This window comes from Solea solea, chromosome 8 (assembly GCF_958295425.1).
Source record: "Solea solea chromosome 8, fSolSol10.1, whole genome shotgun sequence".
NCBI lineage: Eukaryota > Metazoa > Chordata > Actinopteri > Pleuronectiformes > Soleidae > Solea > Solea solea.
The window spans coordinates 5658414-5715643 of NC_081141.1; the positions used below are offsets into that span (position 1 = coordinate 5658414).

At 43.4% G+C, this 57230-nt stretch overlaps 1 protein-coding gene across 1 annotated transcript; it reads left to right on the forward strand.

The window, feature by feature from the left end:
• Nucleotides 1-14927: 14927 nt before the first annotated feature.
• Nucleotides 14928-55195, forward strand: sema4c (sema domain, immunoglobulin domain (Ig), transmembrane domain (TM) and short cytoplasmic domain, (semaphorin) 4C). Its single transcript, XM_058636070.1, has 15 exons — nt 14928-15115; nt 26666-26820; nt 31591-31653; nt 34430-34528; nt 34820-34916; nt 35602-35721; nt 38680-38831; nt 41284-41459; nt 43819-43963; nt 44654-44867; nt 47824-47939; nt 49098-49255; nt 49700-49791; nt 50011-52497; nt 54004-55195. The coding sequence occupies exons 1-14, from the start codon at nt 15004-15006 to the stop codon at nt 50913-50915; spliced, it is 2604 nt and encodes an 867-aa protein (XP_058492053.1). The 5' UTR covers nt 14928-15003; the 3' UTR covers nt 50916-52497; nt 54004-55195.
• Nucleotides 55196-57230: the final 2035 nt, after the last annotated feature.

The window sequence follows — 57230 nt, forward strand, 5'->3', positions numbered from 1 at the left end:
TAAGATTCATGAACATAATTGTCGCTCTCTGTGTGCTTTTATAGTGAAAGTCAGTGTGGCGAGGATTCAATAGCAGCAATTAAACAACCGAGTAATTAAGCAGGAATTTAATTGCATTTAATAGCAATATAACAAAAGCTCAATATGTATTGATGTGATGTCCGTGCATTGTGCAAACACACTTTGAGATATAACACTTTGAGTGTGATTAGGTTTGTAACCTCTGGCCAGAAGGCACTTTATAATCCATATGATCATTACTGATATCGGCTGATGTGATATTTATCACCCAGAAGATGACGGATGAATCTTTTGCTATGGTGGAATTGGAAATGATGCTGAACTTAATGAGCCGTTGTAGTGACGGGAGTTATCTCCTCTGTTTGTGAACCTGCTTTTTATTTCTTTGTTGCTGGATTTTGTGGACACTTTTTTTTTGTTTATTTGTGTTTGAGAACTTTTTTTTTTGCATGACACAGACGTACACACTCTGGCCCTGTCACATCCACTTGTGCTCACCCACACGGGTTCCCCACCATCAGGTTTGATGAGGCGGACTTATGTGTTCGCATTCCTCCATCCTCTCTCTCCAGGCGGCAGCAGCCCTTGACTCTCTATCGATCCTTGCTTATCTTCCCGTAAAACTGGACCTCTTTTCTCTCCTCCACCTCCTCGCCCCCCCCTCCGTTCCTCCTCATTGCTATCGATCAGCCCATGTGTTCAACAAAGTAGAGAGCAGGCAGTGGTTAATGTAGAGCTGCGCCGACGGAGCGCCGCGCGCGGTTTGCATATCACCTTTCCAACCTAATGGGCCCAATCAGGATCTAATAGACCCTGGATTAGAGCGCTGTCCTCTCTCCTCTCATCTTTCACCTCCCCCTTCAACAAATATCTGTCTGCTGTAAGTCTGCCGGGTGCATTTTTAGCTGATGACTGTGTTGAGTTTGCTAACTGATCCTCTCGCTGTCGTTAGCAGATTTCTTTTTATGTACATTTATGCATTCGGGGGAAGATTTGTGCTTCTGCTGAGTGTGCACACGCTTTGTCAGAGATGTCCTGCGTTGGATTTGTTACAGTAATGCACATTCCTTCCCGGGTTCTGCCCTGTCAAACCACAGTCTGCTATATTTGGCCACTGGGAACTGCCCAGTACTGGGAGCTTCACTCTTTCACTGCCTCTCCTGATTTCTCTCAGTCACTGAGCATGTGGAATGGTGCCGGGTTAAGTGCCATGCTCAAGGGCACCGTCGTTGTTTGTGCCTCTCGCTGCTGTTTCCTTCAGCATGGACCTCGGGGCCTTTTACCGGCTTATGAAAAAGAAGGTAAAGGAACGAAAGTGGTATTCAGAGGGATGGACGGGATCGAGCGGAGTCGATCTTCTCATTAGCCACACGCTAATATTACAGTGCGTACATTCTGAACGAGATGAGTCATTGTTCCTGGTGTAAGTCATCAGAAGAGCTAGTGCTGCGTTTGACAAACAGGTTAACTCAGCTCATGCAAACGTCTCCTCTACTTAGTTTAAAGCTTCCGAGAAAGAAATGACGGGAAAATGAAGGAATAAAATAGAATGAGTGACATTTACAGGATACATTTTAATAACAAAACTCTCGTAGTCAAAACAAAAGCTCAAGTTTGACACCGGAAAGCAGCGAAGTTGTCAAATACACACAACAATAATAATAATAATAATAATCTGGTTAAATAGTAGAACAGAAGATTTCCTTCCTCACTGTGGTGTTTGATCCGTGGTTTGCCACAGACACAGTTACAGCAGAGACAGGTTAAGTAGGATGACGTCTGTGACCAAAATAAAACACTTTGAATATAAATGTCTGAGCGTTGGAAGGACACAACCCTACAAAATATATGACATGAAACTTGTCATTCTTAGGTTTTCTCATGAAGAACTGTGACATATTATAGTCTTTAATTGCCAGAAGTTGAATGTACTGAATGTGAGTACTTTTGTTTAAGTGTATAATCACTGTTGTAGCCTTAGAATAAGAGTTTTACATGTACTCACAGGCAAGCAAGCACACCTTGCTTTGTGAAGGTCGCCATGTTTTGACAGCAGCCTGAACAGATGAACTAACCAGAGCTTTTGTTCTGTGGTTTGAAGGTTTAGTGCCTGAATTCTGTCTTTTCTGCTACACCAAGGCCGTCATAGTTTACGCTTGGTAAAGAAAACAAAAGCATTTGCATTTTGAAGCAGAAGCTTATAATGCAAATAAAGAAAAAACAACGTCTTTTCTGGTACGCAAAGGCCACCGTAGTTCACCGTAGACGGGACCTTTAAGGACTCCAAAGCTAAAAGTCATTTTATTTAAGAGATTTTTAAGAGATGCATGCACTCCAGAAATATCCATTGATATGCTTACAGGTTACACAGTTTAGGTCACGATTCGAACACACATTTTTTCTCCTGAGCTCGCAAATCCCAGAGCAGAGCCCGAGAATCGCGACATCTGATGAGCAGGCAACTCCTAATGAGAGAAACACTCAGAATGCAGATCCATCTATATGCTAAAGGCCTCTTAGGGTGCGAAGGTATTGGAGGGAGTTAAATGGACTGAAAACAGGTCGAGGCGAAGCAGGAAGGCTGAGAATTAGCCTTTCTTTTGTCCTGTTTTTGGACCATTCAGTGGTAACGATTGTGGTCGTACATGTTCGGACAGTATATTACGCACACGGGTGTAAGAAAATAGACGAATATATATAATAACGTCAGTATTTTATGTCCCTGTATAAAAAGGGTTGGCATGAAAGCGTCAGTGCACAAAGTTATTCTGACCCTCAGCATTTACACTACAGTCAGCCGTGTCTTTTTCCTTTCAGTCCTGTTTTTCCTCTGTTGCTTCTGACGTTCTTTTCATCTCTCTGTCAGTGTGCCCTGCCCCTCCTTCACTCCCGCCCTCCCTCCCTCCCTCTCTCCCTCCCCACCCACCTTCCTGCCATTGAGGTGTGTGGGCTGTTTGCATCGGGAGTCCAGCTAGGTGTAACCTTTCTGCCCCGTGGCACCTCACTGGGATCCGGAGCTCTTGGCTCAGCGTGAACTCCTGAACCCGTTCCGAAAGAACGGGGAGAGGAGAGAGGGAGAAGCGTACAGAGAGTGGGAGGCAAAGCGAAGGAGTGCTACTGGACAATTAGCCCTCCTAGGAGCATAGTAGGCGGCCTCCCCAAGCCACCGTATACGCTGTGAAGGATTCAGCGACTGGCAGCAGGAGAGAGAAATGAAAGTGAGAGGGAGATAATGTGTGCACGTGGGCGTGTGTGTGTGTGTGTGTGTGTGTGTGTGTGTCATATTGTTTTGCATTCATACACCCAGCGGTTGTTGTTCTAAAGTGAGGCGGTGCGCCGGGAGCCTGCAGGCATCGACGCTGCTGTGTTTTTTTTTATTATTATTATTATTCTGAGCTGATTACGGCACAAAAACATACAGCGGTGAATACCTTTTAATGAGCTCTGAAATACTACAGAGAAAGTTTGTCTGCGTTTTTTCTTTTTGTCCGTCTGATTCTGGCTGACAGGCAGAAGAAGTGCATTTGATTAGGGCTCTGGTGTGTGAGGAGCAGGTTACAGTAGAACTGTGTATGAGTGAAGGACAGTGTGTGCATCTGTGTGTGTGTTTGCATGTAACATGTAATCAAACCGTCCTCTCATGTTTGTGTTTGCACTGTTTTGTGTGTAAAATTAGGGTCGTCGCGGGATTGGCTTCTTTCTTCAAACTGATCAAATCGTTGTGATTTCAATTGCCGAGCAGTTGTTTGTTCTGAACTGTTAGACTCGGGACCCACTGTTTGGTGACTGATTATTTTCCCAGGCCTGTGAACTGTTAATGACCACTCATACACACAGATATAAAAGCCCAGTCAGTGATTAGCTGCTGCCTGAGCCCGAGAGAATATTTACCGAAACCCAAAACCCGACATGCTGGTCAAGCTAGCTGTCAGACCCATAGACCCTTTCATTGTAAAGGGTCTATGGAGTGCAACATTCCAAGCCTAGCGAGAATGCGTGCACAGTTTGGGGTCAAAAAACGTCTCAACAGGTAAGCTAATAGCATGTATGTCCACGGTCCTCCACCAAATCATTCTGAATATGTTCTTTCATTGCCGATTAAGGACTGTGAACAATACCTAAATAAATTAGCACTAGCCGATGGCAATAGTCTGCCCGACCCAGCTTCCATAAAAGATTGGGTAGATGATATTAGCAAGTGGCCAGCTATTCACTCTTACCTTATAGATAAACCTAGCCTGTACACGCGAGAAAGTCTATGCGCATTCAAGTCTTACAAGGAAGGTTTTTAGCACACCATGTTTACTTGTCAACAAGCTAGCCGGCCGACAGCTAACTACAAGTTAGCTACGTCAAAGACCAAAACATAACATTTTTACAGCCAACTACATTACATCTTATGTGTTGGACTGTTGTACAAGTTAATAGTACGAGTGTGTTTTCTGACTGCGCGCACATTTCTGTGACGTAGCTCTCGAAAGGGTCTATAGGTGTTTGTGCGTGCGTGTGTATGTGTGCTGTCTGCAGTCAGTGACAAAGTCGCTCCTCCTCAATAACAAAAGTATAATAGTGTCATAAAATGTCAGACTCAACCATCAGTTCTTTATAAACTCTTGTTAAACTGTAACAGTGGATAACTAGTGACATCATCCAACCGTCGTGGTTTATTTCGAGTCGTGGAGGAAAAGAGTAAACGTCCACGTGGACGGCTTTAATGGCCTGTGTGGTGCATTCACTGACCTGTCGTAAAACAGTCAATTACTTTTCCAGTTTCTACTTTCCTTATACATCTATTTATTAAATGTTTACACCAAAATTTCAATCAAGTAATTAAAAAAAAAATGGGTATCATGCTCTGCTGTGCACCATATACTAACCCTAACCCTTAACTGAGATAATACAATAATAATAATAATAGAAATAATAATAATAATAGATAGTACATTCAAAACAGCTGAAGCTGAGCAGATCCCACATTGTTATAATCCATGAACACGTGTACTGTAGTATCTATTCCCATTAAGTGCATAATGTACAAAGAGTAAGAGTGGGAATGGATTTGTGTGTGTTTTTAAGCACAGAAGTCAGTATTGCCTTCAGCGAGGCCGATCGATCCAGGACTACATGGTTATTATGTGCGAGCGCACACACCCACACAGGTACATGTATACAGTGCAGGTGCATCGATGACATGTCAGAGTGCAATCCCAGAATCCCCCTCTGGTCTGCATCTGGGGCAGGCAAGTCAAGGCAGGGCAGAGTACATGTGGGCTTTTACAACTCCTCTCTGCAATGGCCTGAAGAGCATAGAGAAACAGGGAGAACTATGGATGGAGAGGCTGAGAGAGAGAGAGAGAAAACACACAGACAGTGTGTCTGGGCGTACAGTAAGTAACCTGGTTATTGTTGACTCTGCATTAGGTGCATTTCTTAAATGTCAAGTATTGACAAACCAACATACTCAATCAGATTAAAGGATGAAGAGAAATCTGTAGCTTCTGAGTCTGAAACTCTTTATCGACCGTCTATGAGCCATTTAAAGACACAGAGAATAATAACTACAAAACCATTGTGTTGAACCAGGTGTTGCAGAACAGTTTGGTGCATGACAGTTATTTGCATTTCGATTATGAAGGGTAGCACCGAATGAACTTAGCTATGCCATTTCACCTTTTGGCTGCCTTCTGTGAGGATATCTCGTGGTCAGGCATGTAAAGTGTGCAGCCTGACACACTGCAGTCCCCTGAGATCTTCTGGTTCACAGAGTCATCACTTCTGGGCAACAACAGTAATGGCAAGGGGGGGAAACACAACATGTGCCATTTTTAAAATATACAGAGAGAGGATTCAGTGCATCAGTACACATCTTCATCAGATTTAGTGGTGGGCTGTATTATGTCTCAGTTAGGGTTGGGTACAGAAACGTGGTACCAATAAGGCACCGGTTCTGTAACTTGGTAGTAACAAGACCGAATGAGAACGAATGCCTGACTTTCTTACCACCCCCTGGTATTCCGGTGTCAACTTGCTCGCCGCTTCCCGGGGCCGTGGACAGATGTGTACTCACTGGGTCTTTTCCTGCCCGCCAGCCCCCTGACCAGGGGCTTGACGGTGGGATCCGGGGGACGGGGTCTCTCTGCCCCCGACGTGACTGTCAGTCCTTAGTGCGCCCCAACCGCGTCGCATCGCCAGGGCGGGGAGCGGCCCACGTAAATCAGGTGCTAGGAGTCTGCGGCAATGTCGGCAACCCACCCGACCAGTCTTGAAACACGGACCAAGGGGTCTTAACATGCGGGAGTCAGAGAGCACACAAGGAAACCCAGGCTGAGGTGGGATCCTGGCCCCCTTCTCACAGAGGATCTATTTAGGCTGCTGTATAAACATGGCAGTGCAAGATGGTGGCCTCCTTAATGCAAAGCCCTTACCTGACGTACTTATTACAGGCTTATTGTAAGGCTATGAAAACCAAGAATCATGAAAACCCTCCTAAATGGACCTTTAATATCTGATTGGAAGTTTTGTAGCGACATCAAAACATCATAATAGTCCAATCAGGTGTCTGATGTTGTTTCCAGTTCAGAATAGCGGAGAAACTGTTATCTCTGTCCAACATCCACTCCACAAATCTGAATGTGCTTCTCTTCCGTGAGGCTTGTGTCCACCTCTGCGAACCCACAGCACAGTTGAGCAGATCGTCTGATTAACTGGACATCAGTCTCTCTGGTTTCATCTCGCTCACGCCTTCTCTTTTATCGCTTCCTCGGGTCTGAGCAGGTGTTTGCCTCGCCGTCGCCGTCCAAATCAGGTCTCATTTCATCTGTAATCAGCTGGAGCCTGCGGCACTGTCGCGAGAGATCAGAGCGCCGATCAAAGAATTAGGAGCCGACCACGCCTGGGCGTCCAGCATGGACTGGCATTGGTTGGGTGGAGGGGCGGAGAGCAGGAGCTACAATTGGGATGAAAGGAAGAGAAAATGGAGATATGACGGCCTGCAGAATCCCTCAGAGGAGGGACATGAAAGAGTGGGTCACCGCAGGGGAGGCAGCAGGGACGAAGGCTCAGATATAACACTGCCAATCCTCATGGGATGTTTCCTTTTTCTTCTTTTTTTTGACATTTTCATCAATTTGCCAGTGCGGTTGTTGAAAGTCATGTGCTGTGCTCGGTTCTGCTTCGGTCTGAGCTAATTATGATGAGTAGTGAATTCCAATCACCGTGTGAAAGGAAAGTCAACGACATTAACTGGAAGCGTTTGAATTGCTCCATGGCAGGGCCGCTGGTTGGCGACTCGTTAATTGTATGCAAATAAAGGAACATTGTGTGCTCAGGTGCATGGAAATTAATTGGCGGCACAGGTAATAATCGCAGTATTTCACGCGCTTCTGTGAACAATGCAACATGGATGTTTTTGAGTGGACATCTGCAACATCTATACGATTCTACTTCAGATTCCACTTCACTGAAGGCCAGTTTAATGTATATACTGGCTTTCAATGCCAGTGGTATTATTCAATACCACACTGAAGTCCAGTAAACTAAGAGTAGAATAGACTATTCTACGATGCAGTAGGCAGAGTTTAGCCGTGTGCCTTATCTTGTGCTTTTTAAACCCTAAAGTGGAGCTGTGTGTGTGTGTGTGTGTGTGTGTGTGCATTGTGGAATAATGCACACACACACACACACAAAAAGCTGGAGTCCACGTTGACTTCCCTCACTTCACATCCCAGAAGTCATCAATTTTGCAGCGCGAGCTGTAACATGATATTTTTTTTTTTCACTCCGGCCTCATAGTCGTTTTGCTCTGGACTTGAACCCTAACCCTTCAAATGTTGTCTTTGATGCGCGGCCACGACTGGAGAGAGATGATTGTGTGTTCTTACATTTATATTCCAGCCGTTATGAGCTGAAGCCTTGATACAGAGTGACCTGCAGTGTGTGAGCACGGATTCAAATGCCTGAAACGGCTTTTGAGGAAGCCCTCGCTGATCTCTAATCAAAATGTTTCAGCTGTAAAAAGACTCTTAAAGTGGTGAAATTATCATAGGGAACAACTCCCACCTACAACATTCTGTTCCCTTCAGGACAGATTTATGAAATTGGGTGAACTTGGGTCAGAAAGAAGCATCTGATAATAAATCTAGTGGGAAAAAAACACTTATTTTTCTTAAAGAAAGTTTTAAAAATCTTGAACTGTGACACCAATCAAACTGTTTTGGTTTTAGGAGCCACAGAGACCCCCCCCCCAGATCCCAGGAAGAGAATACCTGATTGTCCTCTAAGTGTAGTGGTGCTGCCTTACTCTGATATTTTCTCACTTTAAACTAGGGCTACATCGATTATTCGTGTAATCGATTATTTATCAATGACTAAATTAATCCATTAATCTATTTTCATCGTGGAAGAGTGAATGGTTGTTTGTCTCTATATGTTACTGGCAATTTGTCCAGGGTGCACGACCCTCATGTGGAGGATAAAGCGTTAGAAGATGGATGGATTCATCGGTTTGAGTGTTTTTCCAATAACTAAAACAAGCTCTCTCTCTGATTTTCATTTTTTTATTTCTGTTTTTCTTCGACTAATAGCCTCATTTTACCTTCCATGCATATACAATTCAGCTCTGAGTCGTCCCTGGTCTTGGTTTCAGTGTCCAACTGAAACTTATAATGCCATTTCAGAGACTTCTCTACCGTGAAAAGACTATTATTCAGTCATGAGAGTCAGCTATCAGCCGCTTCACAAATGCCAACATATGCATTGAATACGACACGGGAGCCGCTCTTTTTTTTTTCTCACTATGCTGATTTCAAAGGGAGCGAACGGGGCTATTTAAGTCCTAGATCTGCTGTCCTCCCTCTGTCCACGAGGTATGAAATCGTTTGATCCAGCTTAGGTGAAACGGCTTTTGTGTGCGAGCCAGATTGCACTTGTGTGTGTTATTCAAATGCTAGTGGAGCAATAAAAGGTGGACGGATTGGGGAGGGTAAGGGGGTGCAGGCGAGCAGGAAGGAAGGAAGGAAGGAGGGGAGCAGGCGGTAGCTTCTGTGTTTGTTTTGCAGGGAGGCGAGAGGTGAAGGGCGGGGTGGGGGCTGCCCTGTAGTCCATCCGTTCATACACATGTGTGTGTAGTCAGTGGAGGGCACTCACGGGTTAATGGACATCAAGTCGCTCACAGTGTGATCGTCTGGGCGGAGGGCTGTGGGAGATGCACCCTCTCTCTCTCTTAAACTGACAAAAAGGGTCAGAGGTCGGGGGTTAAAGTCAAACAATGCCTGCAAGGACTAGCAATCAGCAGAGGTCAGCGTGTTCGTGTGTGTGTCCGGGTAGTAATATAGGAGGATGGGATGGAAGGGGCTGCCAGGAAAGGAGAGGTGCAGAAAATGAAGGGCAGGAAGAGGACAGTGAAAAACACAGTGAGAGAGAGACGCAGCAGTGAAGCAAAGAGGACAGATGGGCATTTAAATGACGTTGCTTTTGACTACAGGGACTCGTCTTACCTTCAGATACGCTCAACGCAAGAAACACAATGTTTTAAAGTCGTTCACTTGCAACACAATTTAATTGGACTGCTCTCCTTGTCCCAGTAGACAATCGATTTATTGAATGAAGTGTGTTGGCCTCCACTACACTAGGGGGCGATATGTCTGCTTTCAGCTTGTTGGTATTCGGTGGTTTCCAGTTTAGCTAGTGTCTAGTAATTAGCACTCCCGTTCTCCTGTCACTAAAAGATTAAAAATATTGAAGTGCTATCAAAAATGCCCTTTATGGTTTAAATCCCTGGGTCAGGCTCGTGTAATACCTTTACCTGGAAGTGTGACATCATACCAGTGCATTGATGAGAATAGACTGAGGGAGGGATGTCTCTCTGTCGCCCAATCAGCCAGATTAGACCATACCATTTCACCGTGGTACCCCAAGGGAAGGGGCGCCAAAAATGGACCCGTTGGGGCCAATTATTTTTGGTCCTGTTCCTAATGGAAACGCAGAAAATACGTACGGTACCAAACCAAACCGTTCCACTCGGCTTTAGTCCAACTTTATGTCATGTTAACATACAGGCGCTACAAAGACACGGGAGCACATGAAATGACACAAATCGACAGGAGCAGCCAAAACAAACCACTCGGCAACCTAATCACAGCATGTGACCTACTTCTGCGTGTGTTTTATTGAGCTCTCCATTGTGGAGTGCTGACTGCACTGACTGCTGTGTCGCCGCTCATTAGCTAAACCAGGCGCAACAACAACAGCAGCAGCTAAAAGATGATTTGATACCACCCGCAGAGTTCCGTGACACCGCAGGACCTTAAGGAGGCCGCGGTGAGCGACAGAGGGGGAGCGGCTGAACCTCACTTTTTAACGACACTCCGAGAAACCATAAGCGTCGCTTTGATAGAAAGAAAAGAGGAAGGAAAAATACAAGAAGAATACATCACACTCTGACTCCAGCCGTCTCCCCCGGCATTCATAACGCTCCCTGCAGATGAAGCTTGAAGATCTAATGTGCAATTTTAGCAGCAGAGCGGTGTCAAGTTAAGAGAAATATTCAGCCGCGCTTCGAATGAAAAACAATGCTGCAGCGAGCCAATCTGTTTCTAAGTTGATTGTTATTGCTCTACAGTGAGTGGCTCAATTTTATATATCGGTACTGTATATAAACCCTCAGCTATATGCTCTTAAATTAGATAAATGAATCAAACTGACTGAAGTGTGTTTTTGCTGGATTGTAAATCGTTTTTCAGTGACTGTACGTTCTCTTAAAGCGACTGTTACCGTAGCGCGGATGCCGCTGCATGCTCTGCATATAACATCACATTTTCAAATCAACTTTTAGGCCGTGTTCATTTTTGCTATCTTGAGCCACATTTTAGTCACTTTGCTTGTGTTATTTACCATAAACTTTTGCACCGGCTAAGAAGAGAAAGTGAGAAAGGTAAAGTTAAGTGCAAATAAAGAAAAGCCCTTTCATACGGATAGAAGGCTTCTCCGTCTATCTCTCTTCCACCTTCCTTCTCCTCTTCGTCTTCCCTTGTTGTGTTTACACACTGTCTCTCTACTAAATCAGGCCTTCAGGATGCCCACTACACTTTGTTACCTCTCAGCGCCGAGATGGAAGAGTGGATGCTGAGGGAGGGAAAAAAAGAGAAATTGCTAGCTGCCTGCAACATCTCTAGACGTGTATTTTCTTTTTCCATAACTCCCTCTCCCTTTTTTCTCATCCTTTCAGCCTTTCAGCCCCCCCCCCCCAGCTCCCTCCATCTCACTCTCTTCACGGCTCAGTCAAGCGTTGGCCGGCAAGGCCTCCAGCATCGATCCAATAAAGCTGGTAGTCGGCACTGTGAGGCTTGGAGAGATTTCACCCAAACCCAGCATTTAAGCACGCTCATTTAACAGCACGTCGCCATGATCTGATCGGGGGGGGGTGGAGGCCAGTGAGGGATATGGGGAAGCGTGTTGGCTTTTTTTCCACCTCTTTCAGCCTCTTCTTATTTTCACCTTAAAAGCATTATCAATAACATTGTGGGCACTGCAGCACACACACATTTCCAAGTCTCAGTTACCTGCCCTGTCAATCCTCCAACTAGACAAAATGTTGTTTTTTTCCTTGACCAAGGAGTAGGAGACATTTATAGAGGTGTTTTCTTTCTCTGAGTTAAAGTCAATACAGTTTGACATGTTACGCCACATGTACTGTAGGCTCATATCGAATCTTCCCTTTTTTTTCCCTTTTTAAAATGGTTGAAACAGCTGCTTCTCAAGAGCAGTAAAACATCCCGACTCTCAGCTTTTGTTATGATGCCTTTCAGTCAGGTTTACGACAGCAATAAAACTGCTCTTCTTAATGTCTGCTCTGATAAACACCTAAACACAGGCAGTGGCAGAATTTCAGCGGTATTATTATTGGATGTCAGGGCTGTATTAAACGCAGTTAACCACAACATAATACAAGACCAGCTTGAAAAGTGAGTGGGACTTTCTGGCACGACTTAGCGGCAGGGACTACTTTGCGTCCACGGGTCATTACACATCTGAATGGATGAAAATGGTGTGTGGAGTTCCCCAAGGCACCGTTGCGGGGCCTCTTCTTTTCAACACCCACATGCTTCAGCAAGCTCCAACTATGGAGAAGGACAAAAGTAGGATGATGACACACAAATACAAATTCTGAGAAAGTGCATCATTTTTGATATACAGTACATATAGGGTAACTAATGCTAAGTGGAAAACCACAAACAAAGCCCTCATTGATTTTGGCTTTAATTTCATATTTGGACTATTGCAAAATCAGCGTTTTATCGCCTTAAAACCTCCGCCAATATTGAAGACCCTTGTCATCATGTGTTCACATGTCCCTGTGTAGTTTTTGATCAGACAGCAGCAGTTCTTAGATCTTTACATCGGCTTTCTGTCTGTGTCAAATAATTGATTTCAAAAATACTGTTGTTGTTTTTCCTAAAGCACTTGGGGCAAAATGCATTTCTGATCCATCCAGTTTCTGCCAGTGTCATATCTGAGCGTGGAGAATCTCAGTTTTTCTGCTGTGTTCAGTACTTATGCTCCACATCTCTCGAGCAAACTCCCAGAGAATTGCTGGTCTGCTGCAACTGTCAGTTCTTTAAAATCAAGGCTAAAGACTTTACTGTTGGCCCCTGACTTGTTTTAAATGAAAAAAAAAAAGAAGATATTCTTTCATTTCTGTCTTAATAATCTTGAAGTTAGCCGATGTTCCATCTCAACTTTGTTCAACCGTGCTGTAGAAATGTGCTCGCACATTCATTAAAACAAGGAAAGTTAGCAGAGGGTGTGGAGATAAAAGCTCAGTTTGATTGTGTATGCATTTTGATTGTTATGAGGATATTCGATACTCATGAGAATATGTCCCTGAAGTTCAGTCACTGGTTAGGGTTACACAGCCATGCAGATATATTTGGTTTCATGTGCTGAGGTTTTAATATACACATTATCTCTGAGATTTTTTTTTTCTGCTTGTGGCACCAACAGCATTTAGAGTTGACAGTTTAATTTATGTGTCGTCATTTTCCACGCAGGGTTTCACAGACCACACCAGGAGTTGTTGAAGGAACCGCTTTCATCTGACAATAGTGTCGATGGGAAAACATTGGGTAGTAATATTGTGTTGCTATGTTACACTGTTGAGGGCTTATGAGATTATATAACAGTGTATGTAATCTGCTTTCCGGTGGCGTTATCAGCCAGGGCTGCTTATCTCTCAAGTCCTCTTTCCTAATTTTTCACGCTACCTCTTTACATGTGTTGAAACCAGTAGAACACCCTGAATGTCTTGGATAAGAGACGGTCTGAGAAGCTCCATGTTGGTGCACTTAGAACATGGATGCGGCCTGAGGAGAGGATTGTGTTGTGCAGCCTTAGAGCGTGGCTACGTAATCAGGTACTTTAACTGTTAGACACACAGGATGTTTACAGTAGAGTAATGGCACAATATTGGTATCGACCCATATTGGCTTTTTAAATGTATTCTCAGATATTGGTATACCAAGATCGCTGAATAGGCTGCTATCTCCTTAACTATACTCTTTGAATGTTTATTTGGAGTATGAAAAAGATCCTGCTAATTTCACTACAAACAAGACGACATGACCTCTTAACTCAGGGGCAGGGAAAAACATAGATATTGATGTTGGGTATTGATTTCAGCCCAAGCACATTGGATATCGACAAAAGGATCCAATATGGTGCATATCTATTTTACATGGCCTTAAAAAAAACATAATTATTCTGTTTGACTGACATAAACATGTAAAATGTTAGGCGACTGACTTTATGCCCTGCGAGCTCAGAGTATTGAATATTTCGCGGTACAAGGATGAGCGGGACGACTCGGCATTAGTGCTCGACATGCTAACAGCTAGCCGCCAGCTATAGCGGAAACTGCTGTTCACAACCTGTCCTTTCCCAGCGTACGTGGACACACTTCAGTCAATAAATCAATTCCCCTGCGAGCGCATGCAAACTGGGTCAAGGACAGTCGTCCACAGTGTCTCCCAGTGGTCGGAACGACAGGGTTATAAAACATGTGCTAACCTGCGGGGGTTGGACGTCAACAGAGAAGTAAATAAAACACATTTGTTCTTTTTTACTGATACCTGATGAGTTCATACAAAATGATGAGACGGTGTAAGGTCCTCACAAACGTGCATAAGCAGACTTAAAGTGTGTGTAAACAGTATTTTAAAGTGAAAATCGTCCCCTCGCCCCGTGCTTCAGTGTCACCTGCAGCACAGTAACAAGTCAATCATCCCGTGCCGTTATTGCACTGTAATGCCACTCTGCAGATGCACACTTGACATGTTCATTAGGTTTAAACTAATTCACTTGGAATTGGATTGTCCTTGCCTCGACATTCATTTCCCAACACATTGGTGTTTGATGCATTGCCAGTGCCAATTAACTTTGATAACTCAGCCCCAGTTTAATATACTGCTGCTGAATTGGCTTGACAAGAGTGCAGCGATAAGCTATTTCTGAGCTTTTTGAGTCGCGATAGCTGATTATCGCTCAGTCTGAGGGAGGGGACGGGGGAAACTTTCCTGTATAACCCCTAAGGCCAAAAGTCATTAAAAATGTTTGCTTTGTTTTTGTTGGCAGACGCAAACACTGATTATAGCAATGTCCTCGCCGGCCTTGTTGACTTGCACGGCGAGTCACCGCTCGATTGCGACGGCCATAGTCAATTTAAAAGTACATGTTTTCAACGTACGGGGATTTATCTGTCAGTGCAGCTGTTTTGAGTGGCTCTACTGTTCTACTGTCGGGACAGAATTGTGTCTGATTAACAAAGAAAGTCGATAAAGGAAATGAAATGCTTCCTCCAGCTGACGTGTTGCTTTTTCCTCCCTGTCCGTCTCGTAGGCTGCCTGGAGCGCTGCTGCCGCTCCCTTGAGTCTTCTCTGATCAGCTGATCGATCCATCACTCCACATCTGTGCTGACGATCCGGGGTCGACATGGGATCCATGGGCGGGACCAAGGTCTTGCTCTTGCTGATGCTGGTCGGATGGAAGACGGCGACGTCTCTCAACTGGAACCCAGTGCCGCGCAAGACTGTTCGATACCAGGGTGAGTGAGTGCTTTTATCGAGTCTGACCTTAAGAGGTACAAAAAACACATTTCCCATAAGCTGTAAACTAACTGTTGGTTACGTAAAGTGTGATGTTTTTGACGTTGCTGTGATGAGCAGGTTTAATCTCAGGCAGTCGAGTCCTCCATCTCGTCCGTGGTCAGACATCTGATACAAAACCAATCATTTTAAAACAACAAAAAGTATTCCATTACAACTGTCAGAGGAGGATTTCAGAGTTTAATTGAGGCCCTTGTTGACCCCCAGTAAAACAATTCATCCGTCTAATTCCAGCACTCCACTGCATTTGCACTCTTTATCTTGGCCGTCCTCTGCGGCCCGGCTCAGCTTTCTTCGCTGTACAATGCCAATTGTTGCAAGCTGCGAGAGACTCTCCTTTAATTCATCAAAGCGGAAGTGTTATATTTTCTCCCCGGAGGATTATAGAAATACCATAATGAGAGGGAAACATGTGGAGAAAGAGCCCTGTTTCCTCACCTCGCCGTGCCACCTATCCCACCTTTCATCCCATATTTATCATCCTCTTCTTTCTTTTCACCTTTCATCCGTCCCCTCCCCCTTTTTTGTGTGTGTGCCGTGACTCATCGTGTGAACCCGAAAATGCTCTTATGGCGTTTTTTAACAAAAGAGCTCCGGTTTCAGCGGCGCTCGGGGAGAATGGCGTGTGGTGTGGGGATATTTCAAAGGCTGCTTTCCCGCACCGCTATCACCCCTCCCCCTCCCCCCGCTCCTTCTCTTTTCCTCTTTTTTTCTTCCCTCCGTGCGATTCTGCTGTGCTGGTATGTCAGGACAGAGAGCAGGGGAACAAACGATTGACAGGTTGTCAATAGTTTTCTGTGATAATGCAAAGCCAGTGTTGGCAGAGAGCAGCCCAGACCTCTGCTGCACTCTGTTGCAGCGAGAAAAGCACCAGAGAGGGCAAACGGGGACAGTCGCACACACATGGTCTTATATGGGAAGAAGAAGAAAAAAACAAAGTGTGCGACCGAAATGGCTCTCGTTCTCTGTATTTTTCAAATGTTGCCTGCAGTGACAAGTCGGCGTCCTCTCACGTTCCCTTTTTTTCTCCCCAAGACATCCCAGAAATAAACCTAAAAATAAAAGCGTGGTCATCAAACGCAGGAGAAAAGAGATGACCTCACTCGCATCGCATTGATTCGAGTGTGACACTCGAGTGCAGAAAGATTCTCGGCTTAAATTGATTTACATTTGGAGTGAAGTGGGATTTTCTTACCTGTTGACAGCATTCTCCACTCGGTGAGAGAGAAATGAGATTTTCACTGGGTAAACTGACTTATATGGATGGATTCTTGCTACGGTGCTGAGGAGGAGATAGGAGAGAGAGACGAAATGGAAAAACAAAGCTGCAGAAACGGGGGGAGGGAGGGGTGGATTGGATGGAGAGGGGGGATAAAAAGAGTGAGAGGGGGGAGATATAGTGGAAAAAAAGAAGAGACATAGAAAGACGAGGAGTGAGAGTGCACTCACTAACTGCCTTAAAAGGTCAGAAAGTAACTTCAGACAAATGACAGAGAGAAAAGAAAGCAATCACACAGAACACGTGTGTGTGTGTGTGTGTGTGTGTGTGAGACGCTTTGTATGCAGACCAGAAGACGAGCATTAAAGTCAAGACGAGTAAGAAAATGTGCGAGCTCAGAGGGCCTGTGTTTATACCTGTGTGTGTGTGTGTGTGTGTAAGAGAGAGACAGACAGAGTGTGCGTGTGTGTGTGCGTGTAGCTGTGAGTCTGTCTATCTAATCCCCTTTTGTTTATATGTGTGTGTGAGTGTGTGTACTGCTTAGGCTGGCAGTCTGGGGGATTTGGAGCTGGAGGTGTGTGTGTGTGTGTGAGAGAGAGAGAGAGAGAGAGAGATGGGTGGGTTATGGTGGGGCAGAGATGACTAAAAAGATAATATCTACTACTCCCCTCCACCCATCCCTCCAACAACAGCCCTGCCTCTGCCGCCCAACAATTACATGAGGCTTACAGGAGGTTGCAAAAGAAAACAAACTCGCCCTCCCGCCTCTCTCTTTTCTCTCCCGTTCACTCTCTCTCTCTGTCTGTCAGTCAGTACATTCATACTAAACTGCTCTATCAACTCACTATTGGACGTAAACATTAAACCCAATCTGAGAATTGCAGTTTTCAGTCGGACGTCACCTGCAAACAGGCTCTTATTAATGGTCTAATTAAGCGCATGTTTACCGCCTCACCCCCTGGTGGCTCTTAAATTCTCGCTCCCTGGTTGTTCTTCATCGGGTAAAATCTGTGCACGGACACGTAACGGACTCTTCTTCTCTTACCCCATGTCAGATTTGTAGCCTGTTGTTATTCTTCGTCCCATTCTCCAAAAACCCCATCTCATCTGGCTCCTAATGAGACATTTTATGTACACACATTATGTATGGCCCTCGCAGAGCCACTAATGAGTGTTGTAAACGCACGTACGGCTCATTTTTCTCTCGTAGTCTCCCATTGTTGTCGCCGACGTGGAGCCATGTATCTTTTATGTGGGTCATATTTTATATAAGTTTGTCTCAAAACACTTTTTTCTTGATGTGGAAAGGATGAGGCTGATGTTAGTCAGTGTGGCTCACCTGCCTCAGCCCCGCGGTTCCTTACTGGGGACATCATTCTGTGACTGCTGCTCATAAAACCGTCTTTTTCTCTCTCCGTCTCCGTCCCTCTGGCCCTCGGGCCTGGCGTCGCCACGTGTCTCCTCTTCCTGTATCTGCCTTTTCAAATTAAAAGCCCTCTGCAGAGTGGTGTGATTGCGACTCCATGACATTGCGGCGGCACCTGTAAAAACGTATGTTATAAAAAACACTGCAGTGTGATAATTGGAAACAACCGAGCTCCATTACACCGAGGAACAGCCCTCCGCGCGTCAGACTTGTTCTCGGGAAAAGTCATTGTTTTGCGAGTGTGAAATAATGGATTAGTGTTGACATCCACACTAATGTGTTTGAGGCAGGCGTTCACTCCACTCCAGGATTTTGGAGATGTGGTGAAACACTGCCGTTTAGCCTGGATGAGAGGAAACGGACACTTTCGGTAACGCAAATACCTGTGTTTGCTTTTTGAATTCCATGGTTTACGTAGACGCGTCACTTCTGCTTCCATAGTAAACAAACGCTGCACGTGTCTGCTCATCCCCTCCCTGCCCACTATCTGTCTCCTCTTCCACGTCTGTGGAAATACGTGACGTTTGTGTGGAATCGGAGAACAGTCGCGCAGATGAAATCCTGCGTTTTCTGACGCGACCACCGCCTTCCTGCCCAGGTTTTCGTCTCTTTTATACACATACTTAGCCTCCGCGCTGTGACAGAGGCCAGTGAGCCAGCGCTGTGACAAGACACAGCAGCTGTGGTTAAACAAAGACGGAGCGAAAGGAAGAGGAAGGCAAGAAAGGAGGTGAAGAGCGTTGCAGAAACGGAGCACTCAGAAACCTGATACTCTGTTTGAAAATGGAGCCAGCTTTTATGCAGCAAATGAGCCCTGAATCTCTTCTTTTCTTTAAAGCCAAAGCAAATGGATGCCTCTAGATTTAGAAGAAAGATAGAATGAGAAATGGTGGGAGAGCAGGAAACTGGAAAAGGGTTGGGCCTCTGACCTCCAGAAACCTCTTTCTCTCTCTCTCTCTTTTTTTTTATGTTTCTTTGCCGTATCTCCCCAAACCCTCCAATTACTGTAATGAGTGGTTAAGAGTGAGGCAGAGCAGGAGGCAGGAGAGAGAGAGAGAGAGAGGCTGTGCATGACTGGGAGGATAGATAGATGGAGGGAGGAGATTCATCACCCCTTTTTTTATCTGCATCGAGTGTCAATCGTCCTCTGACCCCGCGATGATTGGTCAGTGAAGATTAACAGCTGGGACGAGATGTCAAGACCCGGAGAGCTCAGCGTTGTCACGCTGACTTTGTGAGAGCTGGTGTGTGCGTGCGTGTGCAAGTGGATTAAAAAGAAAACACCACTCGAAGGACGTACTCACATAAAGCACCTTCATGCAGCGGCGACGCTGTGGTCGAATGCCATGTTTACAGCTATCGATGCTGGATTTATAAATTAAAAAAAAGGGGGGTCATGTGAGATTAACGAGACGTTTTACTTGATGAGGTGAAATTGTACGCGGGAAAATAAAGCGGCATTTGAAATGAAATAAATCCACTCGGGAGAACACAGTCACCTGGGTTTTGAACATCCAGCCACATGTGACCTATTTTTGCAGGGAAAATATGAAATCCATAAAACCTTCAATCCAGGCTCTGTAATTAGTTTTTAATGTTATTTGTTGACTTCAGTACATTTAAGTTCTCTAGCAGATGCTCGTAACTTGTAACTCTGGACGTGGAGAGGTTCTCCAGACTTTCAGACCCTCGTGTGAATGGAACATCTTGATTACATGTAGCATCAATTATACAGGATGGGGAAAGTAATCAATAACAATTGGGATACTCCACGTTATACTTCTGCTGTATAGTAATAATACGTTTTATTACTATTATTCTGGCAAAAGAAAGTAGTGTTTTGTGGCCTTTGATGCCTCTTCACTTGAACAGGAATTACCCATCACTGCGACTCCCCCAAAATCCCCGTAATGTCCGCTGTGCGACTGCAGCAGTGTCGTCCTTCACCTCTGAGCTCCACAGGCTCCTGTCTCACTCTCTCGCTCTCCCTACATGTGTGTCATCGCCACCACAACACAGCCGACGCAGAGAAAAGGCCCGACTCTCCCCCAGCTGGGCCGCATCACTCGACCCAGTCACACACGCCGAAACCATGACTCGGAACGGAAAAGCTTCACTTGTGGCATCAACCAGCTCTTGATTCGTTCTACTTGATGTGGATTGCAGTGATGACCCCACCCCCCACATCCCCTCCCCTCCTGCTTTCATCTTCCCCCGTCAACCCCGTGGAAAAACCACCACCCCCCCCGTGGGTTCCCCTCGCTCACTGGTTGTGTTAATCTACTTTTACCACTTCCTCTCCTCCCACTCTCCCATCCCTTCATCTCTCGCCCTCTTCCAATCCCGCCGCTCTATCGCCAGGACTGACTTATCAGTAGCAACAATAGTGAAGCTCTGCGGGAAATACAGAAAACAAAGGAATGCACATCCGAGCCATTATTAAGCTCAAACATTTAATTAATTACACTTTTAATTTACACAAATAACGTCTTCATTGTTCATTTCTAACCTATATTAGCCTAAAATTCTACACGCCGTAGGCAAAAGCTATTGCACATCCAGCAAGTAAAAGTGATGTATATCTCTCCCTTTTACGGTCTCGCTCCGTCTCCGCGCTCTCATTCTGTCTTACACCTGACTCTGCTTTGAACTTGTCATCTGCTTAGCAGACAAAGCTCGTGCATCCACAGGGGAGCGCCGTGTGTCTTTGTGCGCTCAGTGTTGTGTTGGTTTTTTTTTTCCGTGCTTCCCTCAAAGAGGGTACCTGTTCAGATGAAGGTGAGACGGAGCTCCTCGTGCACACTCGGGCCAACCTGCATGTCTGCGTGCGTGCTGCGCGGCGTCTCTCCCTCCTCCGCCTGTCTGTCCGTCCGTCTCTGCCTCTCATTCGCCGTTTGTCGTCGCTTCAAAGCTCCCACTAAAATAGGCCCTTAATCATAGTTTGGAGTGTGAGTGGCTCAGCGGTTAGACGCTAAAAGCAGAGGCTGGGTGTATTTATAGCGGGGCATGGAAGGGGAGGCTGGAGCTCCACTTGAAGGCTGATGGAGGCAGATCACAGAGGCGAGGCCCGGCTCGAGACCTTTTCACTCGGCCATGAAGCAACAGTCGCTAACCCCCCCCGTCTGTTCCTCTAACTCTACCTTCTCCTCCGTGCTCCAGCGGAGGTTTCTTTGGTATGGATGATACAGTGTGAGGCTACATCCACAATGCTACCTTTTCATTTGAAATGCAGTATGCTGTATATAAAAGTGGAAAAAGACTGCAGCAGTGTTAGCCACGACACCGTCATGTGCCATCCTGTGGATGTAGTTTTCAAATTCAAAACAAACTCCCTTTTTGAAGCTCTAAGATTGGACAATATCAGCTGTCAATCACCCTGGAGTCCTCCCATATGTCCACTCACATGCTTTATCATCCATTTTCCTCTAAATTGGAACACCATGTACATCATGTTATAGAGATGAATAGCATTAGAAGCTCATTTTCCCATGTATCGTCGTCGATGGCCTAAAAAAGCACGATTCTGTCCTCTGTCGTTGTTTGCAGGATTCATAGCAGGGATTTCTTTAATCTTTTCTTTCTTTAATTAGACGGAGGTAAAACTTAAATTCTTGTCCAGACTAAAATACAGGCCTTGAGATTGGGTCTAAAATGGAGCCAACAGTGGGGTTTTTAATACTCTTCCATTTTAGGAGCTGTAAAACATGGGGGTAATGTGGATGACAGGCATATCTGGGGCAGAATGAATGCATTTTGAAGTTACCTAACAAAGTGTGCATACAGGCACAGACGTCTGTTATAGAGGATTCCTCTGACACCCCAACCACCCCAACCACCCCCCGACGACTAATCCATCAATGTGAAGAAGAAGAAAAACATTTGTCACTGCTGCTGTTCTCTAAGAAGCTGTAGCATTCCGTTTTATTGCAGCAGATACAGAAACAAAAACCCCGATTTTTCTCCTGCATTGCATCATCCTCCCGATAATGTTCTGTCTAAAGTTGCATTACCGCCGCGGGCACCGTGGCGGCGTAGAGGAGTTCTGTCTTGTTGTGCTTTTAACAAAGCATCAAGCACTGTACTTGACATTTAAGTCACTAGTTACTCTGACGATCAATACTTGAGGCGTTGCAGTGGAATTAACAGCCGTAAATAAGTTAACATTTGCTGATTCTCTCCATCCACTGTGTCAGCACTGGAGAAATGATCTGACTGTACACATGGGGGGGGGGGATATACGCTGACTTGTTTGTGTTTCTGGAGACTAATCACAATGGTCTTCGGCGGCGTTTAGGCCCCACAGGCTGCGGCAGTGTCAGAGGGGAACTTGTTGTGGTGGAACATTTTTGTTATTCATTCATCCTCCACATGAGGGGTCACAGGGGGAGCTGGAGCCCCTCCCAGCTGACACAGGGCAGAAGGCACCGGACACAGGGTCTCCTTTTATTCATTTCATCATTTTATAGAACCACAAAGTCCCTTAAGACAGAAATGTCTTAAAACCGGGCTACAGAACCTAAATTTTTAATGTTTTTATTTGTGTACTATCCTATAATTTGTTTTTAGATAAGACATATATACATATATACGTTTGATTTAAAGAATTATGTTCACGTGCACGTTCTACTAAACGTTCCCGTCAGTCACGTAGTTCTGCTGAGAATCAAAAGTGACGAGGTGATGTTTACTCACATTTCCTCTCAACACCTCTTCATATAAATCCAGATATTCATTCACAAATACAGATCTAAACGCCTGTCACACTCTCTTTGTCTCCTTTTATTGCCCTCTTTTATCACGGCCTCTCACACACACACACACACACACACACACAGAGCCTGTGAGTGGTCATGCTGTGTAATCAGTGATTATCTATGTTTCCAGTGGTACCGCTGACCTCAGAGTTGTGCTCTCCCTCTCTCCCCCACCTTGCTATTTTTACCCGTTTCTTTGTATTTGTGTCATCAACTGCTGGCATCACTGCTCTTTAATTTCAAATCTCTCTCCTCTCCTGATCCTGAACTGTAGTCGTCAAGCACGAAAAGGCCTCGTGCGTTGTTTCATACCACCTTTACACACACACACACACCTAAAACGTCACTAAAGATTTAAAGCCTTGACTCACTACGATGCTGTGTGCTGGCTAACAATAGGCGCATTCAGAGCAGGACGATACAATATGCCTCCTTTATACTTCATGCATTTTAATGCGTCCATGCTCTTCTTCTCCCAAGAGAATGAAAGGCCCCTTATTTGCCAGTTTATCTTTCCCTAAATTCGATTCCGCTCGGCTGAAAAAGCGCCTTTCAGAATTTCCGCTGCCCGCAAATATACACACTCGCTCACCGGCGCACAAACACTGGTGAACCACATGTGTGTGGACGCTCTCCACCGCTCGAGCAGGTTACGGGCCTGCTCTCACCCACACGCGACGTGTAGCCTCAGGGCTGCCACAGTGTGGCGGCAGATGGTAAGTGCATCCGCCCGTGTCGCTCCTTAATGATCGAGCCGCTGATGACTTCAAACAAGACACTGGGAGCTAAACTTTGCCTCTGTTGATGGAGAGATGTAGAATCTGTGTGTGTGTGTGTGTGTGTCAGTAAAAGTTTTTTCCTGGCTGTGTGGAACATGGCAGATGTGCTCCGTTCTCCCCCGAGGATGCTCCCTCTTTCTCCCTCTCTCTCCCCCTCTCTCTCTTCGCTCGCTCTCATCATCCCCACCAATGTTTACACACAGCTGCTCTTCAGATAATCAGCTGACTTCAGTACTTGTGTCTCTTCCTGCCTTTGGTTAGTAATTCCCTGCTGTCCCCTGTCTCCCCGCCTCTGCCGTCTTCCACCTCTAACAAACAACAACAAAATCAGGGTTTTTTTTAATTCTAACTTGTCCCGGGCTGCTGTCACATGGACCGCTAAACACACACACGAAAAAAAATCAGACAGATGGAGGTTAGATTTGTGATTCAGTCAAGAGTTTTTATTGCCTCAGGTTTGTTAAAAATGGTTGTTTCAGTGGTTTATGAAACTTATATATCTGTATACAATATCAATGTTGGACCAGTCTTGAGTCAACAAATCATTGTGCATTCAGTCATCTTGTTATTTTTTATTAATTCTGCCGGAAAATGAAACTCCAAAAACAATTATATAATTATATATAGCAATAATAATAATATAAGAGGTGTTGCACGCTCACATGTTCTGATTCGATTGAGTTTGGCGCCCCCTTTGGTGTGAAACAGCTACTGCAGGGGTTGTGACTGCAGGTTGCTGGAAATATTAGAAGAGATCCCTTTGCATTTAAGGCAACAGAGAGAAAGTGGCTTTAAATTGAATGACTTTGCAGTTCAGTGGTGCTTTAATGACGACACAGTTTTACCATCAGACTTTCAGGAACAGGCCTTACTTTCTTGGAACGCCCGACCTTTTGTTTCTCACTCACAGACACACACACGTGCTGCTCCCTCACTCTGAACAGGCTTCTCCATGTGTACGAGTCTATTTAGGCCACAGCGTCACGTGAGCGTTTAGCCCGCTCCATAAATCAAAGCCGTTTTTTTTTCAGCTGCTATTTTCAGTCGAGGAAAGAACGGGGGGGGGAAAACATTTGTGCTGTGGAAGAACAAGAGATAAATAAATAAAGAAAGAAAGAAATAAACCTCCTTATTTTGTTTATAAAATCACATTTCCTGCAGTGCGCGGCTGTCATCGGCTCGCACTCGCACACTATCGGCCCAGATAGAGTCAGAGAAGCGGGGGAAACAAGGTGACATTACAAACAACAAGAGTATGGATAATGAAAACTAAATACCGTCCTTTCTCTTCCCCTCCTGTCTTTGTCTCGCTTTCTTCTCCGTCTGTACGCTAGTCAGGGGATTTGTGGAGTATGTGTTTGGGTGTTGGTGAGAGAGCAGCAAACAGCAGGGGTGTCTTTTTAAAACTGGGATGATGAAAATAAAAAAAAAGAAAAAAAAGAAGTCAGCAGCTCTAGTTTTGCCACAGACGCCGCAGATGAGTCCATGGAGGGAACGTGCTCATAATCTTTTTGTGAGTCTTCACGTCGGCGCTGCGAGCATAAAACATGACGAATATTTACAGTTCATAAACATCTTAGACAATCCTGAGATAAATCCCATCCATTCAGCTCATATCCAGGTTTACAGGGCGGCTAATATTCTGTTAATTCCCTGAGTGAGATCCTAATCATGGAGTCCTAGACTTCTTTTAGGTCTTATATTATTAATATGCCATCTGCATCTGGATGTGCACTCCAGATAATGAAGATTCTTACACACCATTATTATTGTTTTCCTCACTCTGCATTCGGCACACGTTGTCTCTTCGATCACGTCCTCTTTTTTTTACAATAATGCTACCAGATCCAACTCTAAATCCCTGTGTTGTTGTGCATAGGTGTTCTTTATAGACTGGATTAAGCCTTCGAAGGGAGAGGGAGCAGCTTCTTCAAGTCACGGAGCTGAGTGCATGTCTTTTTAACCGTCTTAACTCTGAGAAACTGTGTGAGGCAAAACAAACATTGGCCAATTCCTCAAGTTCGAAAATTTGCCTTAGTGGAATTTTTATGTGCGATTATAAACATTTTAACGCCTGCCTTCAAATCAAAATGACTTTTAGTTTTTAAACTTTTATTTGGTTCACAGAGCGAAACAACATTGTGATCGTACAGATTTGCTTCTCTCTTGTCATTCCGCATTATCTGCAATCATTTATTTCCACCCCTAAAAGCTGTAGCTGCTGCCCATCGATGCTGTTAGACTGCGATGAGAGCGTCATTGCCTCTTGTTTATTTGTGCATTTTCTAAATAGACGACGTCCTTATCGCACTTCAGACATGCAGATGTGGAACTTATCAGACTTGCCCCTGCGATTTTGATTCGGCTCCAGGTTTTTAAAGTAAATACAGAGCTTAGGAAGCTTTCAGCGCCGCGTTCCGTCCCGCTGTAATAACTCACTGCAGATCTCAGAGTCAGATACTGTGGGTAGCTCGTAGTTGTGACGGTTGACTTTCATGAACTCCTGCTTCTCAGTGTGTGTTATTTGTTTAATTGCTGTACATGTATGCGGCAGAAATGGAAATAGGGTCATAGGGAACCTCGGAGAAAAAAATGGGAAAACAGAGGAGGTTAATAGCTGTTTCACACTTGAAATATTGTGCATAGATCTTTTTAAAATGTAAATTTGCTTTAAGGACCCCTGTCGCATGTAAATCATGCTTTAATCATGCTTTAATAAAGAGCAACATTTTTCTCCTCAGCTTATCAGCGATTACAAAATAGCTGTGATGCTGCAACATTACCTGTGTTGTGCGTGTGTGTGAACTTCCCAGTCTAAAGTGTTAAAATGTCTAAATATACACGCAAAATCCCAATGCGTCGCATCCATGGAACTGACATGAAAGTCTAGTTACAAAATAAATAGTGTGGATCTGTGTTATTTAGGTTTTAAAAAAGCTATAAGTGGAGCCTTTTAACTTGACTAAGTATCCATGACTCAGACTCGCATGATGTGGACTTAAAGTTGAACATGAGGGACTGGAGACTCAGGGTTGAGTGTCTCAGCAACAACGCCGGCTGATGATGGAGAGCAGATGGTTCAAATCTCCAGATCCTTCTGTGACTCAAAACACTCGATTAAATCAGGAGAAGAAACGGTGCAGAGATGAAGATGAGTGACATTAAGCTACAGATAGGAGTATGAACAATAAGCAGAGACGTCAACAGAGTTCTTATCCTGTCAGCAGATCAGCAGAGGGGAAAGATCCAATGTTTTTACCAGTAGCATCATCATGTCTTAATGTATCTGTGTGTCTTTCCTATATTTGCAGATGTGCTGGACAGCATGGCGAGGTTCAGCGTGCAGGGAGTGTTTAACTACAGCATGTTGACTCTGTCCGACCACGAGAGGGTCCTGTACGTCGGAGCGCGGGAGGCACTGTTCGCGCTGGACCCCAACGATATTAGCCGACAGCTACGGCCACAGGTAACACACGAGTGAGCAATTAAAAACCATAAAGTTCAGTATGCACAAGAGAGGAAAACAATTATTACCACTACAGTGCGTGACTGCGGTTGCAAAACACCCACACGTTCCGAATGGCTTTTGTTGAAATGCAAGAAATGATCACATACCTGAGTTAATATCACGGAGCCTCATGTTATCCCCGTGACAGCTCGGCAACAAAGAGCACTTCATTTCAACACGCCATATTTTATTCTTAAGTGTGATAGAATTATTATACTAAAAATGTTAAGACTGGATAAGCAGGAAGGGGATGGAAACGAAAGGCATAATCTGTGCTACCTCATGGCTGCTGATTAACTTACACACTATTTTATTCTTTCTTTTCTCTTTTTTTGGCTCAGTACAGAAAAAAAAAGCTTGCAGATGATTTGGAAATTGTCATAGTACCATAATAAATTCAACTGCGTCATATTAGTTGTATATTAGTCTGACTTGTTTCCTAATTAAATCCAAAGATTACCTTCTTAAACGTGTCGTCTTTGAAGGGTCAAACTATAATACATGTATAATTAAAATACATGTATTAAAATGTAAAATACATGTATTAAAATGTACATTATACAATTATAGTACAAACAAACTATTTGCTGCTGTCAGCTGAACTATATTCCTCAAATGTGCCAACGCGTCCAAAGCAGCAAACAAACAGCCTGTTTTTTTTAGTTTGAATCAAGAGTGTTGTTTTGTTTAATGGGGTTTTTTTTATGGGATAAATGAAAAATCACAAACCAAACTGTTAAAAGCATTTTTCAACCCGGAGAAAACAATGGAGCCCAAAACTTGACAATAAAAAGTTATTAGAGAAGGAAAGAGAAGGATACATGCTGTCGGTCGAATGATGTAAGAGACCTTTATATGAAAATATTGCTACTTTTATAGTTATATATCTTTTTATTACAAAAACATGATTGACCTACTGTGACAGGGTTCCATAGAGCAATGCCACAGCAGTAAATTATACAGATGGTAAATATTACACACATTCTAGGCATTTTAAAATAAATAAGCTTTAGCTAACGGCTAGCTTAGCCGAAATTAGCTGAAAATGCTACCTCTCTGAAGCTAACTTAGCCGTTAAAACAACCTAAAGTCGTAAAGTGAAGGTGTAATTTAAGTTTTATGTTTCTTTTAAACAACATGTTGACTTATTTTATCTTTTTTCTGTGGTTTAAGACACAACATGTATTGTTTTCATATGTAGTAACTAAAAAGACTGATTTGCCACAAATAGACATTCAGTGTTATGTTCTAATCACTTGCCTGTTCATGAGGTGCATACACTTTTATGATATTTGGAAGCAGCTCAGTTTTTTTCTTAAACGTTTGCCAGGTTGTTACTTTATTTGGAGGTTATTTATTATATCTGGTGTTAAAAGCCTCCCAACAGTTATAGCGTGGGTAAGCTACCAAATATTAAGATCGCAATATGTGCGGCAATTGGCTCCAATATTTCACATCTACCCGAACAAACATATCCGGTGTGAACGTGTGGGAGGACACAGGCACTCACTCGCACACAGACACATTAGGCAGACTCTGGCCCTTCTTCTGCAACTTTATGATGCTCTTATTCAATCATGTGTTTGTTTGTTTTTTATTGTCCTTGTTTTAATTTGTGGATCTTGTTTTTCTGTGACGCGCTCGAGGGCAAAACTGTTTGCAGAAAGTGCTGCATAAGTACCCTTGACTTGACTTTATACTTTATACACACGCAGGGCTGCTGAAGCCTCCGAGATTCCGTCTACTTTGGCCCGGCTCCTTCAGTAATTGGTTCATATTGCAATCAATACAATTACAGAGTCCAATGAAGGCGTAGTGAGCAGCCAACAGTGGTTTGGGGATTGTTTTCTGATTTCCCACTGTAATGAGCAGTTATTAGATGTGCGCGCACACAAACACAGACAGGCTGTTGGAGCGAGGGCTATGAGACTTAGAGTAATGATAAGACCACCTGTTGTCAGCCCCCAGTGTGTAATGGAGAGTAAAGGAGCCAACACAGAAAAATGACTGAGTGAGGATGAGGGAATAGTCCATCCCTTTTGTCACCATCTGCCCATCAGTTTCTCACCCCTCCTCCTTTACTGCTTCTTTCTTCCTTTCCTGCTGCAGTCACTGTCTTTCTTCGTCACTTTCATGTCTGCCTGTCTTCATTGGATGTTTTATGAAGCTGTTATTCCCAAGATTTAGACTTTAAGGAGACTCACAGCTCCCATTTGTGTCTGAAATGTTTTCTTAATTTAGGTCTTTGTTCTCTCCCGTGGCGATTGCGTATTGTTCCATTTTTTTTTTCCCACTTATATCTGAAATTCAGTCACTGTGGAAATTTAATTCTGACAGAATCCGTAATATTAGTGCCCGGTTTGCGTCATGCAAAAATATTTCACAGCTCACGTGCCCCACACTGTGAGTTCAAATGACATGAAATGTGACTCACTTAGCCACCAATCCCCGCTCTGGAAATTATATTAAATTTTCAGCTTGCATGCACACTTCGAGTTACTTGAGAGCTAGTGTTCGGTTTAAGGTCTTATTTTTGTTCGTCTGCTTTTGGCCAAAGCGTAGACTGCATCATTTGTGCTGACACGGGGCGATGTGAAACATTAGAGAATAGCACCGAGCTTTTAAACCCAGTGACCTTGGAAGTTGTGTCCCAAGAAAATGTTTCAGCTTTATTTTCAACAATAGAGATCACCGATTACATACTGTATAGCTTGCTGTAATCCATTTTGTCGCACAAAAGCTCTAAGATAAAGACAATAATGTGAGAGTTGAAGAATTTACCCCCTGGCAGTTGTTTTTTTTTTATTATTATTAGATCCACGTTTCAATGGGAAACACAGGAGATTTATTTTGGCAGATGTCACTTTGTAGAATGGTTGTCATCAACAATAAGAGCTCCTGGTTGACTGATGTTTTTTATTATATACCTGATCTCTGTGGAGCATATAAAGACTGAATGTTTTGGACGCTATCATAAAGTGGAGAGAGACCAAGAATGCAGTGGGGAGGAAAAATAGAAATAACAATAAACTACTGGTGTTGCTGTGCTTAATATGATCTGGCCTTGGTCTTCTTTAAAAAGCCAAAGTCCATTAGTTAAAACCACTGACCGTGCAGAGGCAATATTTACAGTTGCTGATCCCGATGAATAATTTAGTTATTAAATCTTAACCATGCTCATTACATCTCTGCAAATGAAGTGCTGATATTAAGTGGACAGTGGGTTGGAAGGGTGAATCACTTTCTGGACAATAAAATGATAATAACACAACAGGATTTGTATCAGGAAACATTGTCTTCCTCACATACTGGATTCATTTATTGGGTCATATTGAAGTTCATTTTCTCTGTCAACCAGGTGCATCTTTATTTTCTATTTATTGCCCTTAAAATTCACAATTATCTGAGTGCATAAAAGTAAGCATCACTCAAGTTTATGACTACTGGTCTGTGGCAGTAATCCATTGTTTGATTGCTGTTGGTTTAAATCCAGTCAAGTAAATCAAGAGTTTAATTGTGAAATTACTGCAGCTCTCAGCGCGCTATGGCCGGAGTGATTATTTCTAATGGTGTGGAAACACCTCAGTAAACGCACTTCATATTTTAGACCTCTGTCAATGGAGCGAAGTTCAGCCATGTGTCACAAGGCGTCTTTTCATTATACAGTTCAAGCGCAACTCGACTCGACTCGGTCTGGCACGACGTCCTCCTCGACGTGGGCGACGCAAAAAAAAAGACTTACTTTAGCACTTGACTCTGAACTGAACTGAACGGGTTGTGATTCGCCTCACGATCGCCGGCTTTCAGCAGTGTTGTCGCTAAATACACCAGACTCCGCTATTAAATATTGAGATTTTAGACATTTCCTTTGCTAAATGTTGGAGATTAACGCTTGTTTTCAGGATTTTTTAGTCTTTTTAACTGATCTACAGTCCGGCATTGTTCGGCTTTGATTCTTCGTGTCGGACGTCGCGCTCAGAGCTCTCTGACCAATCAGTGCCCGGCAGTTCGGCTCAGCTCGCTTGGAACTTTGCGAGAGCATTTACCAAAAAAAGCAGCAGGTACCAGGTTCTATCACTAATGGAAAAGCAAAAAAAAAAATAAAACGACTTGAGTCGAGTCAAAATATTCATGTTTTTTCAATAGTGTCGTACCTTTTGTGGAACCATAATCCTTTTTATCTTTCTATTCTTTAGACAACAGTGTAGCCATTAGGGAGTTTTACTGTAGTGAGGACCTTCTAGTTTCCTGCCAGCCAATAATGTATTTCTTTGACGGGACAGAACCTGTGTCGCACCACCTTGGCAGCTCAGTCTGTTTATCGTTAGTTCAGGGTGAACTCGTACAACGTCAGTATTTCGGAAACTAACGTCTACCTATTAGGCGGATCAAAGGGTCCTGTTGGCCCATTATTTGTCTTTTACGGAGCACTTGAATAAATACTATTATATTTCCAAGACCAAAATATACTGGTGAAATGTACTTTTAATGAGTGTGTTGTTGCTGTTACAGCAGATAGAGATCAAAAGTGCAGCTAAAATGGCAGCCATGATAGGATCATTATTCTGCATTGTTAGTCTCTGAGCAGCTATTAGAGGAAAAAAATAGGTCATGTTTTTTTGTCATCATTTTCTGATGCATGATCTGCAGTATATTGTTGCACTTGTGGCTCAAAGATGGATATCATCGTCTCCCCTGAACACATCACATCTGTTTTCTCCTCTGCAGATCGACTGGCCAGCTCCACTGGATAAGAAGAGAGAGTGCGTCGCCAAGGGAAAGAACAACCAGGTAATAGCAGTGGATTTTTTTGCTGACAGAGTCGCTCGGATTACTCGCAGTCATTTTTTAAGTCCGAAGTTTATTAGACCAACATCACTTGCTACGTTCTTTTTTACTCAATTACATTTATTAAGTCAGTGTGGGGTTTTCGAACTGGAAACCTGCCAGTCTTTACATTAGCACACAGGGAAGTGCATCTTCCAGACACGCGTCGCATCAGCAACTTTTAAGGTGCTTCCATTAAGAGAGTGTCAAAAAGTGCATGGAAGTCTTGCTCCAAAAAAGGAAGATTGCATGTGTTAGGAGCAGAGGTGGGTCATAGGCACATCAATTCATTTGTAGAATATGACCTGTGCATTTAACCCATCCTATGAGTATGAGTGTAAAAAATACTGTTGTGGAACAGAGGACGTCAGCCGAGGACTTGTGCATTAAATGTACCCGTTCTCTCCTGCCTTTTGATTGGATGCTGTCTGATCTGACAGTTGTTTTGTTGTTGTTTTTTTTAACACCCTGGGAATGAGCAGCACAAAACAGACTTGATTCGGGTAATAAGGGTGAAAGAATACAATTTGGCAGGGTGTAGCTAATACAGTTTGTAGTGTTTGGGGATAGGATGAGGCATCGTGTCTTTTCAAGCAAACAGGCTCAAGTCCAAGTAAAGTCTGGAGTCCAGTTAAAAGCCTTTATTGATTTTGTGCATTCTAAAGTCATCAGATTTGTGACTGGATTTGATTCACAGCACATTCTTCCTCCAGTTCTAATACATTATATAATTAGCACTGTGATTACCTGTAATGATCGATGTTTTCATCTCTTTCAAGGAGGCTATTCTGTCATGTTTATCATTTATTACCGTTACCTCTACTGCCTGAGGCAATGCTGCTGTAACAGTGTAACTGTACCTATTATTATGGGACGAGGCAAAGTGGAAGACTTGGCTTGTGACCGAAGGGTTGCTGGTTCGAGTTCTTTGTTAACTTGAGCCCAGACACGGGGCCACATCCAGTGTTCTCCTTGTGCCGGTGCCATGCCCAGTGAAATGGGACGGTTGCGTCAGGAACTGAAAGGGATAAAAAAACATCTTACCGTAAACATTTGCTCCTTTTAAAAGTCCACACACACACAGATCTAAGCAATGTCCTACTTTTCCCACACATGTTTGCACAATATTTAACAGAAAACTCTCAGTACTGCAGCCTTTAACTTCTACAAAGAGTGACTTCCACTGCATAGGCTGCATAGATCACATTTGAAAGAGGTCTCTTTAAATATTTTATACAATCTGAGTGAAGTTAATGAGAATGGAGCTAAATTGTTGTTGTTGTTGTTGCACAACAGCAAGTTTGGATGTGGTTCTTTGCTGTGCCCTTCATCCGAATACAGGCTCTGTTTAGCTGACTGAGGGAGCGTTTGTGTGTATACACCAGGCGCACCGGGGCATTTATACCATGAATATGCTGAACTACTGGGGGTTTCTTTTCCCAGACATTTCTTTGTGTTTTCAGTGTGAGAATGTCACATGGTGGCAAGATATCGAAACACCGCTCTACTATGCCCTGTGCATCCACTGTCACCCAACACAGTGGTTTCTAGAAACACAGATTGAAGTAACTCCTCCTTTTTCCATGAAAAAGTGAAACATCTATATGAATAACACATTAATAAACAAGTCATAAAACTCTGTATAGTATCATAGTCAACAGTAAAGTGTACAAAAGTATGCATGTAAAATTAGTAAAAACATATTCTACATAGTAATAAATAATAGAAAATGTTAATAAAATAGATAAATATAGTAAATGGTAAAATAAACAAAACACTGTCTCATTACAGATGATTCAGATTTGACACGTCTGATCTTCCATACGCTCTCTCTGTGTTTACTGTTATCAGGTCTGTTCCCCTTGCACCCCTCCAGTAGATGGCGCCCTAGGCGACTGCCTGTTTAAAAATGACACACTACAGCCTTCAACTAAACACAACTCAATTCAAAGTTGCTGCAACATCATCATCTTAATCGTGAAATTGTTTCAAAACACACATTGATCAGAATTGTTTGCAGACGCTGACACGTAACATATGCTGACGGGCGTTTGCTCCGCGAGCAGAAACAACCATATGGCGTTTACACAGTCCGTCGTTACGTTTAATGATCAGTCCTCGTGCTTGGAAAAGGTCCGGCTGCCAGACGCGTCACATCCCGATTATCCCCGGTGATTGCCGGAGCAGTAAAAAGAAAAATTCATTTAATAAAACAATCATATTGCTTGTTCTACTGCCGCGATCCAGATATTGTTTCGCCGCTGCAATGGCAGCATGAACTGGATGCACTGAATAATTCATCGCTCTCGTGCACATCATGTGTGAGCATCTGTTCCCAATCCCATTCAGAGAGCTTTGCTGTTTATCACAGTGCAGGCATTAAAAGGGCATTTCCCATAAACCAGTGCATATATTATGCTGTTAATTGCTCACATATCTCTTCAATGGAAACAATCTCTTGCTTTTTGGTTGTGACTGAGATCATGTGGTGGCATTATTACATCATCGTGTTCAGCAGTGTTCCTGGCAGCTCGCTGAGAACTTATATAACGGAAGCGTTAAAGTCGACTGACATCGTGCAGCTAATGCCAAAACAGACAAACTGAGGTTTTTGTTTTAGATTCAGTTTACATAATAGGGGATATCATATATAAACAAACCTACGGTGAAGTATGACGGGAAAGCTAAATCTCAGAGGATGTGGTGTTTAACAACTGTACTCTTAACAACTCCTTCACAGACCGAGTGCTTCAACTACATCCGCTTCCTGCAGAGCTACAACCACACGCATCTCTACACCTGTGGCACTTATGCCTTCCAGCCAAAATGCACCTATGTGGTAAGTATGCATGTGTGTGTGAGCCATTGCAAACCAGCACTGACAGGTGTCAACTTGAAATGTCTGCCAGTTGACCTGAGGCTACCAACGCTGTGACAAAATCAAAATAAATGGAACAGAAATAGTGTCTCGCACACTGTGTTAGCTCAATGTGTGTGTGTGTGTGTGCACGTGCATGCATCTGGGGCAACGTGGCGAAGGGTGAAGCTGTCGTCCTTGTAGCAGACAAACAAAGCATGCAGCTTCGTTTGTAGGTCGTAACACATACTGACCACCTGTGTGTGTGTGTAGAATGCAGACTATTTCGCCCTCAACGCTGCAGCCCTGGAAGATGGGAAGGGCAAATGCCCATATGACCCTGCCAAGGGACACACTGGCCTGATTGTGGGTAAGTACACTTGTATTTCTATGTATATTACCCCACACTCACAAAAAAAAACATGTTTATACACAGGTTTCTTAACCAGTCGGAATGTATTTCATTAAAGGTTTTTTATCGGGTAAGATGCAGGTGAACGTGCCGCTTTCTTCTCCTTGGCCTTCTGCATCGTCTCCAGCACGACGCTGTAAAGCGCAGGTTACCCGGTTCACAGATTGCTAATCATACATTTTATTTACTGAACGCTTTGCAAGCTTGAACACAGAGTGCTTTCCACATAAGAATGAATCGAGAAGAAAATCCTAAGGAGAAGGATCAGACAGTGAATGAAAATGAAACTACATAATCACATAAGTACAGATGAAGACTTTTCACCACAAAAATAAATATTATTCCCTATTGAAAGTCCAAGGACGCAGAGTACATACTGTTGTTTCTTTCAGTTTAGTGTCTTTATTTTGAAGGTCTTTACATCTTTAACAAAAGCATGAAGTACAAAATGTAAGAGGAAAATGATTTAATTCATTTAATGCGGCCTTCGCTCCCCCTGAATCTACGGGCGCAAATTCTCTCTCCGTCTTTTTCTGGGTCTCTCCCCGCTGAAACACTCTCCTCCTCTCACTGTAAACTTTGGAAACGCGTGCTTTTAAAAGGGAGCGGTGTTAAATTTAAGCTTGTGTTTTTGTTGTGACAGATAAGGAGCTGTACTCGGCAACACTTAACAACTTCCTGGGCACAGAACCAGTCATTCTGAGGAATCTGGGCCAGCAGCACTACAGCATGAAGAGCGAATATTTACCCACCTGGCTCAATGGTAAGTTATAAAAAAAATAGCTTTACAAGAGAAACGACTAACATGTAATGGATAATGGAGACAGGAAATAACATAATACATGTTTTTTCAGTTTTTATTGTCAATTTGCCAGACAATTTGCAAACGCACAGACCTATTTTTCCCTAGTATTCAAAGTGTTTTTGGTTTTACACAGAAGTAAACAACAGCACAAATCTTCCAGATGCCAGCGAGGACACAGTTACTTTTCCTCAGTGTCAAAATAATCGTCTCTGTGTGAAAACACACGTGAGGGATCGCCTCAGTCTCTTCTCTGCAGTGTTCTGGATACAGGATATTGCAGCTCTCCCTCTCCCTCCCTCTCTCTCTGCCACTGTGTCCCTGTGGCAAAGCATAAAACGCAAGGAAATCAAGGCAGTGGTGGAACTTTTCCATCAGCATCACACTATGCAGTCACTTTTACCATCATAATAACTTTAAGCCAGGGAAAAACAGCTTTATTTTCCAACTTGACGGCTTCACCCATAATAGCACGCTTAACCCTTTAACACCGAGCGCATCGCAGGCGGCACGTTTGCACAAGCACACTTTGCATTATCGTAATTACGCGACAAAAACATCCAACAGTTGTCAAAGCCAACGCGTGGTTATTACGGTAATTTCACTCGCGGTGTTGCAGGAAGCCGGCAAATCAGCGTCATTGGGAAAAACCCTGTACATAGTTTCCATTTTTTGGCCTAAAAAATGTTTCTTTTAAATATGTTTTATACAGTTCAAATTTCAAATTTAACACACAAAAGCTGGTGTTTCATTGTTTTTCCTTCATTTTAAATTGTTAATACACTATTTTAACATGCGGTAATTGTAAATAACAAAAAAATGGACAAAAGCACTTTACTCGCAGGACATTTTCTGATGGGACCTTAAGTGTTCAAGTGTTTCCCATTGTAAAGCACTTTAATGTATTTTTTGCCAAAGTTACATGTGTGTTATACACATATATAGTCTGACCTTGTGTTTTATTTTTATAAACATTGAACCCATTGGGTTTATTTTCATGTCAACAACAGTCAGAGATGGAAAGTGAACGTGTGAATGCTTTAGGGCAGCAGCAACAGCAGCGGGGAATTATCACACGTAAGGAGACGACACAGTGACAACAACAGACCATAAAAACAGGGTATATGTTAAATATCCACTGTGTATTAGAGCAGGGTTTCTTAATCCTGGTCCTGGGAACATCCTTTACATGTTTCCCTGCTCCACACACACACTTGAACACCTGAGCCTCAAAATGTCCGCCTGCACTTTTAGACTTATTTTAACCATAAAAAAAGGGCCAGAAAATGTCCTGTGAGCAAGTGCTTTTGTCCATTTATTGCAGAATAACTGTTAATATCTAGCAGTTGCTTACAAATTGAACATTCTAAAACATTTAAAGTAACATTTGGTTGAGTCTTTGTCTTAATGTCCAAAAACAGGCCAAAACATGGAAACTTATGTGCATGGGTTTTTCCAACACTCTCAAACCATCACGTAATTACGATAATGCAAAGTGTGCTCGCGCAAATGTGTCATCTGTGATATCCTCGCCGTTAAAGGGTTAAATAAAGGTAATAACTGTGTTTTTAAGCTATAAGTTACATATAGTATGTAATGTTTTTTGTATCACTTAATTACAAAAAGACTTAATTGGGCAAGCGCCGTTGCAGTTTGAGGTTAATTTCCTGCATTATTGTTTGCATTTCCAAACCATTTACACACAATATATAAGTCAAAAAGGCAATAAACAATATTATGAGTACTTGTGAGTGATAGTACTATTCGTACCTCGCGTCAAAACAGACAATTACTAAATAAAGTCCTCGTACTCGTTGCTTTGTGTGTGTTTCGATTGATAAAAGAAGACGGCGCGTTCCAAACTGCGGCGCCGATGTATTATCAGCAGGTTCACTGCAGTGTGCTGGGAAAATTAGATCTGAAAATTCGATTAAGATGAAAATTAAAAGTGATGGGAAAAATATTGTGTTGTTGTGGCATTCAGCTCACTTTCTGTGCTTCTTTTTTTTTTTCACCCATATTGGGTGACACTGACAAATTGCATGCGTATTCAAATTCAAAGAAATCACATTACAGTTGACAAAAGGCTTTTTGAACAGTTTCATTTAGAAAAAAAAAACAAAAAAACACGCAAAGAGTGCAAGAGAATGACTTGCAGGAAATGAAGCGCAGGAGGCTGCTACAGAGGGGGGAGTCGTTATCTTTTGTGGGTGTGTTTTTGTGTCGGGGGGGATTGAATTTTCTGCCTTTGAAAAAACATTAGAATTGGCAATGATAAGACTGAGGTGAGGTGAGGTGAATCGATGGAGGGAAGGAAGGGAGGAAGGAAAGGAAGGAGGAACAGAGGTTTAGGGGCCTTGTTATGCAAGCTTTTTATTCATATTGATACGGAGACATTATTAAAAATCTAGTCCAATTAACCCAGCCTAAGCAGCTTCTGTCCAGGGTAAAAGCCTTTAATAGGCTTGGGTTTCAGTTGAGAGTTGTTCAGGCCCATGTTGGCTTAAAATGCTGCTTCAGAGGCTTCCTTTGCTCATCTGAGGAAACAATATATCCCTGTGATATAAGGGGAAAAAAAATTACCTTTGCATAAAATGGTTTTAGCTCTCAGCTGCCTCAGGCCACAACTCTGTGGAACATCACTCACAACCTAACAAAGCTAGATGAAGAGAGAGAGGGGGAAGCAGAACGGGGAAGAGAGGAAGTGAGAAACCAAAAAAAAAGGGACACTAATAGGGAGTGTTGGAGAGAGTGAGAAATGACTGGAGGACAGATGAGGCGAAGGAGAGAGGGATGAGAGGAAAGAGATGGAGGTGTCGAGCTTGTGTGTGTGGTTCTGTCGGACAGAATGTCTTTACTGCCGTGTGCACTTTGTTAAACTACTTTTCTTTGTGTGTGTGTGTGTGTGTGCGTGTGCAGAGCCAGACTTCGTGGGTTCGGCCCTGGTGAGGGAGAGCAGCGGCAGCAAAGAGGGCGACGACGACAAGATCTACTTCTTCTTCAGCGAGCGGGCGCTGGAGCTGGACTGTGACACGGAGGTCACCGTGGCCAGAGTGGCACGCGTGTGCAAGGTAACATTTGAGCTGTGACAATCGGCACATGAGCATTTCCATATCCTCTCTCTCTCTCTCTGTGTCTGGATGCTTGGTAACGAGGCAAACAAGAGAAAAGCTGCATACTAACACAAACGGTAATTAATCCTGTCCAGCGTTACTGCAACAATCATAGTTTTATGAATAGAGCACTTGCTTTTCTTTTCTTTTATTTGCTCCAGCTGTTTGGACAGCTGTTTGTGAGCACTTAATAACACGAGACGGCACCTGCTTACAGGTGCGGGCTCGCAGAATCCAGCAGGAGATTTCCAGATAAGGAAGTAACTGTGGTAGACTTGCTTTTACAGCTGCGTTCAGAAAAAATACTTATTTCATAGTGTGTGTGTGTGAATAAATGATTACATTTTAAGGTGAAGACACGTCATGGAAACCAGACTGTGTGAGGACATTTTGACCTTGTGGGGGACAACTTTAAAGGGCTTTTTCAGAGTTAAGACTTAGTTGTAGAACTAGGTTTAGTCCTTTAACACCAAACGTATTACAGATCGAAAACATTCTAACGGTTTCTGAAAGCTGAGAAGTTGCCCATTATTATGGTTATTACGGTAATTTGGAATCTGCGTCCAGAGAGGAGAGAGTGGGAAGAACAGCTCTACACAGTTTCCATTTGTTGGCCTGTTTTTTGCACATTGAGCGACAGAGATTCGAAAAATGTTATCGTTCACATTTCAAATTTAACATGCAAAAGTTTTTTCTAAACCATTTTTTGTTTTTCTTCATTTAAAATTGTTAATACACTTTATTAACATGCAGTAAATTGTAAATAACTGCCTGATATTGAAAGTTATTCTGGGAAAATGGGCAAAAGCACATTTTCTGGCCCTTTTGTGTTTAAAATAAGCAAAAAAAGTCGAGGCTTAGGTTTTAAAGGGTTAGGTGAGGTGTTTTGTGTGCATCTTACTTTATTAGCGCAACTTTGATGTTGCCTGCATTTGTCTTAACGTGATCGGAATCACTTGCTGAGGGCAGTGCGGGAATGATGGCACCACAGGATCTAAACACAACGACACCGAGGCACACAGGGAGAAATATGTCATGGACATTTCTTTATATTTAAAAAGGTAAAAAAGCACTACAGTTTTTAAGTAGAGTAAAATAATAAAGTCAAGTAAAAGACATCGTTTATTTAGTGTTTTTCTGATACCAGAATAAATCTTTCATTTGACCCACACTGACTCATCGCACTGACACAGATTTATTTGGTAATTAAGACGTTCATTTGCTTAATTAATGGCCTTGATTTGGTTTGACGTCGACTTTCCTTTTATGATGTATGAATTCACTGACCTTTTTTTTGAAGTCACCCCATAGCAAAGGTTTGGTGTCAAGTTACAGATACTAATGCAGCCGCAGAGTCGCGCTAACCTTTAAACTGAGCAAAATAGAGACGGATTGTCAGCAGTCTGAGGAGAGATGGGTGCAATTAAGTGCACAATATGAGCAGTGTTTTATGGGAAGTTCCCTTTTATGTCTGCACGGTGATGAACAATAAAGCTCTTTGGATCAGATGAGAAACAGATGCTCGCGCGTGATGTATACTGGAGAGCGGCGGGCGATGACTAATACACGGCGTCCTGCTGATATTGTTACGCAATATATCTCACCGCCGTAATATGAGCATTTGCATTTTTTAATTCCTTTTTTTTAGAGTTTTAATCACTGAGCGTAATCAAAGGAAATCTGGCAAACGGAGTATTTCTCTTCATTTCTTTGTTCTGGATAAGAACGAAATCAGTAAAAGTGAATCATTTTGGTTTGTGGGCAAAACAAGACATTTGAGAATATCATCATTTCCAGCTTTGACGATTTTCTGATATTTTATGGACCAACGATTAATCGATTATGAAAATAATTGTTAGTTGCAGCTCTGTGGCCATCGTTTCCTGGACCCTCTCTGTGAGAGATACTTTGCTTTGTCTTCTTTAGGGAATCTCTGCACACAGGTCACACTCACATGTCACCCACTATAAACCATAGTTCACTGTCTGTTTCTGGGACGGCTGTGAAGGGAGGTAGTGATAAGGTAAACAAACCCGTGTCAGTGTCTCACGCTCAGTTAGTCTCTTGGATCCAGATTAGGCACAGAGTGAGTCTTTACACATGAGGAATAAACTTATTTGGACATATGTCGAGCTTTAAATAAACTGTTTTCTGAAACAGTCACAAGGTTTCCCAGAGTTCCTTCCAGGCTTCTTTTAAAGCACACAGAACACTGTATTGATTTAAAATGTGTCTCGCTATTGTGATTTCATTACCTCTGGAAAAAAACTCATTCGTTTTTCCCTCATCTGACAAAAACAGTAACTCTCTTCATGTGCAGTTGTTGGGATTTGAATCGGCCAATCACATGAATGTAGTCCTAATCAGTCCATTTCATCCCCTTAATAAGCGCTCATGTGTCCTCTCGTAGGGGGATCTGGGCGGTACCAGGACCCTGCAGAAAAAGTGGACCACCTTCCAGAAGGCCCGGCTGGAGTGTTCCCTCCCGGAGCGCCACGTCTCCTTCAACAACCTGAGGGCCGTCTTCACGCTGCCGGGCCAGGACTGGCGGGGAACCACGTTCTACGGCATCTTCCACGCCCAGTGGTGAGTTTCGATCGGGCGCTAATGGAGACATTTCCGTATCATCCTCAGATAAATGTGAGTTAATTAGCAGGGGTTTTATCTGCTGTCAAGGCGAGACATTACAGCGCCTATTCAACATGTCGAGTAGTGGACTGTTTATTAAGAGTGCGGGTCAGCCAGTCACTTTAGAATCATGTCTTTAATTATGGCCTTTGTGTGATTAGGCAGACCATTTACTGTGCAATTAGGCCTTGAACAGAATAGTCTTTTAAATGATACTACATTGAGTTGAATTGGACACAACTCAAGTGTGTTTTATTTGTGTTGTTAGTGATTAAATGATGATGTTTCAGATGATAGTGGACCAATTTACTAAACAGAATCATAGCGATCAATGGAGCTCTTCTGCTGTGAACCGTGATGAGGGCAGAATATTATATAGTGAGAACCAAAGCTTTTTTCTTTTCTTTTTTTATTCCAATAGTAAATAGCTGGCTAAATTAGCCGTATTGATTCATTCTTTTTCTCATAAGTCTGGCAAATAATTTATCCCAGAGCCTCTCGCTCTTGAAATGTCTTTCAATTTGAGAATGACGACTTTTAAAATTGACTCTTTTATTTCTCGGTGGGAGCTGAAATCCATCAGGCAATTGGCTGTTTTAGGACTACAGTAAATGATTTGTGCAGCTGTTGCCCAATGTTGTGATGGTGAATGACACACAAATGTACGCCGTTAAACTTCCTGCTTTTTAAATCTGACATGGCACTGATCGAATCCCAACTCTCACCGTCGTTTTATATTTTATATTTATAAGTGAGACCCAAGCATCATGATCGTGCACCAGCTCGATGGTGGATGTTGGGATGGAGCCAGGTCTCTGTAAAGATGTGGCGATAACTGTTCCCAATCTACTGTTGTCCCCACTCATCCGTTCCCCTTTTCCTGTTACCGGATGTCAGCCAGAAGTCAGCTGAGCAGAGGAACAGCCTTAGGTCCAGCTCTTTATCAAGGCTCTCTCCCTCTCCCTGTCTGGTTTGATCACACTGCTGTCGTCATGTGCTTCACCAAGGGCAACGATGGGCTGAAAGTCATCTCTTTGTGTTGATGAATAATAATAATTAAAAAAAACAACTTTTAAATTGAAGCGATGTTGGAAAAACAAAGTTTACGGGGAGGTGCGATAAAGCAAACATGAAACAACAACGCGATAATTAGAAGGGCCGACCACACTATCTTGTTTTAATTGGGGGTTGTGGCATTATTAGCAGTACAAAGCCTAGAGTTTGTTGGACCAAAACATAACATTAATGTGTTAATGAGTAAGTTTCCATCAAAAGGGAAAATAAGTGAAGGCAGCAGGTTTTCTTTGGAAGCTCAAAGTTGAAGACTTAGCCTCATTTGTCTCTGGGCAGTGCCCTTTGATGTGAGTCTTTTGTGTTCCTCAATAAGATATCATATCACAAAGTGAGCCACCAGCTTTGAACTTCAAGCTTTGTGTCTTCATTCAGAGCTGCTACTGCTGCTGGAATAAAGCCTTAATCATATTTCTGTGTGCGACTCACTGGGGGATTCCACAAACCCCTCCCCCCCCCCGGCTTTGATAGAGATAACATTAAGATAATTGGACATTATGTAAATGACGACTCGGGAGTTCAAGACATAATCTGACAGCGAAAACGCGAGTACAACACATCACTGCTGTCCTTTAGATTTGACTTTCACCTTCCAAAAATCAATGTGCACTGCTGTGCATTCACAGCGCTGCTCCGCTCGCTCACAGGACAGATCGCACTTTATATAATTTAACGGACACAACCGTTTACGGCTCTTTCTGATATAAAACTGGTAGCTGCTAAATTCAAGTTGTACCTCGGCCAGCGTTCTAACAAATAACTGCAATAAGACTGGAATAGATATATAGCGAATATATATATATATATATATATTCATTTTTGTCTTTCTATGAACATAAGAGTCAGTGGATTTAAAAGCACTCCTAAAGGTTATTTTTTTTTGTTGTTGTTGTTGTTTTATGAAGAGGATGAGTGGCCCGCAGCTATGATTTAATGTGTCTGAGTCGTGTCAATACGCACTTTTAGTGCCACTTAAGTTCTGAAATTTGGCTGGAAGAAAACTTAAGCTCATATACCCTTGACTTTACCATTAAATGAAATGGGGTTCCGGAATCACGGCACCAGAAAGGGGTATTTCGCTCTCACACACTGTTATTGACTTTTGTCAACATGATCATTTAGACTTCACATTCCATGCATTTGAGAACAGATTGATGTTGCCATTCTCTTCTCCCGCGTTAGTCTCGCTTTACTACTAATGTGTCTCTCGGTGTTTTTGACGGCCTCATCTCTGAATCTTCCTCAGGGGAGACGTGGATGTGTCGGCCGTGTGCCAGTACCAGGTCAGCGATGTGAAGAAGGTGTTCGAGGGATCCTACAAGGAGTACAGGGAGGCGTCTCAGAGGTGGGGACGCTACACCGGTGCTGTCCCTGTCCCTCGGCCTGGCTCGGTAAGAACCTGGGAACCGTAACGCACAGTATGATGATGTTGGGAATTGTTGTCTCCTTCGCTTTTATGAGGAGAGCTCAGGGTCAGGCTCAGGTGACGAATGCACTGAATATTCCCTTCCTCTGATTCTTCATGGGCCTTTGCCCCAGAAGTTAAAGCAGAGACGACTAAGTGGTCATTAAAACGCAAAACAAAATGAAACCTTGAATAGAAATGTGAATTTCTAGCCTTATGAAACGTACTCTTAGATACTATATTGCCGACACATTATACCTTTAAGTCGTGAACTTCAAATGTGAAACGGTTCTGTGTGGCTGCTTTTCTTTATCCGCGACTGCATCTTAAAAAGAAAGGATTAGTGGGCAGGAAAGGGATGGAAGCAGGAGAAGAATGAGAGCGAGAGAAGTTTGGGAGGCAGAGGGCGGCGATGGAAGTTAACCAGCAAAAGTTGGCGTGACACAAAAAGCTAAGAACGTAACGATGCGCGACGAAAGGAAAGGGAGCAGAGGAAAGGGTGTAATGGCAGGCGGAGGTGAAAGTAAAAGAAAGATGAAGAGGGAGGGAAGAGGGAGGGCAGCATGTGTGAGCCAGTTAACCATGCCAGCTGCAGCTAAAAAGTTTCCTCCTCTGTCTCCTTCCTGGCCCCTCTCACTCTTCCTTGTGTCCTGTCCTCCCGTGTCTTCTGCTGCAGTGTATAAGTAGCTCAGACAGGGAGAACGGCTACAACAGCTCTCTGCAGCTGCCTGATGCCACGCTCAACTTTGCCAAGAAGCACCCGCTGATGGAGGACAAAGCTCTGGCTCGCCCCCTGCTGCTCGCCAAGGGCGTCAACTTCACCAGGCTGGCGGTGGATCGGGTCAGCGCCCTGGACCTGCGGGCGTACAACATGCTCTTCATTGGCACAGGTACAAAATGACATGAAGGCAGGAAAGTTGTCCTTCAACATCTGTCAACTTTAACCTCTTCATACTCAGCCACACTTTTACCCAGAGACCTAACAATCACCACTTTCTCTACTTCATAGGTTTTTAGTCATCAAAGCCCAAGTTTCTTGCTCTTTTCTGACTAGTTTTGCAGGGCTGTTGTGTTCCATCGCTCTCTATAGTGTGTGCTTTTATTCTTGTTTTGCCCACGGCCTGCAGAATGGCATTCTCACAGTGTGGTGGCGGAGAAAATGCAAGTGCAAAGTCTTCCTTCCGTCCCAGTTTCCTCACACTGTGGCTGAGTATGTGTTTTTTTTGTCTGTGTGGGTTGACGGGAAGGAGTTCCACACACAGCGCGTGGTGAGGAGATGAGAGAGCACAGTCCCTGGCAGCAGATAGGGAGGGACAGGTACTGGCATTAGGAAAGGTGGCACGAAAACATCATGCCATCTGGCCGCATTTCAGTTGGGTTTCAATTAAGGGCTTGAAATGCATGTTAAGATCCGTCTTCAGGCATCAAAGGGAAACCTCTTTGTGTGCGTGACTTAATTAATATCTTTGTCAGTGTCCGTCGGGCCTGAGTGCAGGTGTCCTGTTCTGGCACGCATCGGAAATCCGTCCACCGTCCCAAAACCTTATTCATGAGCAACAGATCTGGCAGTGGAATATGGGGGACTGTGAATATGAATGTCGCTAATCTCATGAATGGAGAGAAAGTTGGCTTCTTACCATTCAGACCACTGCAGCAGCAACCGACAATCAGTATGTTAGAAAAAAAACAATTATTTTATTAGTCCGATGAAAACAAGACACGTTAACATAACTTAAATATGTATATTTAAGTTATGTATAATATAATTTAATATATAATATAATATATAGTATTATATATATATATATATATATATAGTATATATATACATATATATGTATATATATATATATATATGTATATATATATATATATATATATATATGTATATATGTGTATAGTTTTGGACTGAGAAGAAGATGGCGTTTATACTCAGTCAGCTTTTTGTTGTCTTGGTCTGTGATGTAATAGTTCACCCCAAAAAAATGCATAATACGGCCAAGCGGAAAGGGGCATATCGCCACCTAGTGTAGCGGAGGTGGAATCTCTTCCCCCGGAGTGCTTGTATAGTGGGACGAGTACAGGACGCACACAGTTAAGTCGAGCTCTAACCGTTGCAGGTCGACCTAACCACCCGTTCAGCCGAGCTAACACACTCCCAGATTGATACACATACAAACACGCACTCGTGCTCAGGCTCCTTGCACCAAGGGCAGTCGTCCCTGCCAGTCATGTGTCACAGCACACACTCTATAGCTGTTAGGTGCAGCTACAGCGACAGCTGAGAAGAGAGCGATGCAGTGCTTATGGAGATTTCTCAAAGGCCAGGAACAGGAGAAGAAATGTGGTCAGGACGAGCTGTGAGAGGGAAGTGTGATGACACGCATGTATGCATGTGTGTGTGTGTGTGTATTTCCTCCTCATAACCTCCTTGTTAGCTGCAGGGCTGCTTTTCATATTATCCGTGACAGTCTCTTAATCAAGCACACGTCACATGACACATCAAGGTCACCCCCACCAGCTGTGCCTGAAATGCACTTCTTTCATCATGGGGAATCTAAACTTGCTCACAATGCCCTACATGAAAGGAACATGAGATCTCTGCTTCCTCCTGCTCCGGCACCAGCTCCCCGTACGCCCTTTAAAAACCTTCAAATGTCTCTTATAATATTACTTTTACCTGAGGTGCTGAAAGGCCTCTAACAGCGTCTCCACTCTCTTAAATTCACCTTCTAATAGTTCCTCGCTGAGACGAGTACGTTCTGGCAGGTGAACTTCTTTTCTTTTCACAGATTGACAGTTGCAGAGTGTGTTGTGACACGATAACAGTGCGACCACGGTGCATTCCTTGTGTCTTTTTTTTGTTTTACATCATAGTAGTATTGTTCTACTTATTCAGCACTGAATTTGCCATGCAGGAACAAGGCTGAGACACAGATGCTCTCCTTAATTAAATGCATGGCTGCCAACAGGGGACACAAAGAAAAACAGATTTTAGCCAAGGATATGTTCACCGCTGTATCTCGCCGGTAGACGGCCTTTAACAACTGGACACCTGTAGTTTGTGTTACTATGGAGACATGTTTTAAGTTTGTGTCACTTAGGTAAATCTGAATAAAAGGAGTTCAAACACTAAGCACATCCCCAGTGCTGAGTATGTGAACTATGCCTTTAAGAAAACATCATATGATCTTTAAGGACAGCACAGGAATAATTGAAAACACCAATTACTGCATCTTCACTTCCAGGAATCTTGGAAATAGAATTAACGTCATACGTTCACCTGTGTTTTTCCCTCTTCTGGGAAGTCAAACACTAGCATTAGAGGTTTGAGTAACCGCTGATTTTCTTTTTGCAGTTACTATAAGAAAGTGTTTAAATCCTATACACTGTGACTGGGTTCTTTAATATTTAAATACGTTGCTGTGGCATCAAAGGAGTGCGTTTGCGTATCGTAATGTATCATCATGAATATTTAAACGGGTTCCTTAACAGTCACAGGTGTGAGTTGCTGAATATTTCTGCATATCATCAATGTTTAAGTGAAATATCGTGCAGTCACCGGCTTCTATTTACTGATCTTTAATATTCAAATTGATTAGTATGCTGTCATTAGTGTGCGGGTAATTTTATGTACAACATCTTTATTATTCGGATGAACTAGTGGGCTTTGAAAATTTGAAAAGTTTGAAAATATATGTTTTTATGCATGCCGTGAAAAATTGCCCTCATGGTTCGGGGGGAAAATCCATTCCATTGAAGTCAATTTTGAGTGAAATTGAAAGTTTGACTGAACACAACAGATGTGTGCTGAATCTGCCTTGCTCTTCCTTGCCTGTGTTGCAGCGGAGGGCTGGCTGCAGAGAGTGGTGATCCTTGGCACCGAGGCCCATGTGATAGAGGAGATCCAGCTGTTTGAGTCAGGTCAGCCAGTGGACAGCCTGACCATCTCCCACTCCAAGGTAAGGAAACACGGACAGTATTTCAGACATGCACTGAACTCTAAAATCTGGAAACATGGAACACTACAGGAAGAATCAAATGAAAAAGTGTCCGTCTGTGTGTAGCATGCTGGAAAACCCTCGCTTACTTTTCCCTTTCTGTGCAATAACAGTGTAAAGTAGGAGTGAATGTCAACAAGCCTTTAAAAATCTGTGTATTAGCATCTGATTTGTGTGATCTGATCACAAGTTTTCAGCTCTAAGCACAGGTTAGGCTTACTCAGAACACATTCATGGCCTCCTCAGCTGATAAAGAGCAGGGAAGTGAGATCTTATCACAAGTGGTCACATGGCTGTAACTCCATTATCAGAATAGCGATGGGGGAGGAGGTTGTTGGCAGTTCTGTCCTTGTTTTGAGAATCCCTTGTCCACCCAGGCCATCTGAGCATATTCCTCTAAGGTAATTTACATAAGCTCATATTTCTGTATCACCTTTTCATTGGTATTCAGTGATGGGAGCAGAATTTTGTCTTTGTTGATCTATTAATGCCCTTTTTGGCAGACTCTTATAATCATAAATGGGCTCAGTAGCACTCAGCAGATGTTTTTTATCCAGACTGCCCTTTCCCAGATCAAGTGTCACCTCCCCTCATGAATCCAAATCTCTCTTCACAATAACAGTAATTACCGTCCTTCGCAACAGTGGGAATTGAACCCTTGCCCCTGTTGTTTTCGCAATCTGCCGGCCCTGTCAACTGAGCCTGTGTGCTGACACCGGCCATGTCCCTGCGGCTCCGCAACGACATGTCTGCCGATCGATGCAGTTTTGATGGGGTGTTCCTAGCTCGAAAGCCCACTGCTTATCTCATTAATGCTGGCTTAGCCGCGACCAGACATTTTATAACAGCTTTTTAGAAAAGAGCGTAAGGCAGATTGGATTGGAAAAGGGTCGAGGGAGTGAATGTTATTGTAATTGAGAGTCATTATCCCATTATCTCCTCAAACCCCAAACTGAGTCACTTTCTCCCTGCCTCACTCTCTTGCTGTTTGTCTTCTGTCTTGGTTTTTTTTTTTTTTTTTCCACATCCCTCTCTGGATTCTGTCTCTGGATGTGTGACGGAGACTGTTCTTTGTCTTCACCCGTCTCCCTCCGTCTCCCTCGCTCTGTTTCTCTGTAGAAGTACGTGTACATCGGCTCTCGTTCAGAGGTTCTCCAGCTGCCCTTGGCCAACTGCAGCCGCTATCAGTCTCAGCCAGATTGTCTTCTCGCCCGCGACCCCTACTGCGCCTGGGACAGTGAGGGTCGGGCTTGTGTCCGCATCGACCTCCACCGCGGGTGAGACCTACGTGCATTCATTCGAGTCAATAAGGCTTGGTATAGATATCTTAAAAGAACCAGTATTTAGATAGAATTCTCTTTAAACTCCACACAAACAGCGATGCTAATGTTTTTTAATGCTGTGGTGATGGAGGAAAGTTCTGCATATCAAGTGAGGATGATATTTACCAGATCTGATTTGGACTAAAAGGCTGATGTATCTGCATAAATAAGAGCACTGATATGTTATCTGTAGCTGAAGCTATCAAAACTATCTTGTTAAAACCTGGTTTCAAGGTTGTTGCTTTTTTAAATGATAGATTCTGAGTCGTAATTATTATCTACAGTTTGCACACATAAAAACATCGGTGCAGTCTCGTCTGAGGTTTTCAGATCGGAAATTTCCCTCAGGCCCAGTGAGAGACTGATATTATTCTCTGCTTTCTGCCCTTTCCTCTGCAGGTCCACCTCCTCCCTGTCACAAGACCTCATGCTGGAAAGGTTCAGCCGAGGAAAAGCCAAGTTTGATAAGCCCGTCTCCATCCCCAGCCCTGGTGAGTGTGGGGCCACATCTCAGTAGTGGCCCCTTGTGGGAATAGACTGCCAGTGCAGATGCAAGTCAGTTAGTAAAGAAAGATAATGAACTAGAGCTTGAGGGAAGTGAATAAATCGAAAGAGAGCTGGATGCTGGAGAATATGATTTGGTTTATGGAATGAGTTTTAAACCCCACTCCTGTCTACTCTTCCCCTCCACTTTTCCTCTTGGTTTGCAGAAAACTCCCGTCTGAGGAACATAACTGTGGTGGTGGGATCTGACATTGCCGCGCTGGTGCTGCCCTGTCAGCTGGTCTCCAACCTGGCTCAGCCCTACTGGGTCGTAAACGACCGAGAACTACAGCTGGGAGACCCAGAGGCTGGAGGCCCGCGATTTGACCGCAACCTCAAAGCCCTCGTCATCCCTGAAGCACGGCAGATGCAAGCCGGAAGCTACATCTGCTACTCTGAGGAGCAGGGGGTCAAGTTTCAGACGGAACGCTTCCAAGTGGCCGTGGTGGCCAGCGCCCCAATCTTCATGGAGGCCCGGGCTCCAGACAGCAGCATGGGGCTGTTCTGGGTGCTGGTCATCACCCTCGGAGCTGCGTGCTTACTGCTCCTCGTGGCAGCTCTTTACCTGCGCAGAAGGCTGAAGCTGGCGTTAGGAAAGGGCGCGGACATGAAGCCTCTCGAGAGCACACTGGTCTACCCCATCACTCTGCCTAAGGAGCCGCCCACCTTTGTGCCCAGCAAGATGCCCAGTGACGACGACCGCTTCTGGGAAACCGGCGCCAACTACTACTACTCAGACGGCTCGCTGAAGATCGTTCCCGGTCATGCCCTGGGACCCACCAGCGTCAGCAGCACGGCGTCACCCAGCGCCATTCCCGGCCAGCCCATCCACTCCCCTAGCCGTCTCAGCCTTACCAACATACGGGGCTCCGGTAGCAACGGTTACATCCGCCTCAACCTGAGCACAGCAGGGGAGGAGAGGGCTAGCGGTGCTGGTGCTGGGGGCGGCGGGCTAGGAGGCCTCGGCATGGGTGGGAACGACTACTCAAGCCCCTTCAAGGAAGAGCTGAGACGCACCCTTCAGCAGAGGAGTGTCCTGCCCGACGCCAACCCAGAGGAGTCATCTGTCTAGGCCTGTCCTCCTCCGTCGCCATTTTTAAGTTGGAAAAACAAAACAACCAACCTACCTCCCTCCCTGTGAGGATGCCTGCTCTCTCTCTCTTTCAGTGACAAGCTGTTAATCCCCCGTGCTCTCTCTCTCTCACTCTGCCAATGCCTGTTTGGTTCACTGTAGACATTTATAGCACACAGCATGTTAATTATACACATTCATACACCGTGTTCGCCAACATGCACTCCTGTAATTATTGTGTTCCGGACGGCATCGCGACTTGTGTAAATTTTGTATTTAAGAGGCCCGAATGCGGAGAGGAGCCCCGCGAGTGTGGAAATCGAGCAGACGGCGTTCCATGACGGGCACATTTCTTCTTGGTTGTGTGGACCGAGCGAGGCTTTTTTATCGCCACACGGCGAGCAGCGAATGCAAGTGACTGGAAATATTGAACTGAGTCGCTGTCCTTCTTTCAGCTTACTGCACTTAAAAAGTGGAAGCACGTCTTCCGTTTTTGTATTCGTGAGCCATGAGTGTGAGAGCGGTATAAAAAGACTAATTAATCTCCAAGCAAGACGACAATCATGTCCCTTTAGCAGGAGCTCTGCTTAGGACAGAGAGAAGAGGGGAGAGAGAGAGAGCCAGAGACAAAGAGAGAGGAAATTAAATAGAAAATGAAGTGAATCGGCAAGAAAGGCCTGATGGGGTTTTTTTTCAATGAAGGACAATCTCTCAAGACTTTGTCAGCTCAATTTGTGTTTTTTCTTCCTCCCGCATTGTATTTACCTAACGGAGAACGTCCTTCAATCCTCTCCACTTTAATTTGTTGTGCTGGTTGCTTTGAATTAAGACATTTCTTCTTGTTCTTTACTTGTTGCTTTTCTATGTCGTACGGACTACAGCAGTGTTCAAATGATTGTCATGTGACTGATGCCACCCCCCCCTCCGTGAGTGACTCTGTGAGGACAAGCGCCTACATTCCTTGCTCAGCTCTGCACGGTGACCCTCGAATGCACGTTCAAAGTTCAGCGTACTCCAAGTTTGCGCCACATCACATTTGCACATTGTAAAAGAGATCTGTGTTCCGGACTGTGTTTGTTCATCTCCTCAGAAAAAGTAGAGGCTGTTTGCGTTCAGCTCGGAGCAGCGGAGAATAATTGCACACCTAATTCCAAATTGAAGTTGATGTGAAGACATTTTGGCATGGAGAATGTAGTTGAACCTTCACTGTTGTGACCGCTGTGGATGTCTCATTAAGTGCTTTATATTGGTGTTTGGTGAGGGTGGTGACAAGAAGGAAACTTACCCTCTCACTCACCTACACACACACACACACCCCGGACTGCAGTGTGTTTGTGATGCACCCTTAAACCCCCATGGAACCCCCTCCCTCTTACCGATGCCCAGAGACTGACCCAGGGCCACTGTGGACTCCTGCAGAGGAAGAACACTGTAAAACACATCCACACAGAACGAACACACACACACAGTTTAAAGAGAAGAACGGACAGACAGACAGACAGACAGGCAGACAGACAGACTAATGCTGTTGAGCTGAAGAACAGCTGGCTGGAGACAGGAAGCAGCCATGAACCAGTGACAGGTATTGTTCCACTTAATTAAATTCTTGCAAACAAAGTCCTAACCTTTAATGATTTCCAATTTTGCTTCTTTTTGTTGTTGTTAGTGCTACTCAGTGCTTTGTTTAGAATCACTCAGTTTATTCATCTGGGTTCTCTGGCTGTCTCTTTGTTTAACTTATTGCAACAACACAAACAAGGAATCATTTAACCTTCTGAAAAAATATGCAATTTGCTTGCTGAGAATTTAATTAGAAGAGCTAAAACACCGATGCTCTAGTTGTGATGCAGTTAGGGACAGTTGTATGAGCTATTGACGCATGATGTCAGCGTTGTTGAGCTTAAAAATACGCTCAACCTTTTACAGTTTGTACACCACTCAAATCTGAATATTGCTTATGGGGTCACAGGAGCTGTTGGTCTGCTACGGCCGCATTAGGTCCATTTTTGTCACATTGGTAAATCCCAACAAACGATTTCAAACACCAAAGTCACCAAATAATACCGAAATAGGCAATAGATTAACAACTCCTGTGTCCCGTGATGTCAAATCTATGATTGTCTCTATGCACTTTGGTGCAGGAAGTGAATGGTTTACAAAATGACACAAGCTACAAAACACACAAACACTGATTTAAGCAGGTGGAGATTTTATTACATTAGGAAAATGTGTTTTTCCATGTGTCAGTAGCTCATACAACCAACAAACAAACAAACAAACAAACAAAAAGATAATGACCAACTAGTCACAGACTCCAGGAAGCTTCAAGCTAGGACATAGTACAGCACAGAAGCTAATTTTTTTTGGTAAACAAAGTCCTCACTTGCTGTTTTTTTTGTCTTTTATTCCGAGTGGAGAAAATAAGACAGTAATGCAACATTACTGATGCCAACTGTGGTTAAATTACACCACCACTAACCAACCAAACTAGCCTGAATGCTATGCTAAGCTAAGCTAAGCTCAGCTAACCGTCGCCTGACGCCTGTAACTGCTTCCAGACAGAAAAGAAAACAAACAAGTCAACTTTACTCAGGTCTTTTTTTTGAATGCGTGCGTTCTGTTGTCAAAGTCTTAGGGAACAGGTGCAACACAAAGTGTTTCATAGAAAAAGATAAGAAAAGGAAATAGTTTTGAACTGTCAAAGATTAAAATGGGTTAACGTGAGGAAGAGCTTTGTCAGAATGGAACATCTGTTTGTTAAAAAATGTTCTATTTACAAGATTAGTTTCTCATATACCTCGAGGTGTTTTTTTTTTACATCACTTTTCTTTTATCTGCAATCATTTAGCATGGTAAAGTGTAGTTTTAGCAGAAAGTACCTCACTAATTCACACACAGGCCCGTCTGCTCAAAGTGTTCCTGGCAATGTCATGATGTCCTGAAAAAATATGACCTAGTTTTCCACCTGATTATAAGAAACTCTGAAGCACTGCCAACGCTTACAAGTGTGATGAAGCCACAATGTGCTCAGCTCTCTGTGTTACTAAATATACATTATTTTGTCCTGTGTCTTTGCTTTGTCCATCAGGGGTGACTGTGGTGGGGTTTTTGGTTGGGACGTGTCTCTTGGGACCAGAGGAGAAGGACAAAAAAGACTGTGTTTGTGTCGTTCCACTGTGTGCAGATCGCTGACGAAGATGTAGAATATCAAAAGTGATCCCCTTGTTGAAGAGGTACTCGGCGTTCAGCGCTCCATCCCAGTGTTGCATGATCCTCTGCAAGTGGACTGTGCATCTTTGATATGATCATCCTTGTACAAGTGCATCGTTTTAATCGATTCTTTTTTTTTTTGGGGACTTTTACAGACACTAACATTGTGGAACATGTCATGTTCTCTTTGGAAAAAAACAAAATATGTCTGATTTCAATTGTTCAAGGATTGTACAGGAACTCATGGCAACATTTCCACACGTTTACGTTTCTCTGTGCCTCGCCGCCTTTTAAATAAGCCAAAGTAGACTGCAGTTGCTTTTGTTCTTCTGTCGTTAGGATACTTCCATTCACTTTATTTGATTCCAGATCGATATTTAAGTCGCAGCGGTCCGTCCACTTTGCTACACTGAGCTGATGTCTGCAACGTTTCTTGAACTGCAGCAAATTTTCCCTCAAGCAAAACACAAAAGGCTTGATGCCAATGGACGTCCTGTTTACCTCCTGTTTACAGTACATAAGTAGTGGTCTGCTGAATTCAATGTACCAAAACCTTTCCCATTATTTAATTTGTCTGCTCCTGTAAAAACCAAATAAGTAGCTGCTGATCAGTAATTAAATAAGCCCACATAATAGTATTAATTTGCCAGAGGCAGAAAAAAAAACACATTAGCTCTTTACACTGGTAGTTATGTCTTAATGTATTCCATTTTTTACGATTAGGCTTTTACCTTAATTTATCTTGTTGTAAAAAAGGAAAGAAAAAAGAAGATAAAAACAGGCATCAAGCTGGGGAAAATGCATGTGTAATGCACGTTATGTGCATCTCCTCAGTTCTTCCGAAATTCTTGTTTGCTCGAATGATTTATCTCACACAAGGCTTTAAGTTCTGCTGTTTTCGCTCACGTTCACATTTGTATTATTATTTTATTATCATCATTTCATTTTTGCCCCATCTTTGCTGGTCTGTTATTGTTTGTTTTTAAATGTATGTTAAGTAACTTATTTCACTTGTACAAACATGTTGATATTTATTATCATTGTACATATGTCCTTATTTTTTATATGTGTATATATACACAAATAAAAATAGAGATATACCCGGGGGGTGTGAGCTTTGTTTTTAAACGTCAGTTTACCTGTGACGGGCAGCGGCCGAGGTTTTTTCTGTGTGGAGGAGCTTTGTCACGTCTGAGGGAAATAACCCTGGTGTCAGAGCCGTCAGAGTTATCTTTCTCAGGGTTATCAGAGCCGTGTTTACCAAGACACAGAGGGTGCTAACGAAAAGACAGCGGGGAAATGGGAAACGTGGGATTTTTTGGCTTTCTAGAAGCTCAGAGTCTGTGCTTAATCAAGGAAGTTTGATTTATTTATTTTTAACCCGTCTCCTGTTTTGTCACCAAACTTTGCCAATGTGTAATTTAAAAAGTGTCCCTGAAGTAGGGAAATTGATGCTAAACAGCTGACAGCCAGGGTTTACTCTATGCAGTTCTTCTTTAAGACAAAAATATGCTTAATAGACACACAGATTTGTGTTTTATATGCAAAGAAACAGCAGTCTGCAGGTGAGCAGAGATTAAAGTCAGTGTTTTCTCCACTGACTGAAAAACTGCTGCACAAATCAGGTCAAATTCTCCAGCTCCGTGGAACAATTACCATGTATTGCATTAAGACAAACTTACAGCAGAAGTAAAGAGACCCATCTTGGCTCATGTTAAAGGACATCAAAATTTGGAATGAAATTCAAACGAACACATTTGGGACGAGACAGCTGGTGTTGATGGAGGAGACTTGAACTCCTCTGACAGACTTGTACATGCATCAAACACAACTGTTGGACAAACCACCAATTAGTTAAACATCACGCTGCATCACATGGTGGCTGTGATGACAGGGAGGATCTTAAGTGTAGGGAGATGTATTTATAGTGACATAATGAGGCCATGGAAGTACACTGAAAAACATGCTTGAAGAAAGTGGAGAGAGTCAGTCATCATCTACCGCTTTATCCTCAACCAGAGGGTCGCGGGGGGTGCTGTGCCAATCTCAGCTACATCGGGCGATAGGCGGGGTACACCCTGGACAGTTCGCCAGTCCATCGCAGGGCCACACACAGATAGAGACAAACAACCATTCACTCTCACACTCACTCCTATGGTCAATTTGGAGTGTCCAATTTACCTATCCCCACATTGCATGTTTTTGGACTGTGGGAGGAAGCCGGAGTACCCGGAGAGAACCCACGCACACACGGGGAGAACATGCAAACTCCATGCAGAAAGGCCCTTGTTCCAACCGGGGCTCGAACCCGGGTCTTCTCGCTGCAAGGCGAGAGTGCTAACCACTACACCACCGTGTGGCCAGTGGAGAGAGTGACAAACTAAAAATATTGAGGGACGGAGTTCATTGATAAATCAGTGTGTCAAGTGTCAAACCTGGAAATGATGATGTCCTCAAATGTCTTGTTTTTGTCCACCAACCAAAATGATTTCTTTGTTTTATGGAGCAAAAAAAATCAAGCAAATAGTCACATTTAAGAAGCTGAAACAATCAGAAATCGTGTTTTAATGATGAAAAAAAGCTTCACACCGATTCATCGATGATCAAAATAGTTGACGACTAATTTAGTAATTGATTAATAACCGATTAATCGAGTAATTGTTTCAGCTCTTATATATTCTAACAAAAAAAAATGTTGGTTAATGTTTCCTTAACTTTGACATTGAAAGGGGCTCTGACTCATACAGAAACTGTTATTTTAGAATGAACTGTTTCTATTCCTGAGATTGTTTCTTCCCAACAACAACAACAGCAACAACGATGACAACAACAACAACAACAACAGTCAAGCTTGGATTGCACAGACTTGCCACATGCTCGATGCGGTGGACACAGTCCCAGCTGTGCAGAGAGGCTCACGTTTGCGTCTGATCTCCGTGTACTCAGCTGCATCACAGCCTCTCAATAAGCTTTACTGGGCTTTCTTCAACACTTCACCCACCTGTTAGGGCTTACTGATTTTTCAGCTCCACGGGCTGGAGATAATGCAAAACCACAGATTACACAATATATCATCGTATTTTTGGTGAATATGTTTTAATTATA

Excerpts from the sequence above, each read along its gene's own strand:
- sema4c (XM_058636070.1), top strand. The coding sequence starts at position 15,004 with ATGGGATCCATGGGCGGGACCAAGGTCTTGCTCTTGCTGATGCTGGTC. Across the intron at positions 38,832-41,283 it reads GAGTGGCACGCGTGTGCAAG|GGGGATCTGGGCGGTACCAG; the intron begins GTAACATTTGAG and ends GTCCTCTCGTAG. Across the intron at positions 47,940-49,097 it reads TGACCATCTCCCACTCCAAG|AAGTACGTGTACATCGGCTC; the intron begins GTAAGGAAACAC and ends GTTTCTCTGTAG.